The sequence below is a fragment of the Cryptomeria japonica genome, chromosome 4 (assembly GCF_030272615.1).
Source record: "Cryptomeria japonica chromosome 4, Sugi_1.0, whole genome shotgun sequence".
NCBI lineage: Eukaryota > Viridiplantae > Streptophyta > Pinopsida > Cupressales > Cupressaceae > Cryptomeria > Cryptomeria japonica.
The window spans coordinates 550,938,746-551,010,834 of record NC_081408.1 but is presented as its reverse complement, the minus strand read 5'-3'; positions in this window follow the sequence as shown (position 1 = coordinate 551,010,834).

Sequence of the window (72,089 nt, the reverse complement as noted above, 5' to 3'; positions counted from 1 at the left end):
ACCTCAGATTATGAAGCCCTATAATCCGGTATTAAATAATTTCAAATGGGTAAATAGGTCAAAACCACTTTTAGGAGTATACAAGATAAATCAAATAATGTTCTTTATCTTATTCATATTGATTTATGTGGCCCTGCTAGAGTTAAAAGTTTTGAAGGTGATAGACATTCTATGCTAATCATTGATGATTATTCTAGAATGATGAGGGTTACTTTTCTGAGAGAAAAATCTGAAGCATTTGAAAAGTTTAAAATATTTAAGGCTAAAGTGGAAACTGAGAAAGGATTGAAGATTAAATGTTTGAGATTAGATCATGGTAGAGAATTCACATCCAGTGAGTTCAGTAACTTTCTTGACAAGCATGATATAAGAAGATAATTTTCTGTTCCATGGACACCTTAGCAGAATGGAGTTGTGGAAAGGAAGAACAAAACTATCTTGGATGTTGCTAGAACAAGAATGATGGAAGCCAGTCTACCTCATATCTATTGGAGAAAAGCAGTGAGCATAACGGTTTATACATGTAGCTAGGAAATTGGAAATCATCAAAGCAAATATCAATAATAGCTCAATCACAAAATCAGATTGCAATGATCAATCCTAACACACTCAATAAAGACATGAAAATGAAACATTCAAAACTAAAGACTATGGAAACCAAATGTAGATCTAAATGCTTCCTTCATGCGGCTCCATTTTCCTTCTTTCTTCTCCAAATAGCCTTTGTTTGTGGATCTCACCTTCAAGTGCACACACATGAGATGAAAGCAAGTAGAAAAGATATTGGTGCAAGAGTACTCGAAGTGTGATTGATTTGACAAAGTGATTAGAAATTCGATAATCTGATTATTAGATCATATGATTATCAGATTGATAATGTGATTATTAGATTGAGATTGAAGAAATTCATCCAATTTATAGATAAATTAGAGAAAGGACAAGATTAGCATGAAAATGATTCGAATGGAAATTCAAATCAAGAATAGCAAAATTATGACATGTGTATGACAAATTGCTATGCAAGGATTTATGACAATTTATGACATTTTATGACAAATTGCTATGCAAGGATTTATGACAAGATTTTGAAATAGAAATAGACATTTAGGAATTTAGGAAAAATTAGAAAATTAGGTTAGAAATGATGACTTGGAAATTAGGAAATTGATGAAAATTAGGTAGATTAATTAATAAATTCCCATTCATTAATTAATTTACAAAAATAGGAGGAAATTGAATTAGAAATTAGGAAAATTAGAAAATTGAAAAATAGGAATTAGGAAATTAGAAAATGAGGAAATTAGGAATTTAGTGAATTAATTAATAATTTTTCATTTATTAATTAATTCACAAAGAGGGAATTTAGAAATTGATGAAAAAATTAGGAAATTAGGAGAAATTAGGTAAATCAATTAATAATTTGTCATTTATTAATTAATTCACAAAAAGAGGAATAATTAGCCAATTAAATGATCATTTAATTGTGATGAGAAGACTTAGGATAAATAAATAATTTATTAATCCTAAAGGGAAAAATGACAAACAAGGTTAAATGATTAAATCATGAAACCCTAGAAGATGAATTAGCAATGCAAAGATGACAATTAGGTCTTGATGAAAGATAATTGATATCAATTTGATTCTGATTAACAAAGGACCAATGTGACAAATGATTTAATTGATAAATGTGCAAATTGACGAGGAACAATGACAAATTGATCCAAATTGACACAATTGAGAAGGACGACGATCGATGACAAATTGATCACAAAAATGACAAAATTGACAAAATTGACAAGAAGACAAGGATCAATGACAAAATAGATTGCAAAACGACAAGATTGAAAATGACCATGATCGATGACAAATCGATCACAAAATGACAAGATCAAACATGACAACGATCGATGACAAATCGATCGTTAAAATGACAAGATTGAAAATGATAAGGATTGATGACAAATCAATCGCCAGATGACACGATTGATAAGAGGACAAAACCCTAATTAGGATTAACGATGTCCAAAATGATGACAAATGAGCACGCACATTGATACGACAGGATAAGATCGGTCAAAATCATGATTGGAGAGTGTTGTCGACAAGACCAAATTTGAGAGTGAGACGAATGAAGAATGTAGAAGAAAGACTCGATGCTCGCAAATGATAAACCAAGTGCGTGACATAGGAGAAATGTTAATGTGACGCAAAAACCTAAAATGAGGCAATGCGCAAATGTTAAAGTATGATCCTGCAAGCGTTGACCATTTTTAGGTGTCTACATTTTGCCCCTCTTTGAGACAATGCGATTTTAAGCGTTGTTTCAAAGAACAGTAATGAAAATGCCCCAAACAATGACAATGACATATGCATGCCCCCTTGAGGAATTGGCCGGAAACATGCAGAAAATAGGCCAATTGATCGATAAAAATGATAGGATCGAATGGACTGACAATTAGATACCGGATGCATGAAGGACAAGAAATTAAAGACGCAAAAGACCGCGACCAACATAAGATGGAGAGGGTGCATGTCCATCTATGCACTGACAAAGAGCTATAAATGAGACCAAGAGAGTGAAAATTGCTCATTTGCACTAGCCCAAGAGGAGAATTTGTTGCTCTGGAAAAGGACACTTGCAGAGAGATGGTGAACATTCCAATTGCAGATCACCTCGAAGAACATGTACGCATGTACAGATGACCAGTTGACACAAGAGCAGCGGTATGTATCTCAAAATCCCATGTTTTCAATTTTATAAATTTGACTTGCTTGCGGGACATTGCGAGGCCCACAGGGGATGCAGAAAGGGACTCCTGCGCTTGTGTAGGGTGAATCCTGTGCTTGTGTAGGGTCTTCTACACTTGTGTAGGGAGACACAGGTGCAGGTTACATGACATAGGTGCAGGACTTATCACACAGGCACAATTGTGCAGTGTAAACCCTAATTTTGGTCATAATAGCATGAAAATGATCCGAAAAGGGGGGATAAGGGTAGGATAGGTCAGAGTAGCCTAGAAATACCCTGATTTGTGGATGAAATGAGGAAATACAACCCATAGGAGAAAACCCTAAAATTGACAAAATATGCCCCAATTGTGTTGCAGAGGCGATAGTATCCATTGATCACACGGGAGAACCGATCTGACTGCTTCATGCTACGACATAGACTTAGGAGCACAAACAAAGACACATTAGCAGGACTGGGGATATACTATGTCACATTCATGCCCAAGATTAGGGCAAACACAGGACTGCTTACCGCATTGGCAGAGCGATGGCATTCAGAGACTTCCTCATTCCATTTGGCGACTGGAGAGGCGACTATGACTCTAGAGGATGTATGGCGTATCCTCCGCATTCTGATTCATGGAGAGGTGGTAGAGTATGACCCAGTGATAGGGAGACACACGTTGTATAGATTATTTGAGTGTGACACAGATGATCTGGATATCGTAGAGAGGGAGATCGACTAGGAGACTATGGCATCAGAGTATGATCAGCGATATGTGGTGATAGCCGTGGTGATAGCATGTCTACTAGCAGGAGACAGACGAGGACATGGATTCCCTATTGGATGGGGAAGAGTGCTAGAGTGGATGGCAACAGAGTTGATGGTGTATGCATGGGGACCATGTGTACTAGCTATGCTATATTTTCAGTTGCATCAAATAGCATATCAGGGAGTGCAGACATTGAGCTGTGGAGTCACACTGCTACAAGTATGGGCATTTGAGCACATAGCCATATGTCAACTGATTACAGAGAGACAGGTAGTACCACATTGACCATATGTGTACTACTATGGGAGAGCACTAAGACAAGGTCCATTTGGATACATACTATATTCGCGACATGAGCTAGACAGACTGAGAGAGTTCATATGGAGGCCATATCGTGTTTGCCCAAGATGGTCAGATGACAGTGATGAGCTACCGTATTGTAGACAAGAGAGGTACCTCATTGGGTGACTAGTGAATCACCAGAGAGTGATTGAGTTGTACCTACCAGAGAGAGTCAGACGACAGTTTGGAGAGAGGTAGGATGTACCCAGGAGGACTGCACACTTTGCCCGATCTCATAGAGAGACGAGTCAGTGGGGGAGTTTGATTCAGCCACACATAGCATATGCTAACTTCTCACAGCTACAGCAGAGATAGTGGGATTGGAGATCAGATGTAGCAGATGCTGGGATGACAGAGGAGTATGAGAGATGGTTTGCACGATGGCGGCCAGTGCCATTGATAGATCTTGACATTCCAGTACTGAGGAGACAGGAGGACTTCCCACTCGTAGGAGAGGAGGAGGGAGATGATGAGGATGAGGAGGATGAGGGTGGGGATGAGGATGATGGGGAGGATGAGGACAGAGATGAGGATGATGGGGATGATGAGGATAGAGATGAGGATGATGGGGATGATGAGGATGAGCCAGATTCAGGCGAGCAGGAGGCATTGCAGGATATACCCATAGAGCCGGAGACAGCTAGGATAGAGGAGATGGAGATGTGCAAGGCTACCATAGTGAGTCAACATGATCATATTGTGACATTAGAGAGAGAGCATGAGCAGTTCAAAGCGGAGATAGCCAGACTCACAGTGGCTTGAGATGTAGCAATTGCTCAGGCACAGCGAGAAGAACAGAGAGTCACTGAGTATATTGGGTCGATTCGGGATGCCAGTGCATGGGAGATGGCACAGATGTTGGTAGAGACTGGAGAGGAGATACACCATTGGAGGACATTATATGAGAGTGTAGTTCCACTAGTGTAGAGAGCAGCTTCATATCAGGCACGATCGAGGACAAAGAGTAGGGCACACTCTCGGAGGTCATTGAGCACCATGGGGGTGAGTGGACCTATGAGACCACCACAGCCAGGACCAAGAGGGACATCATCCATGAGACAGGGCAGGGATGAGGAGGACAGAGGGAGCACCCAGTGACAGAGGCACGTGCTCCTTAGGACAGAGACAGATGTAGTTTGACATTTTGTAGTCAGCCTGCGGGCCATACTTAGGATAGACAGTCCAATTTTGTACTCTGATATTATGATAATATATGATCTGATATGCATCGATATGATGGGATGCAATGTGTTATGACTGATAGTTATTTTTCATGTATGGATGACTTATGCACTGTTGATGTACCATTGTGGAACATGTATGGATGTATATTTTTTTATGTGCTTTTGATGCATTTATAATATGAAATGGATAAAATGCTTGATATGATGCTTGATGTAATGCAAATGCACTAACCAAGTGGATGCAGGATGCAGCTTATGTTTTTGGAGAAATCAGAGCACTAGACCAAACTGACTATCTGAACTGACGGAAGAAATGTTAGTAAGAAGAAAATGAGACGGAGGACAGGTAGAGACGAAGAAAAACTTGCTTTTAGTAATGCACTTTGTAGGTGAGAACCTTTATTTTAATGTAGCAAAATGGATGCGTAGCATCATGGCATTGAAGGCCAGAGCTGAAATGCAACCCATTTTGCAAAAGACAGACACATCGCAGACAAACAACAATCACAACAAAAAAGAAAAGGACCATGAACCATCCCGGTCACTCTAAATCACTCAGTGACATCATCAAGCAACATAGGAACATGACTGAAGCCAAAGATAAATCAGTAAAAAGATAAGATGCACAAATTCCAACAAATCAAACAAACACCTTGATCTTTGTTGTCAAAAGTTGAAAGTGTTGATAGGACAATCATGCTGTCTGGTTTCAGGGAATGTGGTACCCCGTCTAAGACAGTACACAGTCTGGTTTCGAGTATACCACACCTTGTATAAGACCCATGATAGTGTGCCAAGGATGAATCATATTGATGTTGATTGATTGATATGACAATTGTGATCAGTTTGAATGTCTAGTTTGATGGAAAAAGTTTATCTATTTATGCGTGATTTCAGTAAAGCACAATGCGCGATTGTGGGTTGTTGGAGGGATGCTCAGTGATTTGTCTTATGCACAAAAAGGATATTTATTGCAAACTGCTTGTTTTTGGATTTTAATGTTTTGAAATTTTATTGTATTTTTTTTCATTTTCTCAGGACTTTATTTGACTTTTTAGGGATTTTGTTGAGGACATTTTTTTATTTTTAAGAGATATTGTTCAGGACATTATTTGATTTTTTTGGATTATTTCAGGACATTTTTTGATTTTTATGATTTTTTCAGGACGTTTTTCAATTTTTAAGAGATTTTTTCAATTTTTTTTGCATTATTTTAGGACATTTTAATTTTTTTGAATTATTGCAGGACATTTTTCAATTTTTTATGATTTTGCCCCCAGTGTCTAGCAAGGCAAGGAATATGACAGGTGAATAAATAGGCTTGCTAAAATGTTGGTGGATAGAGGAAAGACAAAGGCCTTTCATCATGGAGACAATGCAGATGCAATTTTCAAGGGCTATTGCATGATGGGACAAGAGACTGGATATGACAATGTAAAGCAGTGACATGGCATGAGGGACATGTCAAGAGGTTTTGAAACCATGTTTAAATTTTGTGTCCTTATGTCAGATCAAGATCAAGGGATAGAAAGAGTGTATTGATAGTGATAAGATATGGATAGGATAAGCAAGACCAAGAATGGATAAGGGACATGGACTAAAGGTTGGGATAGGATAAGGGATAGTGGCAGAAAGTTGCAATAAGACAGGGAATATGGATGAAAAGTTATAATAAGCAAATGGATAAATGACCAAAAGCTATGATAGACTGAAAGCTGCAAACAAGATGCATGATGCTCATGAAGATCGTCAGCCTTGCCAAGATCAAAGGTGGAAAGGGAAAATGGACATGAGGGACAATAGGATATGAAGGGTAATGATAGGGTATGATAGGATAATGGAAAAAAGAAGGACAAAAGGATATGAAGGAGGAAACCTACCCCTAAGTGCGATGTGCAAGGAGTTCATAGATTACGCATGATGCCTGTTTGCTAGGTTTTCATCATGGTACTTTCCCAAGGCGCCTGTTTGCCAGGTTTTCACCAGAGGGCAAATTATTTTTGCTTTACTTTTTTCTTTCTTTTTTTTTTCTTTTTTTTTCACTTTTTTTATTTTTTTGTATTTTTGAGCTTTTTCAATAGAAGATGGACACATGATAGAGGATGGAAGAAGGACTCAAGAATCTTTTTTTTTGGATAGTAGCCTTGAAAAAAAAAATGGACCATGACCTTTGAAAGTATGCTCAAAGACGTTGGTAGGATAAGGACATGGAAAATAAGATGAAACTAAGGCAAGGATTTATGCAAAGGATTGGACCAGAGGGATGGAAGGATGGAAAATATGCATTGGATAATGGATAGGGTATTGGAAGAACTGTGCTTGAGTGGATGGAAATGAAGGCAAGATCAACATTGGCACACACCTTGAGGTGTGATGGACTGATGGAGGAAGAGTGGGTTTTGGATATGAAGATTTTGACGGAGGAAAGGCTATGGATTTTGGGACATAAGGGCCCAAAATAGATGAAGAAGGTGATGGAGGAACAAATTTGAGAGGGTTGGATGGAGGAATAGCAACTGTGGATGCCAAGTTGGATGTTTCTTTAGGCTTTTGTGCTTCAAGGAGCTGCTTAGGGATCCACATGGTTTTTTATTTTTCATGCTTTTGTGGTTCCTTGGAGTGCATTGCTTGCACAAGGGATTTAGGAACCCATATATATTTTGACTTTGCTTTATTTTTCTCAGTGGGCCTTTGTGGCCTTTTGGATATTTCTTTTTCTTTATAGATCATATTGTTCTTTGTTTTGACATGTCGATTATATTGGACATGTTGATCCTTGAATACATGTGGATTGATAGACTTATGAATTTTATACTTGGCATTCAAATTGCTTGGAGGGGGAAAGGAATGCATGGACAGATATGAATGAAATGGACTTCTTTTGGATTGATGAAATTTACTCAAGGATGTGTGCCTTTTCTGACCTTGCATAGAGGATGAAGGAATATAAGGACCTAAGATGGATGGAAGGTATGATGGGGAAGGGATATGTTTGGATTGTGATGGAGGGATACCAATGTCTTGAGAGTGACTTGTGTAGACATGACCCTTAATATTTTCTTTAACATGAAGGGATTCTTGCTTATGGAGATCTACTCCTTTGCCTTTATGAATATCTTGACTTGTAGGATACTCTTTTCTTTGGGAAGAAGACGCGAGTCCATTATGAGGTGGATATGATATGAGAGAAATAATGAGATCTTGAAGTGGATCGGATTGCACCAAAGTGGAAGAACCCATTATGCATGTCAAGGGTTCATGAACATCTTGCACTAACACGTTAGAATCATGAGGGGTATTAGGATCATGAGGAGGACTAGGATTGTGTAGTGGACATGGTTCAATGACAGCCTCTTCAAGAGATGGAATGGGAGAAATAATGGGATCATCAAAAGAAATGCGATCTTGGAGTGTATATGAAGCATTAAGACAAGGAGATGGAGGAATAAAAGGATCTTGTGGAGGATTTAAAGGAATAATTTGATCTTGACAAGGAGGAAGATCATTGGAATCCTCTTTAAAGGTGCTTTGCTCTTGACTTTCAATGGGATCATCATAAAGGATGGAAAGGATATCTTGAATGTCAATGGGAGTTGAAAGGACATTTTTTTCATGAAATGGAAGGGGATCATTTGGGATTAGATGGACTGGGATAACTTGATCTTGCTTAGGGAATGGAGTGTCAATAGGACTTTGGATAGGATGGACAAGAATAGGGGAATTGTCATGAGTTTCTGGGAAGATGAGATCCTAGTCAACAATTGGATGGGATGATAAGGTTTCGTGATCTTGATCTTGATCTGTTTTAAGACATGTTTCTTCATGCTCTAAATTATCCTCTTGACATGAGGTTGGAGTTTGGATATGCATGGAGGATTCTGATAAGGAATCAATGTTTTGGCATGAAGGAAATGCACTTTGAACATTTGTGATGGATTTTGGCAAGGAATCAATGCTTGAACATGAGGAAGAGGGACTTCGAATGGGGTCTTCTAAAACAGGGTATGGCAATAAAGTGCATGGTGGCATTGTGTCTTGTATTTCTGAAACATGACAAGGATGGGCATCATGAATTGGATTATCTTGGCAATCAATTATGGATAGCTCTTGGGTAATTGCATCCTTGGGTGTATTATTTGATGAGGACAACATGGAAGGTTCTTGTGAAACTTCTAAAGGTGTAGGGATAGATGCCACTAGAGAGTCAATTTGCTTGCGAGGGGATGAGGCATTGCTAGACATAAGTGTATTATCTTGATCTTCTTCAAAGAACTCACTTGGTAGGTTCCTTAAGAGCCTTGCAATAAAGCCACCTTTCTTTCGAGGTTTTGACATAGTTGTATCTGGAATTTGAACTTGTTTGGCAACCAGTTGGTTATGATCTGATGTCATGTTTTGATATTGGACTTGGTTCAATTGTTCTAACATGTTTGAAACTTGGGTTGGTGTGTGCTGCAACCTTTGGTTTTGAATGTTTGGTTGTGGTTGTTGACATTGATATTCCACCATTGGTTGAACCATTTGTGGACATTGTATAGTTGGTTGGACATATTGTTAAAATTGGACCATTGGTTGTATTGGTTGTATATGTTGAACAATTGGTTGAACCATTGGTTGTATTGGTTGAAAATCAGATTGATAGTAAACACCTTCTTGTTCTTGTTGTGGAGGCACATAATGTTGAAATTGATGTTGTCTCTTTTCTTGAAATTGTTTCATCATCTCTATTTGTGAGAGGAGAGCTGGTATGTCTGATCGTTCAAGAAGAGATCTTACATCAATTGGCTCAATCTTTGGATCTCGACCTGGAAATTTTTGAAACATTTTGGACATTTGTGATCTATTCTTCTCAATGGTTTTCACTCTTTGTTCCAATATCTCCTGTTCTTGAGCTAGTTTCTCCTCTAGTTTTTGTAGTTGGAGACTTGTTTCATCATAAAAAGTTTGATCAATGTTGCTTTGTTGTTGGGTTGGATAGAATTGTGATTGCATTGTCGGTTGATACGTCAAACTTTGTTGCATCATTGGTGCTTGGAACCTTGTTTCAATAGACATGTCACTATGCAATGTTTTTGGGATTTTTTATTTTAAAAGGATGATGTATGATATGCAGCTAAATGCAAACTAGATAGACAAAAATGCAATCTATGACAAGAATTCAACCTATGTTTTTGTTGTTTTTGAAGATTTGGACAAACTTTTGAATGCAATTCTAAGAATGAGACCCTTAGGAAATTGAAATGATGTCTAGACGTCAAAGGACAAAAGGACCAAGTGACAAAAGGACAAAATGACAATGTCTCCCCTATATGCTTGGATACTAAGCTAGGTTTGACCAAATGACAATAATGACAAAAAGAGAAAAGGTTTGATAAGGTCTAGACTTCCTAACAATAACTTAGGGTTTTATCAAAGATTTGGATTACTCAAGTATGACAAAACCTAGTTTTGGCATTATATACAAAGGGACAATTACTATGCAAATGACCTTAATATGATATGATAATGACCTAAACTTAATGAAGAGACTTAGGGTATGCAAATATGAATGTATGACAATGTCAACCTAAGTTTGAATTATGAAATGGTATTACTCTAATGCAAGAGGACACATGCAAATGGATGACCCTTATTGATATGCAAAGGAGTATGACCTAGGTGAAACTTAACCTTGGTAGTTGACAATGAATTTGCAAAATGCAAACCTAAGATGAACCTAGACCTAAGTGACATGAATGTTGAGACAAGATTTTGAAAAATGTTTGACAACCATGTTTGAAGGTGTTTTGAACTTTGTTGGATGAAATGTTCTTGTGTTTAACCTTGTTTTGAATCAATTTGTCTTGTTTTTGAAATGAGATGCAATTCAAATTTTGACAAGCAAAGAAGACAGGATATTTCAACTTAGACTCAAGACAATCATGCTCGCTCACACATTTCTTATGGTAGGCAAGGACATTAGGTACTTGAGAGGTAGACTTGTTATGGGATTCAAGGAGAATACATAGATGCTTGACCCCATGAGCTCCCCTCCACGACACTCACTTCTCAGGGCATCCAAGCATCAGTCCCCATAGAAATCTCCCCATGGCGAACTTAGTATCTCTTCCAAGTATCCGAACTTGTCCTTCTCAAGCAACTAGAAGGGTTTTTTGGCTTCTAAATACAAGGTGTTTAGTCAGGATTTTTGTTAAGCATTACTCCTTGATGTCACGCAAGCATGATTGAGACATTAAGCCCATCAAGATACCAAACAAATGTATTTGCGCAAGCACGATTTAGACTGTGAGGTCCTACTTAGATGTTGATATGAGAAAGAGTTCAAGGGTCATCACTTCCCAAGTAACTGCAATTCCCACATAACCCTTCCTTCAAAGCTTTCGCCCATCAGGTATTTGTTTATAGTGAGTTAGAATGCCAAGGTATTCTAGCCGTACTCACTTTGGGTCATTCCCTTCTCATGATTATCACTTGCTTGCAAAAGAAAATGGTCGAGAAGGCAGGCCCTCTAAAGGTGACACACAATCAAAGACATGAGCATGGTATTGAAGATTTGGATTTCTGATCACCCTAAGAAGGATGAGAGCATACTCTCCTACTCCAATGTCAAACTCAACAATCAAATCAAGCATAGATTCATTCCATCCTATTTAGAAATCACTAGGTGCCTAAATATTAATTGCAAACACAAAGTTTAGTTGTAGTCCAAGGCAACCTGCAAAACCACCAAGTCAAAAGTTTGATATGTTTAGTCTTTGACTATCGAACCTGCATAAAACGTGTTAGTAGTTTCATTTGTTGTCTTTGCCATGCATATGCCAAGGTTCTGCATAGAGAATTAGTACGAACAAAACCAAAAAAGCAGAAATAGAATGCAAAAGAAAACAACTTGCAAGTGAAAAACACTGTCTTTTACCTCTGTTTCTGGACTTTACACAGGCGTAGAAGTCTTGACACAGGTGTAGAAGTCATGACATAGGCACAGATTATCTTTGACACAGGCACAAAATGCATAACACAGGTGCAAAATGCTTGACACAGGCACAGAAGTTCCCAGAAAGTCCTCCACTACCTTGTTTCTTGGGTTTTTGACCTGCAAATCAAGTCAAAAGCACTCAAAAACACAGTTAAGGGGTTAGATGGTTAGTCCTCACATCGGGTTCACCAATTAATGTAGCTAGGAAATCAGAAATCATCAAAGAAAATATCAATAATAGCTCAATCACAAAAGCAGATTGCAATGATCAATCCTAATATACTCAATAAAGACATGAAAATGAAACATTCAAAACTAAAGACTATGCAAACCAAATGTAGATCTAAATGCTTCCTTCATGTGGCTCCATTGTCCTTCTTTCTTCTCCAAATAGCCTTTGTTTGTGGATCTCACCTTCAAGTGCACACACATGAGATGAAAGCAAGTAGACAAGATATTGGCGCAAGAGTACTCGAAGTGTGATTGATTTGACAAAGTGATTAGAAATTCGATAATCTGATTATTAGATCATATGATTATCAGATTGATAATGTGATTATTAGATTGAGATTGAAGAAATTCATCCAATTTATAGATAAATTAGAGAAAAGACAAGATTAGCATGAAAATGATTCGAATGGAAATTCAAATCAAGAATAGAAAAATTATGACATGTGTATGACAAATTGCTATGCAAGGATTTATGACAATTTATGACAATTTATGACAAATTGCTATGCAAGGATTTATGACAAGATTTTGAAATAGAAATAGACATTTAAGAATTTAGGAAAAATTAGAAAATTAGGTTAGAAATGATGACTTGGAAATTAGGAAATTGATGAAAATTAGGTAAATTAATTAATAAATTCCCATTCATTAATTAATTTACAAAAATAGGAGGAAATTGAATTAGAAATTAGGAAAATTAGAAAATTGGAAAATAGGAATTAGGAAATTAGAAAATGAGGAAATTAGGAATTTAGTGAATTAATTAATAATTTTTCATTTATTAATTAATTCACAAAGAGGGAATTTAGAAATTGATGAAAAAATTAGGAAATTAGGAGAAATTAGGTAAATCAATTAATAATTTGTCATTTATTAATTAATTCACAAAAAGAGGAATAATTAGCCAATTAAATGATCATTTAATTGTGATGAGAAGACTTAGGATAAATAAATAATTTATTAATCCTAAAGGGAAAAATGACAAACAAGGTTAAATGATTAAATCACGAAACCCTAGAAGATGAATTAGCAATGCAAAGATTACAATTAGGTCTTGATGAAAGATAATTGATATCAATTTGATTTTGATTAACAAAGGACCAGTGTGATAAATGATTTAATTGATAAATGTGCCAATTGACGAGGAACAATGACAAATTGATCCAAATTGACACAATTGAGAAGGACGACGATCGATGACAAATTGATCACAAAAATGACAAAATTGACAAGAAGACAAGGATCAAAGAACAAAATAGATTGCAAAATGACAAGATTGAAAATGACCACGATCGATGACAAATCGATCGCAAAATGACAAGATCGAACATGACAACGATCGATGACAAATCGATCGTTAAAACGACAAGATTGAAAATGATAAGGATTGATGACAAATCAATCGCCAGATGACACGATTGATAAGAGGACAAAACCCTAATTAGGATTAACGATGTCCAAAATGATGACAAATGAGCACGCACATTGATGCGACAGGATAAGATTGGTCAAAATCATGACTGGAGAGTGTTGTCGACAAGACCAAATTTGAGAGTGAGACGAATGAAGAATGTAGAGGAAAGACTCGATGCTCACAAATGATAAACCAAGTGCGTGACATAGGAGAAATGTTAATGCGACGCAAAAACCTAAAATGAGGCAATGCGCAAATGTTAAAGTATGATCCCACAAGCGTTGACCATTTTTAGGTGTCTACATTTTGCCCCTCTTTGAGACAATGCGATTTTAAGCATTGTTTCAAAGAACAGTAATGAAAATGCCCCAAACAATGACAATGACATATGCATGCCCCCTTGAGGAATTGGCCGGAAACATGCAGAAAATAGGCCAATTGATCGATAAAAATGATAGGATTGAACGGACTGACAATTAGATACCGGATGCATGAAGGACAAGAAATTAAAGACGCAAAAGACCGCGACCAACATAAGATGGAGAGGGTGCACGTCCATCTATGCACTGACAAAGAGATATAAATGAGACTGTCGTGCCCAAACTTTAGGGCACAAAAATGAAACAACAAAAAAAATTTTGACGTCATGATCTCGCAACATATTCTATAATATAATAACTTTATTAAAGTTTTGCCTTATCTAGGATGTAAATAAACTTATTTCTAAGGCTAGGTAAATTAACCAACTCGAGCGAGCGACTTGCTTAGTGGAGATTAATTAGCATCACGTATTAGTTAGCTAGCTCAATTACCTAAGACAAGTTGTCGCTAATTAAATCAAGGGATAATTGGTTATCTTAATGTATTAAATCATTCCCAATCCATATAAGGATAATGCTAATAATTAATTGATGCATATGCAAAATTTATTATTTAAATCCAACCGATGAGGGTTGGAATTTCTATAATGACATTTGCCCACTAAAACCGACGATAAGCTAAGGCCAATTCTAATTTTCCCTAAACCCCTTAATTTGACAATTTAATTTCGATCCGACCAAAAAATCGGTCTCAAGGGCTTAAGGTTCATAAATTTACAATTTCCTTCTTTAGAATTTTCCTAACGTCAAAATATATTGGGGAAAATCTATTGATTAATTAAATAAATTAATCGATTTAATGTATGGTTTATCCAACTATAATAACCCCTTCATTTTTAAATCCCTTTAATTTTACTTTATTAAAATTTTAATCCCCTAAAGAATAAATGGACATATAATAATTCCATTATTAAAATAACCCCAAATATATATATTAAAATCAAAGTTTAAAATTCCAATTTAAATCTCCCATATATATATATATATATATATAAAATTCTTAAAATGCTAACCCTAACCCGAAATTGGGTTAGGGTTGCATTTCTTTATATTACACTTTGTTTGTTTTTTTATCATTTTATACCCTAACCCGAAATGGGTTAGGGTTTATAATACCCTTTTTTTAATTTGTTTTAGTGGTGTGATTGCAGGTACGGAGGCAGGACGGCGAAGAGGGTTTCAAAGTGGGAAGAGGCGGAGGAAGTGGGGAGGGTTTCCGGGTGCCGCTGTGCATACGCACAGTGGCTGTAGCGCCACCCACTGTGTGTACACACAGTGGCGGACGGCATAGCCACCGCCCACTGTGTATACACACAGTGGCGGGTGCCACTCACTGTGTATACACATAGTGGCAGGCGCCGCTCATTGTGTGTAGCACAGTGGCGACCGTGACCACTCCACTATGTTACACACAATGCGGTGCCCTTTGGCACCGCCCACTATGTGTAGCACAGTGGCTCAGCCGTGGCCGTCCACTGTGTTACACATAGTGGCCCGCGTTTTCCCCATTTCTTTTTTTTTTTTTTTAAACATTTTAATATATTTCGTGGTTGTAAAATATTTTATGATGTTTTTTTGAATATCAATTATAAATTTATATATATATATATATATATATATACCATGCACAATATCTTATATGAATATGTAATATATATATTTATTTGAATATATATATTTATATATACATATAACATTGCTAAGATCAGACATAACATATATGTCTATATTTTTTTTTTTCTACAAGCATCCATAAAGTATGTTTTCGAATGCAGAAATATATATATATATATATATATATAGGATTAAGAAGCTTATATATATATATATATGTTTTTTTATTTTTTTAAGGACATTTTTAAATTTTTAAGAGATTTTTTCAAGACATTTTTAAATTTTTAAGAGATTTTTTCAGGACATTTTTAAATTTTTAAGAGATTTTTTCAAGACATTTTTAAATGTAAAAGTTCCAGTGATCAATCATGACAAGGGGAACACACCCAATGCACATTTGAAAGACATGCATAGACCGGGACCAAAACATATGTATAAGCAACCAGAGTATGCAAGACAATGATGTTGACCAATAATAGGCTTGGAATAGAACATTGGGTCAAGACAAGGACAGATGTGAGAAACTGGCCGAGAGAAAGCATAGCTTGGAGGTCATGATAGATGATGGAGCAACAATCTCATGTTACACATGGCACCTATTTGCCAGGTTTTCACCAAGGTACTTGCCCCAAGCGCCTGTTTGCTAGGTTTTCACTAGAGGGCGAATCATTTTTCTTTACTTTTTTGCTTTTTTTCACTTTTTTTTGCATTTTTTGTTTTTTCCATTTTTTTTTGTATCTTTTCAAGATCATATTTGAAGAAGTACTGATAGAAAATTATGCCCAGTACTTGTGAAGATGCATGCTATTGATAGGATCAGACAGAGGTTCACCTTCTAGGGTAGCAAGCTGATATGCCCCCGAGCCATATGCTGCAATTACTATGAAAGGCCCAACCCAATTAGGTTTAAACTTGCCTTTGATGATGTTAGTAGACTGTGCATTCTTAGGGTTTGCCTTTAAAACTAGATCTCCCACTTCGAAGTGTCACCCTTTGACCTTCTTATTATAAGAGCGACGGAGACGGTTTTGATATGCTTGCAAATGTGTCAGAGTTGTTTGATGTTTCTCATCTAACATCTCAAGCTGATGCAGCCGAGAGACTCTATGTGTCTTGTCATCAATCAGATGTTGCAAGGAAACACGCAAGGAAGGAATCTCCACCTCCAAAGGTAAAATAGCTTCCGTACCATACACCAAGGAATAAGGTGTGGCGCCAGTAGGTGTGCGGATAGAAGTGCGATAGGCCCATAGTGCTGGATTCAACTGTACATGCCAATCTTGACCAATGTCATTGACGACCTTCTTTAGGATATTGATAATGGTTTTATTTGATGCTTCGGCTTGACCATTTCCCTGTGGATAGTATGGATTGGAGAAACGGTGTTGGATATGAAACTTTTCGTAGAGTTCTTTAACATCTTTATTCTTGAAGGGGTGACCATTATTTGTGACTATGGCAAGGGGAACCCCATACCGGCATATGATATAATTCAGCAAGAATTTTGAAATTTGGACACCAGTGATATAAGTCATGGGGATGGCCTCGATCCATTTTGTGAAATACTCTATGGCTGTAATGATGAACTTGTGTCCATTTGCAGATGTCGGGTGAATCTTGCCAATAAGATCCAATCCCCATTGAGATAAGGGCCATGAAGATATGACAGAATGAAGCTCTTGGGCTAGTGCATGAATGTAGTTTCCATGAATCTGGTATTTGTAGCACTTCTTAACAAAATCATGAACATCTTTTTCCAGAGTGGGCCAATAATACCTAGCACGAATCAACTTTTTGGCTAAGCTTAGACCATTGAAATGGCCCCCACATATACCATCATGAACCTCATGTAAAGCCATTTGTGCTTCATCATAATCCAAACACCTGAGGAGGGTATGGTCAAAGGAACATCGGTAAAGGGTGTCAGCGATGATGACATATTTGGCTGTTTGTCAGATAAAGGCTCGGCGTTGGTTAGCGGAGAGGTTAGGTGGTAAAATTTGGGATTTTAAATATTGATAGATGTCATTGTACCATAGGGAGTTGGGACCAACAAGAACGCACATCACATCTGTTGTCGGAATGTCAAAAGAAGGAACCAGCAATTGTTCAACTAAAAATTCACATTTGTCCATATTGTGGGGCATATTCAACATGGAAGCAATTGTAGCCATGGCATCTGCTGACTTGTTTTGCATTCTTGGAACTTGACTGAAATGGATAGCCATGAATTTGGTCTTAAAGAAATCTACCATTTGCTTATAGGGAATAAGCTTTTCATCTTTTGTTTCATAGTCATCATTCACTTGTCGGATGACTAATTGAGAATCTCCATAGACTTGCAAATGCATGATGTTCCAGTGGACTGCTACTCGGAGTCCTGTAACCAGTGCTTCATACTCTGCAATGTTATTGGTACAATGAAAAGTTATTCTATAGGACTTTGGAATAGCTTCACCTTGAGGGGTGACAAACAAGATGCCTGCTCCAGACTTGAACTTGGTATGGGACCCATCAAAGTATAACTCCATTCAATAGAGGATGTGAAAGAAAAGACTGATTCATCTGGAAAATCAATCAACATGGGATGATTATCAGAAATAGGAGCATCTGCAAGTTCATCTGCTATGACTTTTCCTTTTATCACCTTTCGCTCCATATATTTTAGGGGATCAATTTTTGCAACCAACAATGTTTGGTGGCTTAACATATAATGTCGGAGCTTCTGCGTTGCAAATACCACTGCTAAGCATGCCCTTTCAATAGTTGAATAATTTAGCTCATAACCTACCAGTGTCCGGCTGATATAATAAATAGCTTGCTCTTTGTCATTCTCATCTTGTTGGGCCAAGAGAACTCCTAATGCCATTTCAGTTGCAGAAATATACAATAAAAATGGCTTTCCTTCTATAGGAGGCATTAGGATAGGTGGGGACAGCAAATATTCTTTAAGAGCTTGAAAGGCTGATTGACATTGCTCAGTCCATTTGAAAGTGACACCTTTGTGCAGTAGATGTTGGAATGGATGACATTTGTCAGCCAACTGAGTTATGAAGTGGCAGATTGACTGGAGCTTTCCTTGTAGACTTCTTAATTGCCGGAGATTTGAAGGTGGAGGCATATCCATTATTGCTTTAACCTTGGCAGGGTCGACCTCAATGCCTCTGTGAGAAACAATGTACCCTAGTAATTTGCCAGCTGTGACACCAAAGACACACTTCTTTGGATTGAGTCTGAGCTTGTAAGTCTCCATTTGGTCAAAGATCGGGCCCAGGATGGCTAGATGACTATCTCTGGTGATAGATTTGCATAACAAGTCATCAACATAGTCCTCCATCAAAGTGTGCCTGAAATAATGAAAAATTGTCATCATTGCTCTTTGATATGTTGCGCTTGCATTTTTAAGACCGAAGGGCATCACATTCCAATAGTAGGTACCCCAAGCACAGGTGAATGTTGTCTTATGCTGATCTTTAGGAGCAATGCGAATTTGGTTATAGCCGGAGAACCCATCCATCAATGAGAGCATCTCATATCCAGCAGTCATGTCCACTATGATGTCTATGTTTGGCAATGGAAAATCATCCTTAGGGCATGCTTTATTGAGATCCCTAAAATCTGTGCAGATTCTGATGCCCCCAGTTACTTTGCTAACTGGTACTAAATTTGAAATCCAGTCCGCATAATCAATGGGTCTAATGAAGCCCACATATAGTAATTTTTTTAGTTCCACCTTGACCAAAAGAGCCACCTGGGGATGCATCTTTCTAAGTTTTTGTTTGACAGGCTTGGCATCGGCTTTTAATGGCAAATGATGAAGAACCAATTCTGGATCGAGGCCAGGCATATCTGCATAGGACGATGCAAAGCTGATCTTCTTCTCAAGAAAGAAATTGACAAAATCTATTTTTTCCTGTTGTGATAGAGAAGCAGCAAAATTAATGACCTTAGGGTTGTCAGGTGTACCCAAATTGATTTCCTCGGTCATTTCCACTAGCAATGTTGATTTGTCCTGACTTGATAGGGGTATGTCCACTCTTCCACCTTTGGGCACCTTAGAGAGGTTTTCACCCACAGGTACGTCTTTTATTTTGACTTTTGTATGATCAGAGAGTGCCTTACGGTTTTCACTCAAAGATCTATTCTTTTGATTTTTTACTTTTTCTTTTCTTTTTTCATTTTGATGACTAGAAGAGGGAGTTGACTCCCCAAAATATGCTGTGGAATCCAGTTCAATAGCAAATCTTGCCTTGTGATCACCTTGTGGTATGCCTTCTTGTAGTCCAAGGAATTTTGCAATTGCTTCGTCATTTTGAAAACAGTCCAATGTGAGCAGTTCTTGTTGGTCATGTTGGATAAGATGGGGATAGATGAGGGGCATGTCATCATCGGTTGTAAGGAGAGATAGGGCTGATATGGTAAAGATATGAACATCTATGGTATCACTATCTGAACTGCTTGTATCAGATTCGGAGCTTGGATCCTAGAATGACTCTATCCAAGCATGGGGACATGTTTTAGGAAGAGGAGTTATTTCATGTTTATCTTCCATAGGCAAATTATCAGGGTCAATGAAAATATTGTCGAGGGCATAGGAGCTAGAAGAAAAAGAACTCCACTCCCATTCATTGGAATCAGTTTCGGGTTGAGTATCCTCAGGTGATATTTCATCGTCAGAATCATGCCCTTTTCTACACATGGGCACTTTGGTAGATGTAGATCCAATTCGCAATGGTACAAAACCTGACCCTAAAGTTGGAGGTCACCTCTTGGGTATGACAGGTTCTAGCCTTCCATTGTTGTTCAGGCCTAAGCCATTGCAACCATCATATCCTTTCTTTTGCAGCATAGTAAATCCTTTGCCGTATCGTTCCACTAGCAATCTAATAGGTGGGGTCTCAGTTGGATCCTTATAATGCCAATCTATGACATCATCATCTACAGTTTCTTTGTCAAGTTCACCCCATCTTGTAAATGTAGTGGGAGGCTGATATTGAATAATGACCTTAGGTTCCTTTTGCAATAAATGCGGTTTGCCATATGATTTTGGAGATATTGGCAAATTACCAATGAGGAATGTTTGATCCATTGAATATTCTCCACATCCTTGGTCTTGTATCTTCAATTTTCCTTTGACAACATCTAACAATTGATTAGGATCCACATAGCTATGTAATTTGGCCTCTCTATTGACTGGGACTTGCCGCTGAGGGGTATCCTTTAGAGTAGCACAAAATTGAAATGGATTAGGATCTCCTGGAATTGTTATCTCAGTTCCATTGTAAGGATATTTTAAGCATTGACGATAGGTGGATGGAACTGCTTTCATTGCATGGATCCATGGATGGCCAAGGATCATATTATAAGGGAGATCAAGGTCTAGGACCTGTAGGAAAGTGTTTTCTATCACTGGACCAACTCTGATAGGCAATGTAATTATCCCTTTGGATGGGCGCTCAGGATCATCATATGCTTTGATTGTTATTCTTTTTGAAGCATCAATGTCATTTTCTGTATACCCAAGGCCAATAACCACTCTCAAAGTACAAATATTAAGACCTACTCCGCCATCTATCAAGACTCATCGGATTTTGCAGTTATGAACAAAGACTTCAAGGTGTAAAGGATCATTGTGAGGGAGCTTATCAGGTGAGATATCATTGTCAGAAAATGAGACATTTTGGGAAACAGCTAAATGTCCAATCCGGCTTGAAACTGGTCAACATCAATATCTGTCAGGACAGTGGACTCAATTAAAGCTTTATCCAGGACTGCACGATGCATGGGAGACATTTTTAATAACTCAAGGATTGATATTTGTGCAGGTGTCTTTCCTAGATGATCCAAAAGATTATACTGACTTGCAGGAGTTGGCTTGGGAGGAGCTACAGGAGCTCCTTTTAGGACTATTTTGGATCAATGAGTGGTGACTGCACAAGAAGGATCTTGTCCCTTTATTCTTAGGGTGGAGACATACTCATTTGACACATGAAAATAATTAATGACATTGTTATAACCAGTATTTGCATAGTTTGCTGTTTGGGCAGAGTTGGAAGAAGACGCTTTACCCTTGTCATGATCAAGCAAAGGAGTTTTGAAAATAGTATGATCTGTGTTAGAAGTCGCATGAGGTGGATCCACCTCAATTACTCCTTGCTCTAATAAATCTTGAATCATATGTTTCAATTGAAAATATGATGTAGTTTTATGCCCTTTGGACCGATGATACTCACAGTATGCATTATCATTCCACCAATGCGGTTTTACTGTTGGTTCTGCCTTGATTTCTGGTAGCTTAATAAATTTTGCTTGTATCAATTGTCTCATTACTGATTCAATAGGCTCTTCTAATGGTGTAAATTGTCGAGGAGGCCCATCCCTTGATCGGAAAGGTTTGCGCTACTGGTTTTGTTGTTGGCCTTGTTGTTGGTTATATTGTTGAGTATGCTATTGTTGAGCATGTTATTGGTATTGCGGCTGTTGAGTAACATTGCTCATTGGTGTTTGATTTTGATCCATAGTTGACATATTAGGAACACTTAATTTCTTGATCATGAATGGGGGTTGATTTGCATTCACCACTCTTGCATCAACAACTCCATCATTAGTGACATTCTTGTTCTTATACCAAAATTTGTTTCTATCCCCCGAATAATTGGTGTTGTCACTATCTTTATTGAGCTTGATAATTCCTTTAGCTACAAGAGTCATTTCAATGCTCATTCCTTTCTTAATGAGTTTCTCTATAGTATTGGGACTTTTCAATTTTAACTCATACATCATTTCTAGGACCAAATTCTGGATAAATAGATTCACTTGTTGTTCTTCGGGTATATCGAGAGAAGAACGACTATACAAGCTTCGCCATCATTGCAAGAAAGTCACTAATGATTCACCTTGCTTTTGCTTGGTGTTGCATAAATCTGACATGGTCACGTCACTATCAATGTTGAACGCGAAATGAGATAAAAACTTTTGAGCCAATTCTGACCAAGTTTTTATATTTCCTACCAGATGTGAATACCAATCCATGGCTTTTCCCATGAGACTTCATGCAAATAATCACATTAAATATGTCTCCTCATAGCTTACTTCAGTACATGCCGTGAAAAATGCACGAATGTGATCTTTTGGATTGCCATTCCCTTTATATTTCTCAAAGTTAGGTGCCTCAAAATGCTTAGGGAATGGAGGCATGTATACACTCTTGTCAAATGGATTAGGACATAAATCTTGATCTGTATACAACTTCTTTGTTCCCTTAGTTTCTAATGCGTCAACTTTTCATTGCAACTTCTCAAGTTGTTGCGCAATTGTATCAAATTGTGGAGGTCCATCATTAATCCCGGTTGGTATTCTTTGTCAATACATCGCATTTCCGATCGGTTGTTGATACTCTGAAATGGCCATTTTTGGTGTCTCTGGCATATAAAGTTCTTGGTACATCTCTTGTTGTTGTGGTTGTGCTATGCCTTGATACCGACCCTATTGTTGTGCTTCTTGGAGCCTAGGTTGATATTGCAATTGAGTAGGTTGTTGATATTGCACAGGCGCCAATTGCGGTTGTGAAGTAGGATAGCTTGTTTGCCTTGGCACATATTGAGGCACATGTTGTTGATGCTGACGAATCGGAATTTGTTGACTTTGTGCCAATTGTTGTTGTGGTGTGTATCCCATCATTTGTAAAAAACTTTGTTTAGGTGCTTTTCGTTGCTTCTCCTTAGGATGGGGTATAGCACTTGCATTAACTTGCTGTGTTGTTTGTCCATTCCATTGTGATGGTTGCAAGTTTGCATTAACTTGTAATGGTGCCGAAGGCACTGCAATTTGTTGTCGAATGCGAAATTGTTGTTGTTGCACATTCGATTGTACCTTTTGTGTATTACTCAATTGTTGCAACAATTGTTGTTGATGCAAACCACTATCCATAGCTCTTTGTGTCGCCATTATCGAAGGATCTGTCGCAATAGTGTTTGGCAAAGATATTGAACTTAACGAGATATAAGAACTTTGTTGCATCATGCAATTGTTTTGGACATTGGTGATATCAAGCATTCCAGTTGTGAAGCTTTCCTGCATCTTAGATTTTGATCCAATTTTATGCATGTAAGGAACCACTTCTTGTTGAGGGACAGCTGTCAATATTGGTGTGGTCTTTATTTGATCTTGTGTTATAGGTGTTGTGTTGAATAGTGGATTATTTATTGTCTCAAATGGTGACTTTTGAGGAATAGTCACTGTCAATGCCTTTGAAGCACATTTACTCATCAATGTAGGTTGAGTCGCTTGTCGTGTATTTTCTTCATTTGGATGCGGAGAGAAACTTAACAACTCACCGCTTTGTTGTTCTTGCACATTGATTTGGTCACTTGAAGATGTCACATTAATCATCATGTTAAGATACTTTTGTGGAAACATCTTAAAGGCCTTGTTCAAGAACTTATCCATCTTTTTTGTTATCTTTGGATCTTGCAAGAACATGTCAACATCATCAGAAGCATCGGAATCAGATGAAGAATTTGGTTGGATATTTGGATTTGTTTCTTGGTGAAAGCCTTGATCTGAACCAAATCCTTGTGAGAGAGTTTGTTCTTCATATAATGTTTGAGTTTGAATGTCATGTTGCAGGTGTGGTTGATTCAAATTGAAAGGTGCACTTCCTCTTGGAGTTGGTGGAACACTCCCATGTCCTGGTTTCATAGGTACAAACACTGGTTCATATAATGGAGGTGGTCCAAGTTGAACTGTTCCATATGGTGGTAGAGATGTGTTTGATGACCCTTCAATTTGTACTGTTTGACTAGTTTGAAACTGCAAATTTGCTATGTTGTCCATGGGTTGATACATTGGTTCGCCCATCTTTTTAGATTTTGATCTTGTTTCAACAGGCATGTCACTTATGCAAATGCAATATTTTTGGAATTTTCACAGATAATGTATGATATGCAACTAAGTGCAAACTTAAATAGATGAAAATGCAATCTATGTTTTTGTTGTTTTTGAAGATTTTGACAAACTTATGAATGCAAATCTAAAAGAGGGACCCTTGGGGAATTGGAATGATGTCTAGACCTCAAAGGACAAAAGGACCAAGTGACAAAAGGACAAAATGACAATGTCTCCCCTATATGCTTGGATACTAAGCTAGGTTTGATGAAATGACATGGATGACAAAAGGACAAAAGGTTTGATAAGGTCTAGACTTCCTAACAATGACTTAGGGTTTATCAAAGATTTGGATTACTCAAGTATGGCAAAACCTAGTTTTGAGACTATATGGAAAAGGGACAATTACCATGCAAGTGACCCTAATATGATATGGTAATGACCTAAGCTTAATGAAGAGACCTAGGGTATGCAAATATGAATGTATGACAATGGTATGACTTTCATGCAAGAGGACACATGCAAATGGATGACCCTTATTGAAAAGAGTATGACTTAGGCGAAACCTAACCTTGTTACTTGATAATGAACTTTGCAAAATACAACCTAGAATGAACCTAAATGTAAGTGACATGAATGTTGAGATAAGATTTTGAACAATGTTTGCTAATTATGTTTGAAGATGAGTTTTGAATCTTGTTGAAATTTTGTTGGATGAATGTCTCTTGTGTTTAATCTTATGTTGGATCAATTTGTTGTGTTATTGAAATGAGATACAATTCAACTTTTGACAAGCAAAGAATACAAGACATTGCAACTTAGACTCAAGACAATCATGCTCATTCCCACATTTCTTATGGTAGGCAAGGACATTAGGTACTTGAGAAGTAGACTCATTATGGGATTCAAGGAGAATACATAGATGCTTGACCCCATGGGCTCCCCTCCATGGCACTCACTTCTCAGGGCAACCAAGCATCAGTCCCCATGGAAATCTCCCCATGGAAAACTTAGTACTCTTCCAAGTATCCGAACTTGTCCTTCTCAAGCAACTAGAAGGGTTTTTGGCCTCTAAAACAAGGTGTGTAGTAAGGATTTTTGTTAAGCGTTACTCCTTGATGTCACGCAAGCGTGATTGAGACATTAAGCCCATCAAGATACCAAACAAATGTAGTCACGCAAGCACGATTTAGACCAAGAGGCCCTACGTAGATGTTGATATGAGAAAGAGTTCAAGGGTCATCACTTCCCAAGTAACTGCAATTCCCATGTAACCCTTCCTTCAAAGCTTTCGCTCATCGGGTATTTTTTTATAGTGAGTTAGAATGCCAAGGTATTCTAGCCATACTCACTTTGGGTCATTCCCTTCTCATGATTATCACTTGCTTGCAAAAGCAAAGTGGTCGAGAAGGCAGGCCCTCTAAAGGTGACAAACAATCAAAGACATGAGCATGGTATCGAAGATCTGGATTTCTGATCACCCTAAGAAGGATGAGAGCATACTCTCCTACTCCAATGTCACACTCAACAATCAAAGAAAAAACATATTCATTCCAACCTATTTAGAAATCACTAGGTGCCTAAAACATTAATAACAAACACCAAGTTTAGTTGTTTCTCCAAGGCAACTTGCAAAACCCAAGTTAGAAGTTTGAGATATTTATTCTTTGACTTTCGATTCTGCATAAAACATGTTAGTAGTTTAATTTGTTGTCTTTGCCATCTGTATGCCAAGATGCTGCACAGATAATTAGTACCAAAAACCAAAACACAGAAAACAAAATGCAAAAACAAGACAATTTTCAAGTAAAACACTGCATTTTTACCTCTGTTCTGGACTTTACACAGGCGTAGAAGTCATGACACAGGCGTAGAAGTCATGACACAGGCGCAGAAGTCCCCAGAAAGTCCTGCACTGCCCTGTTTTTGGGTTTTTTGGCCTGCAAATCAACTCAAAAGCACTCAAAAACATAGCTAAGGGGCTAGATGGTTAGTGTTCACGTCGGGTTCACCAATTAATGTAAGTTAGGAAATAGGAAATCATCACAAACAATATAAACATTAACCATTAGCTCAATCATGAAAACTCATTGCAATGATCTATCCTAAACACATTCAATAGAGACATGAAAATTGAAACATCCAAAAGTAAATACTATGCAAACCTGTAAAGCGGAAAATCGCAATCGAACCCTAGTTGCACTCCCCTCTTCCAACTCTAAGGAGAGAGAAGGGAAGTTCACTAGGATTCGATGGTTTTCACTTAAGGGAGAGACTTTACATTCAAAAGAGGGGTTGAAACCCACAAGATCCAATCCCACGCAATGCAAGATTGGACGCTAAATGTGTTTCAAGGGTTAAGACAGCAAGGCTACCCTCTTTTGTGAAGAATGTTGATAGGAGAATTAAGCTAAGCATGCATAGAAAGTGATAAAGATTCGCTTATAAACTGAGATAGGAATACAGTATGAAGCTGCGGACCTGGAATTAGAAGTAAAATGTCGATACGGCGCTGTCCTGCAAATTTGAGCAAAAGTTGTCGGGACGATGGCGCCCGGCACCACGGTCCTCCGAAAAATCCGTGAAATGAAGGGGGATCTGTTCGTCTCTGCACAAGGATTCCAGATCTTCAATCTCAACCACGTACCTGCAACCTACACACAGAAAAGCGAAGACGATTGGGGGGTTAGGGATTAGAGGTTTGCCTTTAGGTCAAACCCCAGTTTTGGAATTAACCAAGAAATGAGCAAGAGCTGTAAATGTAAATGACTGTAAAACAAGTACTAATACCTTGTTCTAAGGATGTTTGTATACTTATGTGCGAAGGTTTAGATGTTGTATGTTGTATGTTGTAGTAGTATGTTGTATGTAGCATGTAGTATGTGATCTCCTCTTCAATGGTTGAATCCTTGTCTTGAATGCAACACTTAGCCTTGAATGGAGACTTAGAAGGAATGCTTGAATGCTTGAATGCTTGAGTATAGTTTCCACGCCTTGTTCATCATGTATGTGTTATGTCCAAATGAGAGAGAAAAATGTCATTTATATACTTGTCATTTAGGGCTGATAGACTGATTTTCCCGACCTTAGGCCGACCAGGAAAGTTAATTTCCAATTTGCAAACAAAAAGACCCGAGACCCCTTAGGAGACCGGGCCCAAAATAGGACCCAGGGACCAGGGCGCTAGGTGCCCTGGTCCTTCTCTGGTCCCACCTCCCGGGATAGCAGGGTGCAAGGAGGTTCAGGCCAGGGTGCTTGAAAAATGCAGTTTTCAGTGTCGTGAGCAAGTTTCAGGGTCTCCATTCAGGTTGCGTGTTGCGTCGCCATCGTGAAGACCAAAATGCAATCAAAATTGCAAGTGTCACAATTTTAGGACGCTACATTTAGCCCCCACTTTAGCGGGAGTATGTATGCTCATACTTCCGGTAAAGTACAAGGAAACAACATTGAAAGACTTTCACCACGTCAAGGAGGCAAGATACACCAAGCCCCCAGTGGACTAAGGATCTTATGACTTTGATTGACAAAGTAAAAGGGAAGATCACGAGGAAGAACCATGACTATCAGTAGTAAGGCTCCCTCACTATGAGTCATGCAAGAAAGATATCAAAAATTTTCAAGGCAAGGCTAAATTTGCCAAGAAATTTTCAAGTATCTTGAAAAGATATGAACGGGATGTATGCCCCCCTACGTTAAAGCGATCGCACATGCCTCACCGAGGGTGATTGCTTTAAGGTAGTGAGGCATACATCCCATTCATATCTTTTCAAGATACTTGAAAATGTAAAGCGAAAAATCGCAATCGAACCCTAGTTGCACTCCCCTCTTCCAACTCCGAGGAGAGAGAAGGGAGGTTCGCTAGGATTCGATGGTTTTCACTTAGGGGAGAGACTTTACATTCAAAAGAGGGGTTGAAACCCACAAGATCCAATCCCACGCAATGCAAGATTGGATGCTAAATGTGTTTCAAGGGTTAAGACAGCAAGGCTACCCTGTTTTGTGAAGAATGTTGATAGGAGAATTAAGCTAAGCATGCATAGAAAGTGATAAAGATTCGCTTATAAACTGAGATAGGAATACAGTATGAAGCTGCAGACCTGGAATTAGCAGTAAAATGTCGATACGATGCTGTCCTGCAAATTTGAGCAAAAGTTGTCAGGACCATGGCGCCCGGCGCCACGGTCCTCCGAAAAATCCACGAAACGAAGGGGGATCTGTTCGTCTCTGCACAAGGATTCCAGATCTTCAATCTCAGCCGCGTACCTGCAACCTACACACAGAAAAGCGAAGACGATTGGGGGGTTAGGGATTAGGGGTTTGCCTTTAGGTCAAACCCCAGTTTTGGAATTAACCAAGAAATGAGCAAGAGCTGTAAATGTAAATGACTGTAAAACAAGTACTAATACCTTGTTCTAAGGATGTTTGTATCCTTATGTGCGAAGGTTTAGATGTTGTATGTTGTATGTTGTAGTAGTATGTTGTATGTAGCATGTAGTATGTGATCTCCTCTTCAATGGTTGAATCCTTGTCTTGAATGCAACACTTAGCCTTGAATGGAGACTTAGAAGGAATGCTTGAATGCTTGAATGCTTGAGTATAATTTCCACGCCTTTTCCATCATGTATGTGCTATATCCAAATGAGAGAGAAAAATGTAGTTTATATACTTGTCATTTAGGGCTAATAGACTGATTTTCCCGACCTTAGGCCGACCAGGAAAGTTAATTTCCAATTTGCAAACAAAAAGACCCGAGACCCCTTAGGAGATCGGGCCCAAAATAGGACCCAGGGACCAGGGCGTTGGGCGCCATGGTCCTGGGGACCAGGGCACTGGGTGCCCTGGTCCTGAAGGACTAGGGTGCTGGGCACTCTGGTCCCACCTCCCGGGACAGCAGGGTGCAAGGAGGTTCAGGCCAGGGTGCTTGAAAAATGCAGTTTTCAGTGTCGTGAGCAAGTTTCAGGGTCTCCATTCAGGTTGCGTGTTGCGTCGCCATCGTGAAGACCAAAATGCAGTCAAAATTGCAAGTGTCGCAATTTTAGGATGCTACATTTAGCCCCCACTTTAGCGGGAGTATGTATGCTCATACTTCCGGTAAAGTACAAGGAAACAACATTGAAAGACTTTCACCACATCAAGGAGGCAAGATACACCAAGCCCCCAGTGGACTAAGGATCTTACGACTTCGATTGACAAAGTAAAAAGGAAGATCACGAGGAAGAACCATGACTGTCAGTAGTAAGGCTCCCTAACTATGAGTCATGCAAGAAAGATATCAAAAATTTTCAAGGCAAAGCTAAATTTGTCAAGACATTTTCAAGTATCTTGAAAAGATATGAACGGGATGTATGCCCCCCTACGTTAAAGCGATCGCACACGCCTCACCGGGGATGATTGTTTTAACGTAGTGATACACATAAGAAATGAGAAAGGAAAGGAGCACGTTATCGCAAGGATTTAGCCCCCAAGTGTGAGATAAACCCAAGGATAATAGACACAAAACATAAAGGACGAGATGACTTCGCTTTCCTCGGGGTCAGTATGTTGTATGATAATTCATGTATATATATCATATGTATGTATGCATAATTGTTCTTCATTCCCCAATCAAGGAAGGTCACCTAGAAGAAGGGAACACATGTGTCTTTTGAGTCAACATGAGAGAGATCGAGACATCTCAATACTTTGCATCGTCCTCAAGTAAACAACACTAAGGACAACAAATAGAAGAATGAGAATAACATATGGAAGAAGTAACGAAAGAGAGGAGGAGAGAATCTGCTATGCTAATGTAACTAGTCTAGCATGTCATCTACCCCCCGATCTTGCTGATCAATGTTTCGGGAAGGCAGGGAACACGCTAGAGGAGGAACATTCAACACAGCAGATGGAGCTATCACAAGATCCAAACAAGGGCTATGTTCATGTTCCGAGCCACGTTGTTCTTGTCTAGGAGCTAGGATAAGTGCTTTAGAAAATTCATTAGATAAATGGTTATCAATATCAACAAGTTTATATTCATTATCAGAAGCAAGAGAAGTAATATTTTCATCATGAATAACATTTTCATCTATATCATCATCAAGATTTATAAAAATAGGATCTTTAACTCGCACAGGATCAAGACCATCATGCATCTTATGTTTAGGAGATTTAGGCTCAATGTCCGGCTGAGGAGAAAATGGAATAATGCTTGTTGAAGGTGTTTTTGGAGATTGCAAAGTTTGAGCTCTAAGACGACGCTTTCGCCGGCGCTCACGTGCAGAATGATTTCGTCTAGTCTTAGTAGGAAGTGAAGAAGATTGAGGAGGAGGAATGTTCTCATCCTTAGCACTTGGGTGTTTAGGTTGTGGTCTCTTAGGCTGGACAATAGGAGAAGAAGAAGGTCTCTTCTCTCTATAAAAAGAAGGAGGAGGAACTGCTCCATATAAAGGAGGAATATTTGGTTTAGGGAGAAGACCAAGTCCATCATGACGAGAAGGTATAGGTCTACTCTTAGGAAGTTTATTAGGTATAGACATAGTCACATCCATAGGGATGGGTTGAGAATCTTCTTGAGGAAAGACATTAGTTTTATCTTTCAAAGGAAGAACTTCCTTCTCAAGAATGATAGGAATATCAAGTTTAGGTGCTCTAGGTTCACTTAGAGATAGGATCATATCTGTTTTCCACTTTTGATAAGATTTGAAAAGATGATCACTTTGCGGAGGAAGAGATTGGAATTGTTTAGGCCAAAAGTAATCAATAGGAACACTAGAGGTTCTTTTAGCTGGTTTAAAGAGACTATGATTGACAGTAACAACTTCACCATTATGGGGAAATTTCAAACACTTGTGAATAGGAGAAGCAATAGCTTTCATGGAAGATAGCCAAGGATAGCCAAGCTTCACACGAAATTGTTCGGAAGATGGAATAATAGCAAAGTTCACATCAAGAGATTTGTTATGGACCTCAATAGGCAATGTAATAGAACCAATTGCAGGAGAAGAAAAAGCATCAAATAGTTTCACAATCACATCTGTTTTGTCATATATCACTTGATTCAATTGCAAAGTAAAAAGAAATTCTTCAGTAATAACATTAACCATGCACGAAGGATCAATAAGCACTCCACGGCAAGGTGTATTCTTAACTTTTGCAACTATGTATAAAGGACCATTAGATGCCCTAATGGTTTAACTGGAATCAAATGTGATGGAAGGTTCTTTAGGGATTTCTTGCTGCTCTACAAGGTTAATCACATTCAGAGTCATAGACACAAGACCATCAGATGAGAGAGAGGAATTATTAGCCTCAATTGCATTAGAGGTATGAGAAGGCAATGGATCAGTGAAAATCTGAAGATTTTGGTTAGGAGGAGCTACAGATGTGTTGCCTTTATCATTCACTCCAGAAACAGAGATAGTATTGTTATCAATCAAATCTTGAATTTTACCCTTTAAAGAAAAACATTTTTCAGTATCATGCCCAGGCTGACGGTGAAATTGACAAAAAGCTTTGTTATCGAAATAAGGTGAAGTAATCTTTGCAGGATCAATTTGTCTTATAGGAGGAAGAGTAAGCACATTTTGTTCCAATAACTTATTCATAATACTATGCAATGATTCATTCAAAGGAGTATACTTTCTTTCTTTCTTGAAAAATTTAGAAATAGGAGGCACACCTGATGCTGCATTCACATTATTGTTGATGATGTTTTCATTGAATTTGATGGAATCTCTGTTCGGTTTAAACTTCCCAAATGGTTGTTGACTGCTATCACCCTTATCACTCGGAGCCATAGGATGTGATTGTTCCATTTGACTCACAGTCAGTTGATAATTGTGAAGAGTTGCACACAACTGTTGGAAAGAAGTAAACTCAGAAAATAGAAGTTTGTCTCGAATATCTTTTTGTAAATTAGAAATAAAGATTCTTTGAATATCATTGTCAGGCACTGGAAAAGAAATTTGAGCATACAAATGCTTATATCTACCAATGAAATCAGTCACTTTTTCTTTAACACCTTGTTTACAATGCATTAAATCAATCAGAGTAACCTTAGGACTTATATTGTTTTGAAATTGTTGAATGAAAGCATTTGCAAGTTGTTCAAAAGAAGTAATAGAATAAGAAGGCAACGAGCAATACCATTGTAGGGCTTTGTCTCTTAATGTTCTAGTGAATAGTTTTGCAAGCAACCTTTGGTCATAAGCAAAATCGGTACATATTGTTTGAAAAGTCTTAACATGTGTTAGAGGATCTCCTTTACCATTATAAAGTTCCAAATGCAGGATTTCAACATGTTTAGGAGGGATAGCTCGAACAATGTCAAGAGAAAGTGGGCTCGCAACATCAAATGTGGGCACACTAAACTTAGATTGATTCATAGAGGCAATTTGTTGCTGTAAAGAAGAGACAGTTTGTGCAAGATTGTTAATGGTTGCTTCAGTCGAAGAATTCATATTGGATGTGTTAGATTGAGATGGAGGTGTTATGTTATTGAAAGAAGGTAGAGAGTAAGGTGGTGGGACTCTATGATAATTAGTCATAGGAGATGATTGGATAGGAGGAACACTACAAGGAGGAATAGAATGGTTAAATGAATTGCCCCCTTGCGTCATGTTCATTTGTGGTGATATAATAGGGACACTCATTGAAGGAATGAATGAAGAAGTCGGATTGAATGAAGGAAGAGGGTTAATTGAAGAAGAAGGGTTGCCCCCATGACTAGTAATCACGGGAGGAATGTCTTGTATAGAAGTAGCCATGATGTTTGATGTAAAGGTAGGTATACTAGCAATAGGAGTTGTCAAAGGAATAGAATGATTGACTTGTGTAGGAGGTTGTGTATAACCTAAGGTTTCAGCACAACTCTTCATAGGCATCACGTTCGAATTCACAATGTGTGAAATACCACGCAAAATATCAATTCCATTCTTATCACTTTGAAGCATACGTTTTAGACCCTCAATTAAAGGAAGAGCTTGACTATCAGGGTATTCTTGAGACATCCATTGTCGAAAATCGTCAAATTGGTTATCCAATTTCAAAAGTTGTTCTTCAAAAACCTCATGGAGAGCTTCTTCATCATTAGGAGGATTAGAGGAATTACCCATGTCCTCGTTAAAAAGGCTATTCAAATTAGGTTCCATCTCCTCAATAGTTAAACCTTGGAAAGACTTAATTCTACGGCTTCGTCTAACGGGAATAGTGTAAGTAGGGCTTATTGTTGTAAAACTCATGCACTAGAAAGAGAGAGAAGATTTTGAATTTAGAGGTAGCAATTTTCAGTAAAATCAGCCAATCTTCTAGATTTAAGTTGTTAAATGCAATCACAACAGTCTCCCGAAATTTCGGAAAAAATGCCCGGGACCGTGGCGCCCGGAGTGCAACACGGTCCTTGCAACTTTTTTTGAAATTTGCAGGGATGAAAGGTATGATGATTTTAAAGCCAATCTGAAAAAATTGAGTGATTTTACGATCTGTAGATAGGCCAAATTAAAGTTGTAATCTCAAAATTGAACCCTATCAAGATTGTCGAAAAATGCAAAATTTGAATTTTTGAAAAAGAGAGGGAAACTGAAATTTTGAATGTTATGATTTTAGAGGGAATGTCAAGAGCAATGTAAATTTTGAAATTTAAAAATTGACTCAATTTCACGCAAAATTCAATTTTGAAAGCGGAAATCAAAGTTGTTGTAATTAAGCACTTAATTTCAAAAGTCACAAAATGCAAGAATTTGAATAAAGCACTGAAATTTTTAATGAATGATAACACACTTTTCAGATTTAGGACAGTAAGAACACAATTTTGACACAAAATTTCAATTTCAATGATTTTTAAATGTTTAGAAGCCTTAATCCAAGCAATCACAAGACCAACTTTGACTGTTATTTTGAAGGTGTTAAAATTGATAAAATCAGCAAAAATTCTGGATTTTAGCAGGAAAATACAGTAAGATCTCGCTCCCGAAATTTCGGAAAAAATGTCGGGGACGATGGCGCTCGGCGCCACGGTCCTCGCAACTTTTTTCCAAATTTTCAGGGATGAAAGATATTGTGATTTTATTGCGGAATCCAAAGTTACAGCTGATTTGGAGATGTTTTGATCAGTGAAATTGTCGGACAAAGGTTGAATCAAGAGGGTTTCAAGAATTAGGGTTTTGACACTTAACCACTTAATTATCAGAATTAAAGAACAAATATGAATTGAAAATTTGTAATAGAAGGGCAGATCTAAAACAGGCATTAACATTTAGACATTTCGCAGGTTCAATTACTAAAAAGAAAATTTAGGGTTTTTATGCAATCACCTCTAAAATTTTGCAAAAGATCAAACATGAAAATGTAATCAATTTTTTCATATCTAAGCATGAAAAATCAGAAAGGATGTTCACGTCGGGTTCACCAAAATGTAAAGCGGAAAATCGCAATCGAACCCTAGTTGCACTCCCCTCTTCCAACTCCGAGGAGAGAGAAGGGAGGTTCGCTAGGATTCGATGGTTTTCACTTAGGGGAGAGACTTTACATTCAAAAGAGGGGTTGAAACCCACAAGATCCAATCCCATGCAATGCAAGATTGGACGCTAAATGTGTTTCAAGGGTTAAGACAGCATGGCTACCCTCTTTTGTGAAGAATGTTGAAAGGAGAATTAAGCTAAGCATGCATAGAAAGTGATAAAGATTCGCTTATAAACTGAGATAGGAATACAGTATGAAGCTGCGGACCTAGAATTAGTAGTAAAATGTCGATACGGCGCTGTCCTACAAATTTGAGCAAAAGTTGTCAGGACGATGGCGCCCGGCGCCACGGTCCTCCGAAAAATCCGCGAAACGAAGGGGGATCTGTTCGTCTCTGCACAAGGATTCCAGATCTTCAATCTCAGCCACGTACCTGCAACCTACACACAGAAAAGAAAAGACGATTGGGGGGTTAGGGATTAGGGGTTTGCCTTTAGGTCAAACCCCAGTTTTGGAATTAACCAAGAAATGAGCAAGAGCTGTAAATGTAAATGACTGTAAAACAAGTACTAATACCTTGTTCTAAGGATGTTTGTATCCTTATGTGCGAAGGTTTAGATGTTGTATGTTGTATGTTGTAGTAGTATGTTATATGTAGCATGTAGTATGTGATCTCCTCTTCAATGGTTGAATCCTTGTCTTGAATGCAACACTTAGCCTTGAATGGAGACTTAGAAGGAATGCTTGAATGCTTGAATGCTTGAGTATAATTTCCACGCCTTTTCCATCATGTATGTGTTATATCCAAATGAGAGATAAAAATGTAGTTTATATACTTGTCATTTAGGGCTAATAGACTGATTTTCCCGACCTTAGGCTGACCAGGAAAGTTAATTTCCAATTTGCAAACAAAAAGACCCGAGACCCCTTAGGAGACCGGGCCCAAAATAGGACCCAGGGACCAGGGCGTTGGGCGCCATGGTCCTGGGGACAAGGGCACTGGGCGCCATGGTCCTGGGGACCAGGGCGCTGGGTGCCCTGGTCCTGAAGGACTAGGGTGCTGGGCGCTCTGGTCCCACCTCCCGGGACAGCAGGGTGCAAGGAGGTTCAGGCCAGGGTGCTTGAAAAATGCAGTTTTCAGTGTCGTGAGCAAGTTTCAGGGTCTCCATTCAGGTTGCGTGTTGCGTTGCCATCGTGAAGACCAAAATGCAGTCGAAATTGCAAGTGTCACAATTTTAGGATGCTACAAAACCATATGCAAATCTGAATGCTTCCTTCATGGGGCTCCATTGTTCTTCTTTCCTCTTCAAATAGTTTGGTTGTGGATCTCACCTACAAGTGCACATACATGATTGAAAGCAAGTAGATAAGAAAATTGCTCAAAAGTACTCAAAGCGTGATTGATTAGAAATTCGATAATCTGATTAGGGGTTTGATTGAAGAAATTCATCCAATTTATAGATAAATTGGAGAAATGATCAAATTAGCATGATAATGATTCAAATGGAAATTCAAATCAAGAATAGAAAAATTATGACATGTGTATGACAAATTTCTATGCAAGGATTTATGACAATTTATGACAAATTTCTATGCAAAGATTTATGACAATTTATGACAAATTTCTATGTCATTTCCATGAATTTAGGAGAGAAATAGGAGGAAATTGAAATTAGGAATTAGAAAATTAAGAAATTAGAGAATTAAGAATTTAGGAATTAAGAAATTGATGGAAATTAGAAATTAGGTAAATTAATTAATAATTTATCATTTATTAATTAATTCACAAAGAGGAATAATTAGCCAATTAAATGAACATTTAATTGTGACAAGAAAACTTAGGATAAATAAATAATTTATTAATCCTAAAGGGAGAAATGACAAACAAGGTTAAATGATTAAATCATGAAACCTTAGAAGATGAATTAGGCCTTGATAAAAGATAATTGACTCGATCATGATTTTGATTAACAAAGGACCAATGTGATAAATGATTTAATTGATAAATGCACCAATTGATGAGGAACAATGACTAATTGATCCAAATTGACATAATTAAAACAGACAACGATCGATGACAAATCGATCACAAAATGAAAAAATTGACAAGAGGACAAGGATCGAAGACAAAATAGATTGCAAAACGACAATATTGAAAATGAACACGATCGATGACGAATCGATCGCAAAATGACAAGATTGAACATGACAACGATCGATGACAAATCAATCACAAAATGACAAGATTGAACATTACAACGATCGATGACAAATCAATTGCAAAATGACAAGATTGAAAATGATAAGGATTGATGACAAAATGACAAGATTGATAAAGGACCAAACCCTAATTAGGATTGATGATGTCCAAAATGATGACAAATGAGCACGCACATTGATGCGATAGGATAAAATTGATCAAAATCATGATTGGATAGTGTTGTAGACAAGACCAAATTCAAAAGCGAGATGATTGAAGAATGTAGAAGAATGACTCGATGCTTACGAATGATAATAATCAAGTGCGAAACATGTAAGAAATGTTAATGCGATGCAAAAACCTAAAATGAGGCAATGCGCAAATGTTAAAGTATGATCCCGCAAGCGTTGACCATTTTTAGGTGTCTACATATAGTATTTAGACTATCGGTATTTTGCAAAAGATGTTTACGGGTCATAGATTGACTGAAGAGATCAAGCGGTATGAAGACCCCAAGTAGTACGAGGAGCTCAAGCGGTACAAAGGACCTAAGCGGTAGTTAACTTTTGATCAGAACACTACAATCTACCAGTCTTCATTTTTGACAACCGGTAATTGGTATATTGTATTAACCGGTATTACTTTGTGATGAGTTACCAACTGGTATTTATGTCATGTGTGATGAGTTATCATCCACTGACACTTGGGCGGTGTGTTTGTGTCATGTTACCAAATGTGTCTAGATGCACTAAACCTAGGAACTTGTAGTCTAATCCTATTGGACCGACATGAAATTAGTTTCCTTTATAAGGAAATCATGTTTAGGGTTTGCATGTGAGATGTGTGATAGAAAAGGTTATGTGCGATCATTGAAGAGAAGATTAGATCTGTGTGAAGAGATAGAGTGTGGAGATATTGAAGACTGAATTAATCCTAAAATGCATTAACAATGAGTTGTCAAGGATCTAACTAAGCATACTGTGCTATTATCTAGATCATTCACTTGTTGATTACTAATATCTTTGACAAGTCTGAAACCCTTAACCGGGTAGGCCCAGCAAAGCCTTTGTAAATCCTCTGACAAGGTTGTTCACAACTATGGATCTCAAATCCTTTAACAATGTAGTCTTTAACAAGACTTATCTCTTAACAGAGATCTAGATTCCTAATAGGATATGTTCTGGTGAAGAACATTATATGACCTTAACAAGTCTGGTTTCTATTCTGCAAATAGTTACTTGTGAGTTTCTACTCACCATGGTTTTTCCCATTTGGGTTTCCATGTCAAATATCTTGTTTTATGGTGATTGTGCTCTTGTGGGTGAATGCTTTATTTTCTATTTGGTTTGCATTTATCTTAACCGATTTATTAGTGAATTTGTTTTACCAGTTATCTGCTAAACTGTTTAAGAGTTTGTTTATAGTAGTTTTTGGTATACTAACATCCACTCCATTGGCCATCGGTATAGATTTCAAATAGTAAAGACGATCGCTCGATGATACCAAATCATCGAAGGTGACTCCATCGGGTCATCGGTAAGGCATGTAAGATGTTATCTCAATATCCGATAGACAAGAGTAGACCTCATCGAGACATCGGCACCAACCCTACACAATTACCCCAACATGCAATGTTATCTCGATAGCCTAAGGTAGTCTCATTGGGACATCTACACAAGCACTGCGAGGTTACTCTGATCTCCTATAATAGAGAGCATTCTCATCGGCTCATCAGATCAGGCCCAAAAATGCTATCCTGATGAGTGAAGCACTCTGAGACAGAACAAGATAGACTTATCGGGACTTCGGCGTAGCGTTCAACATATTAACCCAATAGTCGATATCGACTCGATCACCTAAGGCAACTGTATCGAGTATCGACTTTACTCCAGACTAGAACCCTTGATAGCTTATGTCAACTCGTCCACCTAAGATAGCTCCATCAGATCATCAACACAACTCCTATGTTGTCTTCCACTCTACTATTCCATCGGTGTAGGCTAGCCCGATCAACTCGAACATGTCAAGTGAATTAGAGGCACATTTCCAACAAACTCCCACTTGACGAGGAATTTACTAGACCGAATACCATTTTAGACATTACTGAGAGACATGGGTATGAAGACCCATAGAATTTTAACACCACCTGAACTTGTGTGTGTTCACTAGTTTCATCAAGGTATCTGCAACATTTTCTAGAGTCTCTACCTTGTTAAGATAAACTTTTCCATCTTCCACCATGTCATGAATGAAGTGATACTGAACATCAACATGCTTCAACCTGGCATGGAAAGTAGGATTATTTGCCAAACATATGGCACTTTGACTATCACTCCATATTTCAACCTGCCCTACATCAAAACCAATATCTAAACTCAAACACCTAAGCCAGACTGATTTTTTACAAGCATGTGTGGCTGCCATGTATTCTGCCTCTATAGTGGACAAAGCAACTATAGCTTGCCGCTAGCTCATCCAACTCATTGCTCCACCATTCAGGACAAAAACATATCCACTAGTGGATCTCCTGTTGTCAATAGCCTATGCCCAATTAGAATCTGTATAACCACAAATGATGAGAGTTCTCTTTGAAACCTTTAGATTACCATGATAACATAATGCAAAGTCTGAAGTACCCTTCAGGTATCTGAACACTCTCTTTACAACATCCCAGTGTGGTTTCCCTAGATTCGACATAAACCTGCTAAGTACTCCCACTGGTTGGGCAATATGTGTTCTTGTATAGACCATAGCATACATCAGACTTCCTATAGAGCTTGCATATGGTACACTTTTCATGTCTTCAATCTCTTTTAGAGATTTCAGACTATCAAACATAGACAACTTAGTTCCCTACAAGATGGGAACAACCTATGGATTACAATCAAACATATGAAATCTATCAAGAACATTGGTTATATACTTCCTCTGCTTGAGCCAAAGTTTCCTCTTAGATCTATTTATTTCTATTTTTATTTCCAAAATGTAATTTATTGGTCCTAAATCCTTCATTTCAAATTTCATAGAAAGTTGAGATTTTAAATCTGAGATCATACCTTTTGTGTTTCTTATGAACAACATATCATCTACATACAAAGCTATGATAAGAATCCTATCACCATCAGTTTTGTAGTAAACACAATGATCAACTTTTGATCTCACAAATCCCAAGGACAAAACAAATTTATCATAATTTTGATACCACATTCTGGGAGACTATTTCAAACCATAGAGGGACTTCTTGAGTTTTCATACTAGATGTTCTTTACCTTTTTCCACAAATTTCTCAGGCTGGGACATATAAATTTCTTCTTCAAGATCACCATGAAGAAATGTTGTCTTCGCATCCATCTGCTCAATCTCCCAATCATATGTTGCTACAAGTGACAAGAGCAATCTAATAGATGTTAGCTTAGCTATAGGAGAGAAGATTTCCCCAAATTCAATACCTTCCTTTCGTGAATACCCCTTTGCAACCAGTCTTGCTTTGTACTTGTCAATGCTGCCATCTGGACCATACTTCTTTTTGAAAACCCACTTGTAGCCTACAGCTTTCTACCTTTAGGAAATGGCACCAAATCCCAAGTTCCATTTTTATCCAATGATGACATTTCATCATTCGTGGCTTCCAACCAGGAATTTGAATCAGGCATTTCAATTGCTTGATAGTCCTAGGCTCATCAGTATCTACAAGTAAAGCATAAGCACAATTAACATTCAACATGGAATGACTGTACTTATTAGGTGTATACCCATTAGGTTTCTGCCTCTCTTGAGTATATGTTCTCAACTCTGGTGTTGGGGATTCTTGAGGTTTCATAGGAGGCTCATCATCATGTTCTTCTTCAGAACTACTTGAACTGCTTGAACTCTCCTCATCATTAGGCATCTCTAGAGACTCTTCTTTGGCTAGAGGAATTTCAACCTTATCTTCTCCTTTCTTTTTCAATATTATGATCCAGTGACATAGGCTTTAGCTCATGAAAAATAGCACTTCTATTGTATACAACCTTACCATTCACTGGATTCCAAAGTTTGTATCCTTTCACACCATCTCCATAGCCAATGAAGATACATTTCACCGCTTTGTTGTCCAATTTAGATATATTAGTATCAGGCACATGAGCATATGCCTCTACACCAAAAATACAAAGGTGCCTTAAAGAGGGTTTCTTACTAGACCATGCTTCCATAGGTGTTTTGTCAACCAATGCTAAAGTAGGAGAACGATTCAGCAGGCAACACACTGTAGCAACTGGTTCGGCCCAGAATTTTTGTTCTAGCCTAGCTCCACTCAACATGCTTCTTGTTTTCTCCATTAGGGACCAATTCAACCTTTCTACAACTCCATTCTGCTATGGAGTGTAAGGTACAATCTTATGTCTCTTACTTCCATGATCAACACAATACTTGTTGAAATTTGCACTACAAAATTCACCACCGTCATCTATTCTTAAACATTTAATCTTTCTCCCAGTCTGATTTTCAACAAGGTTCTTACACTCCTTAAACCGACTAAACAATACTTATTTACTTTTAAGAAAGTAAACAAATGCCCTTCTTGAATAATCATCTACAAAAGATACATAGTATTTAGACTTAGACAAAGAAGGTACATCCACTGGACCAAACACATCAGAATGAATATAATCTAGAAAATCAAAAGACTTATGAGAACTGGAATAAAACTGAACTCGATTATGTTTTCCATATATGCAGTGTTCATAGAAATTGAACTCAAAACTATAATCATCCAGACCTTCAACCAAATTTTTATTCTTCAAGGCTTTTAAACCTTTTTCACCTATGTGACCTAACCTATTATGCTAGAGCATTGTTTTCTCAGTAGGAAGTTTAGCATCCAATGAACTAGCATTATGCATCTTTACAGTTGTCTTAATAGACTTTTAAGAAGTTACATTACAACATATAGGTTCAACATTTAACTTATAAGTGTACCAATGTGATCACCCTTTTCCAATACAATGGAACCTCTAGTCATCTTGCAACCACCAGACACAAATGTAACTTGTACTCTAGCATCATTAAGTTTACTTATAGAGAGAAGATTTCTTGCCAGACCTAGTATATGAAGAACTCCATTGATTCCCTTCACTCTACCATCTGAGAATTGAATTTTAATCCTACCTCTCCCTACAATCTCCAATGTAGAATCACTGGCCAAATATAACTTTGCACCAGCATATGGTTCATATTTCAAGAACCACTCCTTGTGGAAGGTCATGTGAAAAGATGCACCAGAATCTACTAACTAGGTGTTATCTAAGGTAGGTACTGCCAGGGATGCCACAAATGCATCTGCATCACTTTGAGAAGATTCAATGTCAAAATACTTCTTCTTCTTCTCCTCCTCCTTGCAATCCTTTCGGATATGCCCTTTCTACCCACAGTACTAGCACTTCACCTTTGACTTCTTGCCTAGAGATTTAAATCTCTCTTGAGACTTGGACTTCTTGTCTTTCTTCTTGTCTTTGTCCTTTAGTCTGCCTCGAACAAAGAGTGCATCTTTTGTCATCTCAGAATACTTCTTTCTCATTTCTTATGATAAAAGAGTATTAACCACAATATCCACCTTGAACTGGGTCATAGTACTACCGATAGTCATCACTAAGTGCTCCCAAGAGTCAGGCAATGAATACAATAGCAACATGAAACATTCTTCTTCCTAGATGGAGACACCAACAAAATTTAACTATGCAAGAACCATGTTGAATGCATTTAAGTGGTTTGCTAATGGTTTTCCTGCATCTATCTTCAAAGAGTACAACTTCTTCCTTAAGAAAATTTTATTCACAAAGGATTTGCCTTGATAAATATCTCCCAATTTATTATAGAGAAGATGTGCAGTCTTCTCCTCATGGACATTTAACAGAATAGAATCAGCAAGACATAGCTTGATTAGACCCCTTGCCTTCCGATCAGCTAGATCCCAATCTTCTTGCTTCATGCCTGAAGGCTTAGAAGTAGCAGTCACAACACCCTAGAGATCTCTATCGACCGGCAAGTCTTCCATATTGAGTTTTCATAGTTCAAAACTAGAACCATTAAACTTCTCCATGTGTATGCACCCTGAGGTGCTCGCCATCTCAAATTGTAAAACAAGTAGACACTCTACAAGACTCCCACTGAAACAAAAATGACACAAAAAACCAACCCTACCCAACAAGGATAACAAAATGGGCCAAGCTCTGATACCACTTGTAAGGAAAGCAAGTGCGGAAATTCACTTCCCTAATGTCAATTTGCAGGGGAGAATAGACTAGCATATACAATTTTTTAACATTTACAGAATATGGCACAAGCATGAGCATACACAAATAAACAACATAGAGATATAACACACAAGGTTAACATGGGAAAACCTTTTTGGGAGAAAAACCCACTAGCAACAGATAATCGACTTTATTAACAGTATGTCAAAAACAATACAATAAAGTCCAGCTTACAGACTTCCTTCACTCTATCATACAACTATTCCAGATTAACATACAACACTCAGATCACATAATAGTTATAGAATGCTCAATAGCTATCATAACTTGTAACCTTACATTCAGTTCCCATTTGTCTTCAAATACCAAACTGGTCGATGGTTCATCTGAGCAACTGCACCAATGGCTTGAAGTCTAACCGTCTACCTGCGTCGGTCTGCATTCATGGAAAATCAATTATCCCACATGCAGCAAGGAGTCGGGTCAGTTCGTATTCAAATACATCGACAATCGCATCCTTAGTGTCCGAGAGTTAACCTTTTTGGATCTCGGTTTGATCTCACTCCCGTAGTTGGTCTCCGCTCCATTGGCCATCGGTAGAGATTTCAAACAGTAAAGTCGATCACCTAATAATACCCGATCATCGAAGGCAACTCCATCAGGTCATCGGTAAGGCATGTAAGATATTATCCCGATCTCTGATAGACAAGAGCAGACCTCATCAAGACATTGGCACCAGCCCTACATAGTTACCCCGACATGCAATGTTATCCCGATAACCTAAGGTGGTCTCATCGGGACATCAGCATATGCACTATGAGGTTACTCTGATCTCCAATAACAGAGAGCGGTCTCATTGTCTCACTGGATCAAGCCCAAAAATGCTATCCCGATGACTGAAGCACTCTGAGATGGAACAAGATGGACTTATGGAGACTTCAGCGTAGCCTTCAGCATATTAACCCGATAGCTGATATCGACCTGATCGCTTAAGGTGACTTCATCAGGTATCGGCTTAACTCTAGACTAGAACCCCCGATAGTCAATGTCAACTCAGACCGCCTAAGAGAGCTCCATCAGATCATTGACATAACTCTGATGCAGTCTTCCACTCTATTGTTCCATCGATATAGGCTAGCCCTATCAACGCGAACATGTAAAGTGAGTTAGAGGCACATTTCCAATAGTCTTAGGCCCATTTTGGCCCCTTTTTTCTCTAACTCTATTGTCACCTATTGACACCACTAGGTGGGCCATACCCCAGAGATTTTCACCCCCAATTTATTGATTAGTTGGCCCTAATTTTTGAGTACCATGGCATGGAGCACCTTGGTCCTAGACCACAGTGCCCCAAAATGCCCTAGTTCATTTCATCTTTCAAGAATTGTGGAGTAAAGTTGCATCAATCTTCATACAAGCATGTGTGCATGATTAGGGTTTTTCATGTTCATGTGGTTTTCATGCCATTACATTCAACATTTGTGATTACATTTAGAGAGAATTTCATCATCATCAACAATTCTAGATTTTAGGTATATCTCCTTAACATTTATTTTAGTATTTGCATTATTTCATTCAAGGTTAATTCCCAAACTAGGGTTTTACTTAGGAAAACCCCTATTCACAACCATATTTCCTTTCTTTTTGTGTGTAGGAGTTGTACTTAGGAATTCCGGCAAAGTTGATAGTGATGAACATGTTCACTTTTTGTTAGAAGAAAATTCAAAGGATTGAGGTGGATCTATACTACTTGGTCCCAAAACATCAGGCCAAACTTCTAGGAAAAAGTTCTAAACATCTTATTTTGCCAAGATCTCAGTTGGTGGGTCCATGGGATATCTGCAATCATCTATTTTTGATAGTTTGCTTCAATTATTCCTTGTTTTACCTTAATTTCACAATTACAAAATCTACTCTCAACTATAAAAGAGGTAAATAAACCAGTTCATCTAATTGTGGCTAGATCTATTTGATTCACCCTTGTTTCAATGTATGGTTAATTTGGTTATTTGGTGGATTTATTATCTTAATTGGTGAAACCCTATTTCCAAATTACACCATTTTAAGATCCTTGGGTCAAACTATTCTTCCTTCATACAGAAACATGTCACATTGTACATGATACCTTCTAGAATCCAATACCAAATGATTTTATTGAATTGAACCAACTGCCTATGAATTTCATTAGCAATGAATTTAGAAAAATAAAACTCAATATAAACCAATGGATTCTAAATGTCAACAACCATGTATATGATAAAAATTTGTATTTTTGTCATGGATTCTATCCCTAGTACTTGACACAATTTATCATAGATCTCATAAATTAGTCTTCAAATCAGTCAATATTGGAGAGTCCCTTTTCTATTAGGGAATCCTAACAAACCTCGTTCCATGGCCTTTCAATGTCTTCTTTAGAAGCCATGTGAGTCTATAACTATGTATATCATAAAAGTACTTATCCTTGAATAATTCTAGATTGACGATATTATTGGTAGTAGGGTTTAAATGAGAAACCTTAGAAATAAATCATTTGTCAACACTTATCATCTCTCCATCCCCACTAGGTTTGACAATTATATTCTATTCATCATAACTGTGGGCTACAACTTAGATGAATTCTACATTGACAAAAAAAATTGGCACCATTTTCCTTTCCAAACCATATGCCCATGAATTTAGGGGGACATGTGACCTCTTTTAATATCAGTGATCAAATAATGACCACCCATGATATAAATATATGTATATCTACATTCCCTACATTTATCAATTGACTTGCTAAATGTGAAACTTGATCCTTGGGTAGGTATGGATATTATAGAAGAACAAAGTAATTGAAGCATAAGATATTCACTTAACAATATCCTAGAGGACTAGCGTTGATAATTTGAATCACTCATTTCTTCAACTTCTTAGGAAAATTGGTTTCAAAAATGGCTAGGGTTTGATAATTTTGAACCCTATTACACTTTTACATCTTTGAATGATACTACTAAAACACTAAAAATGAAAGTGTAAGATGTTAGAATTATACACTCAAATGAAAATGATTGATGTTGTCATTGATGGCAACCAACTGGTAGAAAGCTTTCAAAGGTTCTACTAGCAATAGACTTCACCTACTAGCACTAGTAGTCTCTACAAGGTTTATTCAGACTAGCATCTAGTTACACCGACAATAGGTTATACTGGTTGTCCAAGCCGACTTGGAAATAATATTGTTTCTGTGAAATGTATTGTAATGTAATATTATATTTGTATGGCTGACATGATGTATTGTAAAGACTCATATATGTATGAGATCTTGTAGGTCATTTGAACATATGATATGTAATGTAAGGAAGCACTAATATGTGATAGGTTATGTTAGCGAATAATTGTATATGCACTTTGATGTATTTATCTTGAGAGCAAATAAGAAGAAGAGCAGAGCGAAGCAAGGTTTTGGCAGAGGTATCACACATAGATTAAACCGGTACCAAATCCAACATTGCAGATGCTATTTTGAGTAGTACATTGTTATTGGATTTAACCATCCAATTATGTATTCAGTGAGACACCATTTTTGTTGTTGAGTAGTGAGCTCTAGGCAGTTGGCCTTCTTGCATGTGTAGGCCCCTATTGTACAAAGTAATATTTATTAATATTGGCTAGTGAGTAAATATTGTGGGTCACAAATCCAACCGAGGTTTTTCCCTTACCGGGTTTCCTCGCCAAAAATATGTGTTATGGTGTGCATTGATGCTCATTCTTTTGTTTCTCTTTACTGCATTATTATTTGCTTATCGGTATATTAGTTTGGGTTGTAAAGTTGCAAATAAGTTTAAATATTTCATCCACTGGTTAGACATTGATTCACCCCCCTCTCAATGTCTTTGGGACTAACCACGTATCTAACAATTTGTATCAGAGCTTTGTCCTCTATTTGTAGAAGCCTAACAACTTGAGGAAGATTCTGTAGTTGGTACCGATGGAAAGTTTGAGACAACAGTTGGAAGGAGATCTTGAAGATTTTGATGCAGAAAAATTGAAGAATATCAAACTGGAAGATGAACTCAGATCTGCTCAAGAATTCATCAAAGCACTTCAAGAAAGCTTGGTCATAGCAAAGAATAAGAGAAAAGATTTACATGTGCAATTGCAAAACCAAGATGATGAAGAAAAGGAAACTCTCATAGATATTGTAGAGAAAATAAGACAAGAGAAAAATAACATGAGGAATGAGATGCAATATTTAACCATGAGACTATGTAAGGATATTGAAGATAGAAAGAGGAATGAGGAAGATTTGGCTAGAAGACTTAATGAAAGATCAGATGAATCTCTAAGGCTTAGTTATGAAAATGATATGTTTAAAATAGATTTGGTTAACATGCAACATGACAAAGAGGAACTTATGAGAAAATTTAGTACTTTGGAAAGTGAGTTGGTTGTTACAAATGAATACAAAGAAAAATTCAAGAAGAGTTTAGACAAGCTTGATGATATGCTGAAAAGTCAAAAACCTAATGGAGAAATAGTTGGACTTGGATTTGAACATGGAGAAAGTTCTGGAACTGCAAACAATCATGATCATAGCAAACCGGTAAGGCAACCTAATGCTTATAAATTTAATGGCAAATGTTTTAATTGTAACAAATTTGGTCATAGAGCAAATCAATGCAGATTTAGGAATAATCAAAATATAAACTTACCCACCAGTCAATGTTCCAAATGCAATAAAAATGGTCATAACTCAGACAATTGTAGAATGAATGTGAAATGCTATGTTTGTGGTAGATTTGGATATCTATCTAATCAATGCAAAACTCAAACCGGTCAAGGTTATGGAAATGCTAGTCAAAGAAACAATGTAACCTATTATGCATGCAACAAGATTGGGCATATTACAAGATTTTGCAAAAGCAAGAATGTACCGACAAACAACAAAGGATCTAATGACAAAGGGAAAGAAAAATTGAATGAAATCAAGCAAGAATTGACTAAACAATGGGTCAAGAAGAGAGATTCGAGAAATGATGATTCTGTCTTTGCATTGACAAAACAGAGAAATCCTGCACTGGTAGGAGATTCTTCATCTAACTATGGAATAATCCTTAGGGGTAAGGCAACTAATTTAAGATCATGCATTTACCCTCAGTTGGTTGTAATAAGTCATATCTCTTCTTTACTGACACATATGTTGAGTATTCACTTCACCGGCGAAGCATTTATTGTGGTTGTAAGTAAACTTTTTGGTTATAAAGCACTTGGATTTCTCATTTTGACTCACCAAGCATTCAAGAATTTGAAGAGCGTGAAAGTTGAGCACTGGCATTTTAGAAGCAAAGCAACAAAGGTTTTTCAAGGCATCTAAGGTTTTCACTTGCATTCAACAATCAAAGGTATTTATCTTACGAAATGGCTTCTTCATCCTCTGTTCCTAAATTCATTGAGAAACCTACTATTGTGGAAAATATCAAGTGTCCTAGACCAGTCTTTAAGAACATCCCTAAGATAGCTAAGTTGGATGACTCCAATGGTGCATTTTCAAAAATCCTGAAGGGAGTTGCATTTGTTGAAGACCCTAGGGCATACATTCATTGTAAAATTAAGGATTTAGGGTCCGAGGATATATATAGAACATGTTCATGAATGTTATTACTGACACACAAGGTATAGTCGAACCGGAACACAAGGTTGTTGAAGATTTATGGTTCATTGACATCCTTCACATTCCTAAATTTTCAGATGAGATTGTCTGTTATGTTGTTAGCAGAGTTCACAGTGAATTTTTGTGGCTAGACCCAGTTTTCAAAATCACTAAGGAAGCAATTAAGGTCGTTATTGTTTTACCTTCTACCGACACTAGGCCTAATAAGAAAATGAAAATTCCAAGCAAAGAGGTTATTAACTTAACTAGTGCAACATCAGATAACATATCACTTAGGGTTAGTGATATAACTGATAACAATGTTAAATATGCAGGTATGGTTATTGGATACAAAGTTACTCATACTAATAGGCTGAATTCTATTTCAAGTTTATGCATTCATAGTGCCTATGAGATGATTATGAATAATGTTAAAATTGACATCTGTGAATGGTTGAAAGATGAACTGTTAAAAAATTTGGATAAAATTAAAGGTGATAAGAAGGGAACATTCAAGTTTGGGAATTTGATTGTATTCTTAATGCTATATTTCTCAAAGGAGATTTCGGGTATTGGATACAAGGACTTTTCCTATGATATTTCTATTGGAAAATAGATAAAGGAGGAAATTACTGGCATGGGCTTAGATGGTGACAAACAGGTAAAAGAATACTTCAAGGACTTTCATGCTAAAATGAAGCAAAGGAAAGGGCTCCCGAAAGCATTGTTGACAAATATGACAAATAGATGTGCTTTGTGAGTTATGAATTAGACTCACACATCTTGGAATCTTGTGCCAAGATACTCCTAGATACTCCATCGAAATCAATAGAAAAGATCTTTGGAAATGCTGATACTATTGAAAAAGGTGTTGAAATATAGAAGCAAAGGAAGAAAAGAGACAAAGTAATAAAAGATGCTTCAAAGTTTGTTGAAGTTGTTAAAAAGGGATTGTTGAAACTTGATCCGATCAGAGGTGTTGTTGAACAAGAAAGAAACTCTGAACAACAACCGGTAACACATATTTCTCCTGTGGCTACCTCATCTGACTTTGATAATGATAAGGCTGTTGAATTCAAAAGGGTGGACAGAAAGAAAAGAAAACCCTCACTGGCACCTGCTCCATCACCAAAGAAAAAAGGGACACTTAGAAAGAAACAACAAGGTGTGAGAGAGCCCAGTGGTCAAAAGAAGAAAGTCACACCAAAGAAGCAACCAGAACAAAAGGTACCTGACACTCTTTCACCAGAAGAGCTAATAAATGAAATAATGCAAGAAGGAAATCTCGGTAATGTTAGTAAGTTCTATCATTCTTTTATTGATTCTAATAAGGATACCATTGAGGAGAGCATTGTTTTGTATCTGGATATATATAAGAAGGTTCTTATTAAGGTTATAGATGTTCTTCCTAATGATCTATACTTGAGACTCGAAGAAAAAAGAATGTTCATTATGGAGTTAGATAAGAAACTGAGGGTTGAGGAACTGTTAGTGGTTCATCCTGTTAAGTCTAAGCAAGAAATAGATGATTTGATATCTGAAGCTAACATGACTATTTTTGTGAGTGGTCACTAGCAAGTTAGTCTTATGGCTGGAAGAGTAAAAGAGATTGCAGATGAAACAATGGATAAGTAGGATATATTCTTTGTTGAGAAGGAGAAAAGGGAAGAGAAAGATAGACAAAAAGTTGATAAATCATTTACTAAATTATATCAGAAAGAAGATAAGGGTAAGAGTAAGGTTGGCAATGTACCTGACATCACAGTTAAGGATAACTTACCGCCACCGGCATAGGAAACCCCACTGGTAGTACCAGAGGTACTAGCAGAAATGCAAAGTCAGCCTGAAGAAAAAACATCAGAGGACGTGAAAGAAGATGATATTGATCCCGAGTCAAACATTCTATTCACAATGAATATTGACACTTAGGACATCAATATTGTAATGGATAAATAAATTGATGAGGAAGAGAAATCTGAAGCTATAAATGTTGAGAAACTCGAATCACCGATAAAGGTAGTTGACACTCAATAGAATGTTGATATACTAACTAAAATAGAAAAAGAACAAGAACAGACACAATTTGAACCAATAGAGAATAAGAATGAGAATAAGAGTGAAAATAAGGAAGATTAAGTGGATAAAGAAGAGGTTAAGGTAACTAAAATAATATTTGGAGAAGAAAAGAAAATTATTACAGAACCTAGCGCTCCTCCCAGTACTTCTACTATGGATTACAAACCAACAAATGTCACTGATGTATTATTAGATTCCATAAAGAAGATAACAGAATGCAATGCCTTAGCATTTAAGGCTATTGATGATTCTTTACCAATTTTGCAGATGATTGCACCGACGTGCAAGGTTGATCACAATATTGGGTCTATAAGTAAATTGGACACATTGTCCAAATTCATTTCTTCTAACATTCAAACTGTAGATAGATAAATGAGGAGACCATTCAGGAAAGAGTTAATAAGGAGAAGGATGAATTCTTTGACAAAACAATAAAGGATTGCACACAACAAATTGATTCATTGTTACCGGCATTGAATTCCACCATTTTAGAATATAAGGAATTATAAAGGGAAGCATGCAAACCTCACCATCTAACATAAGATATGTTGTTAATTTGGTATGGTTTTGTCATTGATGTCAACACCTACTGAAAACAAGCACTTTGGAGATCCAGCAACATTCACCGGCAAGCAAGTAACTATTGCAAAGTTACTGGTATATGGTTCACCGGCAGGATATAATGTTCACTGATACTTGGAAGGATATGGAAGACACTTGATAATGTCAAAGACATCATGTGGACACTTTGATTTGAAGTATTGATCATTGGTATATTCATATTTGCATATTTTCTTTTATCGGCAAATAGGTCCAGGGTTATCTAGGGTTACACCGACAGGTTTATCTTTTCCAGATCAGCATGGCACACTATGGAGATGATTTATTATTGATGTAAATGTATTAAGACGACATGTTTAATTGGTTAATTGCATTGGATATTATATTGTATGTAAAAATTTTATTGTAATATCTTGTAGAGACAACCTACTAAAATTGGTCTTAGGTTATGGTATAAAATTAAGATCTTATTTGTAAGATCAAGTGTGGAATGCGAAAAAGAATTGAGTGAAGGTATATGCGAGATTAAGCAAAGGAATACACAAATGCATCATTTGAAGGTGAAGCTAGGATTTTGTATAAGCATATCAGCATTACACCGGTACTGAATCCAGCATATGAAGATGCTATTTTGTGTAGTACATTCTTATTGGATTGAACCATCCAACTGTAGTCAGTGTGACTCCCATTTTGTGATTGAGCAGTGAGCTCTAGGCTATTGGCATTTTTGCATGTGCAAACCCTATTTATGTACACTTACGATCTGTAGTAGTATCATCTGATTGTGGGTAAGGTTTCCCACCATGGTTTTTCCCCTTATAGGGTTTCCATGTACAAATATTGGTGTTATGTGTTGTGGATGACTTTATGTTTATGTTTCATGCATTAATCTTTACCGGTATAGCAATTTACTGTTAACACTATCTACTGGCATACTTAACTAGTTTACCGGTATTAAGCATCAAGTTGGTTAATTGGTTTTTGGTTTGAATTTATTTGACAATTGATTCATCCCCCCCCCCCCCTCTTAGTTGTCTCCAAGACCTAACAATTGGTATCAGAGCCTAGTCCTCTTTTGCAGAAGTTTAACAACTTGAGGAGATACAATGTCTACTAATTATTTCAGGAAGGACAGTCCTAAACTTGATGGAACCAACTATGGGATATTGAAGATCGAGATGGAGACACATCTAAATTGCATTGGTTAAGACATCTGGGAAGCTACAAAGAATGGTTATACTACTGTTGTAGCTGGTCAGACTGCTCCAACTACCTTAGCTATAGATGAAGAGAATGATTGCAAAGCAAGAGAAGCACTTTTGAGCGCATTATCAGATCAACAAATCATGGGATTATCTGATAGGTGTACTGCTAAAGCTACTTGGGATCATTTGGAAACACTAAATGAAGGAGATTCCATAGTCAAGATTGCAAAACTTGAAAGCTTAGGAGTCAGGATGAACATCTGAAAATAGAAGAAGATGAAAGGATTTATGCTTTTATGGAAAGAGTAAATGAAATTGTTTTGGGTATTAAATGTTGTGGAGGAACCTTGAGTGAGGATGAAATTGTTTCAAAAATCTTAAGAGGATTACCACCAGCATACAAAATGAAGGTTACTGCTATAAATGAGTTAAGAACAATGCCTAATACATTAGTAACTAGGGATACATTGATTGGAAAACTTTCAGCCTTTGAAATTGAGGAATTTGGTCCTGTTGCTACTATAAAAACTGATTTGGCCTTTAAAGCATCAACATCATCTGCTCCATCCTTTGACAAACTAGACTGGAGAGCCTTTTATGCAAGAGAACTTTAAGAAATCAAGAAGGAGAATGAAAAGCTTGAAGAACTTGAAGCACTATTTGCAAGAAAAATGCCAAAAGGTCCAATTGGAAGTAAGTATGAAGGTAAAGCACCCTTTAAATGTTTTAACTACAATAAGATTGGTCATATGGCTTCAAGATTCCCTGATAGACATGTTAGACTAAGAGAAGAAGCTAGAAGAACATACAAGCCTAATCTTGGATATCAGAGATACAGATTTAAGAAGAACAAAGACAAATCCTATTACATTGTTGATGAAGGTGTGATTGATGATTCTGATGAGGATCCAACAGACAATGGATGGGTTTTTGTTGCTACAACAGAGGATCAACTGACACCTACTGCTCAACCAATAGAACAAGCCCTAGTAGCTAAAGTTGAAGCAAAGGATGAATGGATCATTGACTCAGGATGCTCACATCACATGACTAGGGACAAAGGTAAATTCTTGAACTTTCAAGAATACAATGGAGGTTTAGTAAGATTTGGAGATGACAAAGCCTGTTCAGTCAAAGGTAAGGGTTCAATATCTCTTGATGGTAAGCATAACACTGACAATGTCTACTATGTTGAAGGAATTTTCTATTAAAATGCAGCAAGAATTTGAAATGTCTATGATTGGAGAAATAAAATTCTTTTTAGGATTGCAGATTTCACAGACTGATAAAGGTATATTTTTGAGTCAATCCAAGTACTTGAAAGAATTACTAAAGAAATTTGGGATGGAGAACTCTAAACTGGTAAGCACACCTATGACTACAAATGACAAATTATCTCAAAGGGATGAATCTACACCTGTTAATCCAACTAGATACAAATCTATGATAGGAGGTTTATTGTATTTGACACAAACTAGGCCTGATATTATGAATGCAGTATGTATTGTTTCTAGATTTCAGAGTAATCCTAGGGAAAATCATGAATCAGCAGTAAAAAGGATTTTTTGATACTTACAAGGCACATAAAATCTTGGATTATGGTATCCTAAAGATGAAAATTTTGATCTATGTGCATACACAGATGCAAATTGGGCAAGAAATATAGATGATAGAAAGAGCACCACTGGAGGAGCATTCTTTCTTGGAAAGAGATTAGTTTCTTGGTTAAGTAAGAAATAGAGTTGTACATCTTTATCAACAGTAGAATCAGAATATGTTGCAGCAGCAACAAACTGTACATAGCTATTATGGCTTAAGTAAATGTTGAAAGACATAAAGGTAAAATGCAAGGAACCTATTACTATATACTATGATAACATTGTAGCAATTGATATATCTAAGAATTAGGTATTACATTCTAAAACAAAACATGTTTCTATCAAACTGAATTTTCTAAGGGAAAAAGTTGAAGAAAAGGAGATAAAACTGGTTTATGTGAATACTAAAGAACAACTTGTAGATATTTTCACAAAACCTTTAACAACTTGTAGATATTTTCACAAAACCTTTAACAACTTGTAGATATTTTCACAAAACCTTTGCCTAAGGAGACTTTTGAGTATCTAAGAGATCAGATTGGAGTCATACCACCACTGATAGAGACTTAGACAGTTGATGATTGTCATCAACTGACATAATTAAATGGACAAATCTTTTATTCTGGTATTTTATGAGGAAGCTACTTCTCAGGGGGAGTAGTTGGTATATTGAATTGGTTGGTATTTTGTATGAACTTGACTTTTTTGTGACTTTGGCATTTGATGTCAAAGGGGGAGAGATATCTATGGAAAAACACATTATCTTTTTGGGGAGATTTTTTGAAAAACACATTTAAGGAGAAATTGGTATGAGAGATTGGTTTTTGTATTTGGCATTTTTTGTTTTGGCACTTTCATGGTTTTTCCATCTTGTGTTTCCATCAATGCCAAAGGGGGAGATTGTTGGTATTTTGGTATGGTTTTGTCATTGATGTCAACACCTACTTTGAAGATCTAGCAACATTCACTGGCAAGCAAGTAAACTGTGCAACAGTTACTGGTATATGGTTCACCGGCAGGACATATTGTTCACCGGTACCTGGAATGATATGGAAGACACTTGGTAATGTTAAAGACATCATGTGGACACTTTGTTTTGAAGAATTAATCATTGGTATATTCATATTTGCATATTTTCTTTTACCGACAAATAGGTCCAGGTTATCTAGGGCTACACTGGCAGGTTTATTTTTTCAGATTAGCATGGCACACTATGGAGATGATTTATTATTGTTGTAAATGCATTAAGACAACATATTCAATCAGTTATTGCATTGGATATTATATTGTTTGTAAAATGTTTTTATTTAATATCTTGTAGAGCCAACCTACTAAAATTGGTCTTAGGGTATGGTATAAATGTAAGATCTTATTTGTAAAATCAAGTGTGGAATGCGAAAAAGAATAAAGTGAAGGTATATGCGAGATCAAGTAGGGATATACATGAAGACATCATTTGAAGGTGAAGTTAGGTTTTTGTAGAAGCATATCAGCATTACACCAGTACTGAATCTAGCATAAGAAGATGCTATTTTGTGCAGTACTTTCTTATTGGATTTAACCATCCAACTATAGTCAGTGTGGCTCCCATTTTCTGATTGAGTAGTGAGCTCTAGGCTATTGGCCTTTCTACATGTCCAGACCCCATTTATGTACACTTACTATCTGCAGTAGTATCATCTGATTGTGGGTAAGGTTTCCCACCGTGGTTTTTCCCCTTACAGGGTTTCCACATACAAATATTGGTGTCATGTGTTGTGGATGACTTTATGTTTATGTTTCATGCATTAATCCTTACCAGTATAGCAATTTACTATTAACACTGTCTACCGGCATACTTAACTGGTTTACCGGTATTAAGCATTAAGTTGGTTAATAAGTTTTTGGTTTGAATTTATTTGACAACTGATTCACCCCCCCCCCCTCTTAGTTGTCTCCAGGACCTAACATTAACATTCACTTGTCAACACAAAATGAATGCCTCACAATGATTATCGAAATGCATAAAAAACCATTAAACTTCAAATAATGATTAACCTATATAAAGTGATCAAAATATTTGAACTCTGATTAATACTCGCTCATACCTCACAGGACAAGGGGAATCAGAATATTCAAATGCTTTTAGCTAATTTCATTCATCAGATTGATTCACAGACTTGATATTTGATAAAAATTGGAGAAAGGAATCCAATACATGAACATATAAATATCCCAATAGAAATCTTTTATATATTCAACTCACAGGTTTCAAAAGTTGTATCAAACATTCCATTCCATTCAAAGATGGAGTATTTCATTGAAATTAACAAGTAAAATAGTCTGCTATCTCAATTTTTACAAAATTTCATGGATCCCTGCCAAAACATCCATTAATAATCTTTATAGCCACCAGGATAACCTAATAGCTAAATACAAAGCTTCAAGTAACAACTATTTGTAACTGAAACTAACTAAAATGGCCAAGAGCCGTAAACAGAGCTATAATTGCAGAACAGGAAATGGTTCTTGATTTGTCTTATTGGTGTGTTGTGCCACATATATTTCACCACTCCATATGAGCCACTGAAAAGTTGTGAACAACCTAATAATGTGGGAGCCCAATGTGCAAGATGCGTTGCTTCCAAACCTCTTTGTCCATGCTCACTTGCATAACTTTAGTTTTGTGCGTTTCCAAGTGATCAGAACAAACAACCAACATAGATTCAATTCTGGCAACTTTGGAGAAGTCATCTTTGGTTAAAGATTTTGATTCTTTAACTAGGTTCATCTTTCCTTTGAAATTCTCCACCATATCCACTGTCTGCTTGATGGTTTGTCTATCTTCCTTGAGAAACTGTACATCAATGCACTTCAAATCTTTCTGCATTACAACAATGAGTTCTTTCAATTCTTTCAACATCTTAATGGATTCTTTGTGGCCTTGCTTGATGATTGAATTTCTCCATTCAATATTTTCTTTTGCCACATACAATATCTTGTCATCCAAATCTTTTACCGCCTTTTCAGTGAGAAACTTCATGACACCATATTTTTGTACATCTTTCATTTGAATCAACACTGCTGCCCATTTGCTCCTTTTTTTTCCCACGTTGTCACCTCTGTTTCAAGCTCCTAAGTTATAGTTATAGCATCCTCGTATACCCTGATCAGATTAGCAATATACCTTGCTCCCTATTGAATTATGGATTCAAGCCACTCGTCGAAGGTTTCCAACATCATACGATTCCTCTGAACCTTATCCAACAAATTTTGGTTCATTGGTGATTTAGGATCAAAACACAGAGAAATTTGCGATAGGGGTTGCGGACTGGGATGATGTATGGCATTGATGTATTCTGCCATCTATTTAACTAATTGTTTTAGTTCCCACTTATCCTTCTCATCCTTCCATGTTCTAGATAACATCCTTTTAGTGGAAACTCTAAATGTTTTGTGTCAGCAGCCTTGGAAGTAGTTCCTAAATCAATCTTTTCAATGGAAAAATCCTTCTCAGTTGCATTTTCTGGATCTTTGTTTGAAATTGGCTTAGCCATTTCAGCTACCCAATGCCCTGTATTCTCATCCACCTCCAGCATGGCCTTTACTTTTAGCCTCTTAGACTTAGATGTTTTTTTGAGGCATCTACTCACCATATCTTCTATTGGAATGCTGATAGGAACCACATTTCATTTCTTGTTGATTGAGGCTCCCAACCATCTGGAAACATTTGGAGATTCCTTTGCTGGTGGTGTCTGATACTTTGAGGAATCCATGATAGCCAAAGTGGCCACCTAATTGGGATTATCCTCAGATTGTTCTTTTTGTTTATCTGCATCTTGAGTTGCAGTGATATCTGCTACTAGTTCACCCATAATTACTTGTGCTTCTTCACTATCAGGAATTATGATGGCTTCTTCTCTTGTAGGTTCTTTACTTTTCTTCTTATTTCTGGAATGGGTGACTCGAACTGATGAGGAGCCAAATAGTGATTCCTTGAACCTCTTAGTTTGAACCTTCTCACTGTAGCACCTGCAATATCAACAACTATGTTAGAGGAAGAAATGAGTGTTTGTGCAGCAGTATGGGGTTGCTCAACTAATTTCTCAACTGAGGTAGTGGTCAGTCTCATTCTAGATTTACGGTTTCTTAACCACTTTTTTTTTCTCCTTATAACATTAAAGGTTCTGGATTGGATATTTTCTTCTTCTCTCCTATCCCAGTCAATTTCAGGAATAGGTTGCTTATGAATTCTTTTATTGAACTCTAGGTCCAATACATCTTCACCTTCCTCTTCATGTACTCCTGCTATGTTCATTGATAATTTCATAGTAATGATTTACCGTAAAGTGAACCTTGACCATAATCTTCTTCAAACTTCAAATTCATCACAGCAATCTTCCCAGTAGTCTTCTAACTGGGGTATATGTGAAAGGTTCACATCAACATTCAGATGTTTTATTGCATATCCTTTACTATCAAACCCTTGCCGAGCAACATAAGGCTGCAAATTCATTTTCTTGAGTTCCACTTCTAAATTCAATGCATCAGAGGTAGTTTTGCAGATGTAATATCCAAGTTCAATTGGGAAAATTGCTCCAGACTCACTTTTCATCCCTAATTTCTTATCAACATGAGCTAATTTTTGGCAAACTTCCAGGAGTACATAACTATCAAGAGTATATATGGGCAATTTGAAAGGTTCATCTTCAAAGCCTCCAATTCTAATATAAGTGAACCTAGGAAATTGAATAAAACAACTCCCATAAGTACTAATCAATTTTTAATGCTTCAGATGACATTCTCTTATTCATATTTCCCTATAGTTCAAAAGTTAATCTTCCTACAAAGACATCATTCCATCTCAAGAAGTTTTTTATATACCTCTATCTCTGCAAGTGTGGATAGAACTCATAGACTTTCATTCCATCAACCCAAGGTTCTTGATATAATCCTTGCCATTCTTTGATGCAAGCTAAAATATAAAATAGGTAGGAAGACATATGAAAACTGGCTATTCCAACAAAATTACTCAAACCTTCATGCAATCTCTCTGCAATTACTTGTGCCCAATCAAGGTATTTCTCGCCAGATAATAACACCTGAATGTAAAAGTACATCCAGTCTTCCCAATAGAAGGCATGTGAATTCCCCTTAAGCATGTACAAAAGAATTACAATACCCCTCACTTTTGTAATAAAATGCTCCCTTGTCAAGGGTTTAGGTAACCTAGAACCTCTCTTCTGTATTTTAAGGAGCCAATTTCTAGCAATGACACTCTGATAAACACTTTTCTTCTCAGAGAAAAATGCATATGAGGTTCCTATGGACCAATCTTTGTACGGCTCTTTGTGAGGGATCCCAATCATAGCCATTATTGTTTCTCTATCAATCCACACTAACATGTCTCCATTACTGGCCCTAATACACTTGTTACTAGCATCATATTTGCTCATGCATGCATACACTAATTCTAGGCAAGGAGCAGTGATTGGGAAAGCAGTGGCTTCAACCAGACCACTGTGAACTATCTTTTCCATCATGGAATTGGCCTCTGGATTCTTAGCCCTTCCTAGAAAATTCTCTAACTCATCCTAAACTAAGGTTGTATCATCTAATTCTGGAAGGGTACTAATTAAGCATGATGTTTGACCCAAGTTCGGAAGAGTTGGTCTCATGTTTGCTTAAAATTGCATCAATCAGACAACATTCAACCCCTAGGCAAAGAATTACACTAACCAATTTTAGAGTTAAAACAGAGTAGGGGAGGTAAGTGATTAAACTCACCTATCTTCACCATCAAACTATGTAACCCTCGGAAAAACTGAGCTAAATTACCTTCCGCGTCCTTACTCTTCGCCAGTAGCAACAATAATTTTCTTGCTTGAGAAGCATCATATTTAAGGACGGAAAACACTAAAAAAGTACCAAAGCATGCTTTGCCCTAACTCATTTATCCATGTAAAACTTCCCATGATTTGATATAATTCTGACATGCTCATTAATTAAAAATCAATTCCACACAGTCGACATGCTTTCTCATGATTACTTTCCATAATTATAGTTTGAAAACATGGAAAACTAGGAATATTATGTTCCCATCGCATTGCCTTTATCTCCTAAACACCATCGGGCTGATTTGAAACAATGCTTTGAACCTTGAACTATTTCAAAAGAAATTCATTGGTTCAAAGTTCAAAGATAAAAGATCAACACTTGCGGCAAGGAAGAAGGAAACAAAAGAAAATTTCAATGATGCAAAAATGAACCTTGAACCTTGAACCATTCCAAGAGTGGTTCAACGGTTCAAGTTCAAGATGACCACAAGGACTGGTGTTAAAGGGATAGCCACAATACATAAGACAAAAGACCGATTGAACCTTGAACCTTGAACCAGAAAGGTTCAAAGTTCAAGTTCAATGAATATGCTAATGAAGACTTAGAACTTAATAGACCATATTTCCTTTGAACCAAAATTTTGAACTTTATAAAGGGTTCAATAGACGAGTACAAAACTCAATTTGATGAAGACTAAAGCTTTGCAATACTTAATAAAATGATGACCCCTAATTGATAAGCTATAAGCGGATAAATAAGAGGTAACAATGGCTTTGACTGGGGACCAGGACTGTGAAGGACTAGGAAGGAACTTAGAATCTCTGGTTATGCATTAAAACAAACACGACGGCCCAAAATAGACACAGCTAAAAACAACAAAAACCTGACACAACAAAACTAACACAACAAAACTGAGTTATGTATAGAAAGTGTAGGGAATACCTATTTACAATTTTTAAAGCTTGAGATCCTGTCCATTATAAGAGAGGGGAAGAACAGTACCATCCACATAAGCCAGCTTGAAGGAATTTGGTCCCTTTACTTCATGAATAAAAAACAGACCCTTCCACAATGACTCAAATTTTCCATGTGCTCCCTTCAGCTCTCTTCATTTGTCCCAGAGTAGGACTTAGTCTCCCTGCATAAATTTCCTTGGCCTGGATTTGTGATCAAAAATCTTTTTAACCCGCTACTCATGCTCTATAATGTGATTGACCAGCTTCTCCCTTTCTTCATCTATTCTAACTAAATACATAATTCTCTTTTCCAATGCATTTTGAAAATATGTATCTTCAATGACTATTTGCAATTTAGAAGCTGCCAATTCAAGAGGAAGTGAGAGTTGAGCCCCAACTCCATACACAAGTTCAAAAGGTGACATACCAACTGCTCATTTTGGTGAAGTCCTGTTTTCCCACAAAGCTTCATATAGCCTTTTGTGCCAATCTTTAGCATTTTTACAGACCAATTTTTTCATGATATTTATCATATTTTTGTTACTGGACTCTGCTTGACCATTACCCTGTGGATAATAGTCAGAGGAATGCACCAAAGAAATTCCATGATCATAACAAAACATGGATATTTCAGTGGAGGAAAACTTTGTAGCATTATCAGTCACTATCTTCAATGGTACCCAAAAGCGAACCACAATATTTTCCTTTATGAACTCACATACTACTTCTGAGGTTGTTCTCCTAACAGGTACTGCTTCTACCCACTTAGTAAAATAGTTTGTGGTCGTGAGAATATGTGTATGTCCAGCGCTAGAGGGGGGTGTCAATGGACCAATGAAATCTAATCCCCATTGCTTGAAAGGTTCTTCCACGACTACTGGTCTGAGAGGTAAAGCAGCTAGTTGCGGTTTTCCTATAAAGAATTTACATTTGTCACACTTAGCAACCCAGGTATATGCATCTTTAAACATGCCAGGCCAATAATAGCAGTTCCTTAATATCTTGAAAGCAGTGACTATAGAAGAGAAATGTCCTCTACAAGCATCATCATGAAATGATTTGTCCTTCAAAAATATGTTAGTGAACAGATTTGTCCTTCAAAAATGAATATGCAAATTAACTCCCAATGCCCAGAATGAAGGACAAAATAAAAACACTAACAGATTTTTGGCGACTCTGCTGGGGATCTGAAAATGAAAGATTAGTGCTCTCTTTCGTTAGTTTGATTTAATATATCTATGTAAAGAGATTGGTGACTCTGTGTAAAATATCATGCTCAAATCAAGAGCAATGGGAAAGGGGAAAAGGCCAAATCCCACCATCTTTGAAATTCTTGCGATGGATGACAAAGTGCTACACAAATTTTGGGATCATTACAAGGAAAGCATTTCTCATGCTATTAAAATAAGTAAAAGCATAGAAGATGACCATGCATCTGCTCTTTTATGGACAAGTCTTTGTGCAAGGTTTCACAGGCTGAAAGAGTGTGAAGAAAGGATGCATTAGTTCCAAGCTAACAGGAAAAGAATATTGTAGCTTAAGGAACAATTGAGAGTTGATGAAGATGAAGCTCTAGCTGCTCCAAAATTTTTCTATTCACAAAATTTTTTAGTTTTGAGTGAGCAAGAGATTGAGCCAAGAAAACAACTCAAAAAGAAACCTACAGCTAAAGAGTTGAATGGTGAAAGTGATCATATGCTGCAATATCTTTGGAATGCATTCAAGGGAAGCATTTCTGAGGTAGAGAAGAATAATTTAAGTCCCTCTAAAGATCATAATTCTTCCTTGCTGTTGAAATGTGTGCATCAGAGATATTATAACCTCAAGAATAATAAAGAAGAAACTCAGGCTACTGCTGAAAGAGGAAAGGAAAAATCAAAAAATAAAGAACCAGTATCATATATCTTCTTGGGTATAGGTGAAGGAGATTCTGAGCCAACATTAGTCAATCCATTAGAGGCATGGGATCACAATCAACGAATAAGAAATTTCTGTCAAGCTGAGACTGAGGAGTCTAAATCTTTTTCAGCATGCAAGAATGAGAAATTACTCATTTCTCTTGAAGAAAAAATGTCATCAAATGAATAGAAAAAGGATATGTCTGCATGTGAAGGTGGTGTAAATATTTTTTCCTCCACATTATTTCTCAATGAAGATTTCATTCTTGCTAAGGAAAAAGATGTAGTTCCCATAAAGTTTGATCCCATGCTTGTAGAAAATGATTTTGAGAAACCACAATCACTAATTGTGCATTTAGAGATTGAGCATGAAATCATTTTGCAAAAAGAATCTCTTGTTTTTTATGATCCTCCTACATGTCCAAAAGAGGAAGATATTTTTGATGGTATTGAAAAGAATGGTACAACAACAACTAAGATGGAGGAGCAATTTAAAAATTCAGAAGAGAAAATCACTTGGAGAGAGACTAATGCATTATACTTGTTGACTGAATATAATGAAGATTCTAAAGTTAGAGACAATCCTCTCTTTGAGTTTTCTAAATCTGAATTAATTGTTGAAGATAAATGATTTTCTCATGATAAAAACAAGTTAGAAAAATATTGCTTTAAGACTGATTTTGGAAGTAATATTCTTTCTTAAATAACTTGGTGTAAGGAAGAAAAAAAAGATCATATTGGCATTACATCTAACTCCTTAAAAGAGAAAATTGTGAGTCATTTTTCATCATCTATTAGACAAAAAGATTTGAGCATGGAAGATCTAGGTATTACTTCATTCTATACTTTTTCTTTCAATAAGAAGTTTGTCGATTTAATAGTCAAGAATGATGGAATTATTTCTGCTAACTTGGATCCTACACTTGGTGGAGTTTCTTTTTATCCCAAACTAGGTTTGAATGCTGAAAATCCATTAAAGAATAATTATTTTTCTCATGAGAATTATAAAGATGATGCAGCCTTATCTCTGAAAATTTTTGAGCACTTTTTCCAACCAGGATTAGAAAATTGCTTGAGTGACACTATGCACAGGGCTCTACAAGATTTAGAACTTTGTGATGAAAAGTGGCTTTTTGGTTATGAATTCTTGATCACAAATTTATTGCATGCTATTAGTTTGATGTTCAGTAGTGAAGAAGTCGCAAGCACACAATGGTTGTGGGTTACTTCATTTGAGCACAACCCCTTATTTTGGAAAGGCTCATACTTCTCCACATCAGTTAATGGTTATGTGTGAGTTTTTCTTTCCTTTTTCTTCTTATGGTGGGATTTTCCTACCTGTATACATCTCTGAGAATAATTTTTAGATTCACAAGTATTTTTGTTGTGTGTAGAATAACTTCTTTGGTGTTAGCTTTGGCTGCTAGTTTTTGTGGTGCTAGTAGTTTAGTTGTTTTGGCTTGATGGTTTGCCCTACTCTCCTCCATCCTCTCTGCAAGAAGCTCTCATTGTTTATTCTTGACTCTATTATTTCATAATGGATTATGAAATTGTTCCTAACTAGAGATTCTGAAAGTTCTCCACTTTTTGCATGAAAAAGAAGTCCCCAGCAGAGTCGCCAAAAATCTGTTTGTGTTTTTATTTTGTCCTTCATTCTGGGCATTGGGAGTTAATTTGCATATTCATTTTTGAAGGACAAATCTATTCACTAACAATACCACCACCAATAGAGACTTAGACAGTTGATGATTGTCATCAACCAGCAAAATTAAAAGACAAATCTTTTATTCTGGTATTTCGTGAGGAAGCTACTTCTCAGGGGGAGTAGTTGGTATTTTGTATGAACTTGATTTTTTTGTAACTTTGGCATTTGATGTCAAAGGGGGAGAGATATCTATGGAAAAACACATTATCTTTTGAGTAGAGATTGGTATTGAAAATAAATCTTTGGATAAACACATGTTGTTCCCAGGGGGAGAAATTGTTGTCTAAGGGAGATTGTTGGTTTTCGGTATTTGGCATTTCTGTTTTGGCACTTTGATGGTTTTTCCATCTTGTGTTGCCATCAATGCCAAAGGGGGAGATTGTTGGTAGTTTGGTATGGTTTTTCATTGATATAAACACCTACTTAAAACAAGCACTTTGGAGATCCAACAACATTCACCGGCAAGCAAGTAACTATTGCACAGTTACTAGTATATGGTTCACCGGCAAGATATAATGTTCACTAGTACCTAGAATGATATGGAAGACACTTGATAATGTCGAAGACATCATGTGGACACTTTGATTTGAAGAATTGATAATTGGTATATTCATATTTGCATATTTGCTTTTACCGGCAAATAGGTCCAGGGTTATCTAGGGTTACACCGGCAAGTTTATCTTTTCCAGATCAGCATGGCACGCTATGAAGATGATTTATTATTGATGTAAATGCATTAAGCCGACATGTTTAATCAGTTAATTGCATCAGATATTATATTGTATGTAAAATTTTTATTGTAATATCTTGTAGAGCTGACCTACTAAAATTGGTCGTAGGTTATGGTATAAATGTAAGATCTTATTTGTAAGATCAAGTGTGGAATGCGAAAAAGAATTGAGTGAAGGTATATGCGAGATTAAGCAGAGGAATACATGAAGACATTATTTGAAGGTGAAGCTAGGTTTTTGTATAAGCATATCAGCATTACACTGGTACTGAATCCAGCATATGAAGATGCTATTTTGTGTAGTACATTCTTATTGGATTTAACCATCCAACTGTAGTCAGTGTGACTCCCATTTTGTGATTGAGTAGTGAGCTCTAGGTTGTTGGCCTTTCTGCATGTGCAGACCCCATTTATGTACACTTACTATCTGTAGTAGTATAATTTGATTGTGGGTAAGGTTTCCCACCGTGGTTTTTCCCCTTACAGGGTTTCCACGTACAAATATTGGTGTTATGTGTTGTGGATGATTTTATGTTTATGTTTCATGCATTAATCTTTACCGGTATGGCAATTTACTGTTAACATTGTCTACCGACATACTTAACTTGTTTACTGATATTAAGCATCAAGTTGGTTAATTGGTTTTTGGTTTGAATTTATTTGACAACTGATTCACCCCCCCCCCCTCTCAGTTGTCTTCGGGACCTAACAAGATATTGATGAGCAAATAAGGAAAACATACAAAGAGATTGATGACATTGTTGACAATATGATTGGTTCTTTAGAACCAACATCAGTTTTGGATCAAGAGATGGCTATTTATGAAGAGAAGATTGAGAAATTAGAAAGAGAGAAAGCAAGGTTGAAGATGAAAACCTTGGAGTTAAAGAACAAACTTGGTCGTAGATTGGATAATTTGTTAACACACTGGAATGAGCTAACCAAGGCACCTATTCAAGGGGAAAGATCACTGGATGAATAGATGCATTATCTCACTGGGATGATCCAACAGACAGAGACTATAATTTATGATAGCACAAAGTTTTTGCAGAGTCTTAAAGTTTGGTTTTGGTAGACATTTTTCAGATTGTACATAACCGGCTATAGGTATCTAAGTAAATTTTTGAATTTTTGATACTTTTTGACATCCTTTGTCATTGATGTCAAAGGGGGAGTGGTTTAATGAGAAAAATATATAGAAGGAGAACACCTGCTTAGGGGGAGCACTCTCACTTTTTGGACTTCAAATTTTGGATATCAGTGTTGGCATCAATGCCAAAGGGGGAGATTGTTGGCATTATACACTCAGATGAGAATGGTTGATGTTGTCATTGATGGAAACAAACTAATAACAAGGTTTCAAAGGTTCTATAAAAAATAGACTCCACCTACCAACACCGACAGTCTCTACAAGGTTTATTCACAACGACATCTAGTTACACCAGCAACAAATTATACCAACAGTCCAAGCTGACTTGGAAATAATATTGTTTATGCGAAATGTATTGTAATGTAATATTATATTTGTATGGCTGACATAATGTATTGTAAAGAGTCATATATGTATGAGATCTTGTAGGTCATTTGAACATATGATATGTAATGTAAGGAAGCGGTAATATGTGATAGGTTATGTTAGCGAATAATTGTATATGCACTTTGATGTATTTATCTTGAGAGAGAATAAAAAGTAGAGCAGAGTGAAGCAAGGTTTTGGAAAAGGTATCACATAGAGCTTAAACCGGTATCGAATCCAACATTGTAGATGCTATTTTGAGTAGTACATTGTTATTGGATTTAACCATCCAATTGTGTAGTCAGTGAGACTCCATTTTTGTTGTTGAGTAGTGAGCTCTAGGTAGTTGGTCTTCCTGCATGTGCAAGCCCCTGTTGTACTAAGTAATATTTATTCATATTGGCCAGTGAGTAAATATTGTGGGTCACAAATCCCACTGAGGTTTTTCCCTTATCGGGTTTCCCCACCAAAAATATCTGTGTTATGGTGTGCATTGATGCTCATTCTTTTGTTTCTCTTTACTGCATTATTATTTGCTTACCGGTATATTAGTTTGGGTTGTAAAGTTGCAAATAAGTTTAAATATTTCATCCACCGATTAGACACTGATTCACACCCCCCCCCCCTCTCAGTGTCTTTGGGACTAACCAAGTATCTAACATAAGAATTTCCTATAGCAACCCAAGATCTAAAGCCCAATGAATATCACAAAAGCAAAAGATAACAAGATAGACAAGAAAATAAATGTATTCTCATCAAACTGCAAAAATCGATCAACTATGCAATGTACATGAGCCTTCTTAGGCAATGCCATAGGAAAATGAGGGAACACAATAATGACATGAAAGGGTAGGTAGGGGTAGATAGGAGAAATGATATACAATTCTAGTAAAAGTGGATCACCCATTGAAGATGAAATTATCATTCTACTACAAGTGGATATGAAAATGTGATAAAAAGATAACACTACCAAAGGAGAAATTTCTCCTACAACCAAAAATTCCCTAAAGTGTCTCATATGCAAACTAAAATAATTTGCATTATCCTAATTCAATTTAAGTAAAATGTGATTGTATGAGACATAAATTACACCAACACCCCCCCTTAAGTGCAACTTAAGGTAATGTAGACTCAAGATAAAAATGTGAGATGGGTCATAACTACTAGGCTATGATAGGTAGCCATATACAAATGCAATGAAATCTCTCACAAATGGAGAAAGGGGGAAAACTTAGTGGGAAAAAAATCCCTCCCAAAAGAGAGATGAACACAAAAAACAACTCTCAAAGAAGAAGGGCAAAACCTTGAGTGATGAAAAAGTCCTCCCCATAAAAGAGAATGGAGAAGTGAACTAACCTCCCTGATGAAATATATCACACCCCCAAGAGAGCTCACAATTGATGAAAATTACTCTCAATGATGGGTTTGGTGAAAATATCTACAACTTGTTCTATTGTAGGGTAATACTTCAAATCAATGTTGCTCCTGTATTAGTTTCTTAATGTAGTACATCTGGATCTTGATGTATTTGGTCCTCTGATGGTGAATCAAGTTCTTCAAGATCTGAATGTCACTCTAATTGTCATAGTAAAGGACTTTAGGCCATGGAGTGATGGAGCCAAACTCTAATAGAATATTTTGAAGCCAAATGGCCTAGTAGCTGCATTAACGACCCCTTGATACTCATCCTCAATTGAAGAAACAACAATAGTATGTTGCTTCTTTCTTTTCCAAGAAATGGGGTCAGGACCAAGATAAAAGCTCTAGCCTAAAGTGGACTTATGATCATCAATATTGCCAACCCAATCAAAGTTTGTGTAACCAACCAAGGTAAGTCTTTTTCCTATTGCATAATGAATCCCAAAGTGATATGTACCTCATGTGTAGTGCAAGATACATTTAGTATCTTTTGAATGAAGCTCATGTGGCTCTTGCATAAAGCATGAAACCATGTTAGTAACAAAAGAAATATTAGGGCATGTGTGAATCAATCAAATAAGACTCCCAACAAGATGACGATACAATGTGGCATCAACAAGTTGAGTGGAACACTTAGCCTCAAGCTTGAATCCTGAAAGGAAGGGGGTTGGCATAGGCTTACAATCAACCATGTGGTACTATGATAGAAGATCAAGCGAAGAGTTAAATTAAGAAAGAGTACTCCTAAAAGAAGATTGTAAGATATCAATCCCAAGAAAGTAGTGCAAAAGGCCCAAGTTAGTCATATAAAATTTCTCATGCAAAGTAGATTTGGCACTGCCAATGATGGATGAGGTACTCCCTATAATGATCAAGTCATCAACATAGAGAACAATTAGTAAATGATAGTCATCCTGTAGAAAAATGTAAGCATTTGGATCCAAATGACACCTAGTGAATCCTACAAAGAGAAGAAAGGAATACATATTGGTAAATCAATCCCTGGGAGCTTGCTTGAGGCCATAGCTAGATTTCCTCAATCTACAAACTAAAGAAGAATCATGAATGAATCCCTATGGCTACTCCATTTAAATATCTTCTTCAAGATCCCTGTGAAGAAATGCACTCTTCACATCCATTTGATGTACAACCCAACCATGAGTTGGAGCAATAGTAAGTGTTAAGAAAATGGAGTTCATCTTAGCTATGGGTGTAAATTTATCAGTATAATCAACACTAGCAACCTATGAGAAACCTTGTGCAACATGTCAAGATTTGTACTTGTCTACACTACCATCCACTGCAAACTTAGTTTCATAGATCCATTTACATTGAACCACCTTTCTTCGATTAGCTAGAGTGACTAACTCCCATATGTTGTTCCTCATAAAGGAAATATAGACTTCCTCCATTACAAAATCCCATTCAAGAACCCATGATGCTTCCTTAAAAGGTTATGGATTGGATGACGAAGAAATGTAAGCATGTAGAAGATCCTAATGTTGTGACTGAGTCCTTCAAGTATTTTAAGGATACCCAACAAGAAAACCCATTGACTCAAGAGTCTATCACACCCAATGAGATCTTGTAGGAGATAAAGGATGAGATTCATCAACTACAAGTGGACCCTATGGAGGTGTGATCCTAGGAGTCATATTTGAGGTGGAATCATCATTTGAGTCACTATCATCATTGTCCACTATGGAGGAAGGAGGAGGAGGATGAGAGACCAAGCTAGGATATCTTTCCTCAAAGTGAACACTCCTCTCAATGAATACCTCATGTGTCTCTGGATCCATAAGTCTATATGCATTAACACCCTCAAAATATCCAACAAATATATAAGGCCTGCTTTGAGGTTCCAATGCCTTGTGCTTTTGTGGACAGATGTGAGCCCATGTTGGACACCCAAAGACCCTAATCTATCTAAGAATTAGTTATCTACCATGCTAATCCTCAAAAGGAGTCATAACCTTCAAATGTTTTTGGGGAAACCAATTTTGGATGTGTGTGGAAAAATTGATATCTTATGCTCAAAAAGACGAACCAAGAGAATGAGCATGAATCATGCAGCTAGCCATCTCCTTAAGGGTTCTATTCTTCCTTTCTACAACACCATTCTTCTATGGAGTGTAGGCAACTGAGTGCTAAAGATCAATCCCCTTAAGAGTACAAAATTACTCAAGTCTATTATTCACATATTCACTTTCATTGTCTGTGTGGAGATTATTGACTAGCTTCCCTAATTACTTCTCAACATGAGCCTTGAAGGCTATAAATATGCCAAATAGTTCACTCTTGTGAACAAGAAAGTAGACCCAAGTGAAGCAGGAGTAGTCATCAATGAAGGTGAGGACATAGTGGGCCTTGCTAAATAATGGCACTAGAAATGGGCCTACTACATCACTATGAACCAAATGAATAACTTCCAAATCTCTCCAAGACTTCCCTTTATCAAATTTCTCTTTGGGTTGCTTTCCCATGGAACACCCTCAACATACAACATCTAAAAAGATAATTTGAGGGGGACCTATGACCATGTCCTTAGAGCTTAGCTACTAAAGATAGTGGTAATTGAGATGTCTAAACCATTCATGACATAGCTTACTTTCTAAATTTGAATGAGTGAGAAAGGCTATAGAAGGAGAACGAGGCACAAAGTGCAAATGAATAGTGTCACATGTTGTGATTAGCTTGTCCCATTAGTACAAGGGCATCATTATCAAGATCTTTGACCATAGCTAAATTAGGTGTAAACTCAACTTTCTTTCCATTTCTATAGTGGGTGATTTGGTAGATTGGAAGAAGGTTGGTCCCCAAGTTTGGAACATAGAGAAAATTCTCAAATGTTCCATCATCCATATCAAATGAACCCTTCCCTTAAAATTCCACTTATGTATCATCACCAATGCAAATGTGAGGTACCTTGGATGGCTCTATTGAGGAAGACTACTCCATTATAGAACCCAAGTGATGAGAGGGACCCAAGTCAAGTATCCACTACTATGAAGAACCTGTTGTTGCCACAAATGCTTACCCTTTTCCTTTTGACTATGAGGAAGTGGAAGGAGATGAATCCTTATTCTTGTAGGTGGATGGAAAACTGATGTTGTTCTTCTTAATGCTGTTTGTCAACTCATCAATTTTGTTTTAGTGGCAAAGATGCTCATCATGACCAACTTTATTGCAACATGAACAAGTTGGCTTCTCCTTCTTAGGTGTATTTTCCTTCTTGAAAGAAGATGAAGTATTTCCTTGTTGTGGAGATGATGATTGTTCTCTATCTTGTCATGGCTTTAGCTTAGACTTGTTTTGGTTCTTTCATTTTCCTTTATTCCTTTGATTCCCTTGATTAGCAACCAAAGATTTTGACTTTAAAGACTTGAGAATCCCCCATGTTGATCAACTTTGCTTTCTGAAGAATCAATATTTTTGTGAATCCATCAAATTATGGTGTAGTGAATGAAGCACCCAGAGTCAATTGATGGGTTTGGAAGCTAGAAACAAAGGGTGCATACTCTAATGGAAGCTTGTCCAACAAATTGTAGACCAATTGTGCATCCTTCTTCT